Source organism: Amblyomma maculatum, chromosome 1 (genome assembly GCF_055883805.1).
Source record: "Amblyomma maculatum isolate TAMU_Amacu chromosome 1, ASM5588380v1, whole genome shotgun sequence".
NCBI lineage: Eukaryota > Metazoa > Arthropoda > Arachnida > Ixodida > Ixodidae > Amblyomma > Amblyomma maculatum.
In genome coordinates, this window is record NC_139344.1 from 62720760 (window position 1) to 62792848 (window position 72089).

At 45.4% G+C, this 72089-nt stretch overlaps 1 protein-coding gene across 3 annotated transcripts; it reads left to right on the forward strand.

The window, feature by feature from the left end:
- The first annotated feature begins 12913 nt into the window (after positions 1-12913).
- LOC146202575 (uncharacterized) lies at positions 12914-46807 on the forward strand. Of its 3 annotated transcripts, XM_084584839.1 has the most exons (5): positions 12914-13051; positions 29272-29330; positions 32874-32951; positions 43640-43675; positions 46686-46807. In XM_084584839.1, the coding sequence occupies exons 1-5, from the start codon at positions 12943-12945 to the stop codon at positions 46782-46784; spliced, it is 381 nt and encodes a 126-aa protein (XP_084440965.1). In that variant the 5' UTR covers positions 12914-12942; the 3' UTR covers positions 46785-46807. The 3 variants fall into 3 exon arrangements, with proteins under 3 accessions (XP_084440965.1, XP_084440978.1, XP_084440973.1); XM_084584852.1 differs by lacking the exon at positions 32874-32951; XM_084584847.1 differs by lacking the exons at positions 43640-43675; positions 46686-46807 and adding an exon at positions 43138-43417.
- The last annotated feature ends 25282 nt before the right edge of the window (positions 46808-72089 follow it).

Below are 72089 nucleotides of genomic sequence, written 5' to 3' on the forward strand. Positions count from 1 at the left end.
ACAACGTGCCGCTAATTTCCGATGCATGAATTGCTGTGAAAGAAAACAAATCGGCGCGTGATCTGCTTTTTAACCTCCAGCCATGTCGTTGATGAAACGGCACGAAGGGGAGCTTGCTCTATCGATGTAAAAAATTACTTTTCCTGCAAGTTCTAGGTGCCATATGAAAAGCCAAAACCTCTGAAGCGAAGCTATGAAATCTTATTGCGAACTTCAGAGTAGTAGAAATGCCATATTCGATATACGACTGAGCACGGATGGAAACTCGCAATAGAGAATTAGCGCATGCCACAGAAATCTGTTAAAAAAATTGCTATCATGGCTACTTTCCTTTTACTACATTTGAGCATAATTAGTCCTAGACGTTGCATTTTGTGTCAAATTTTGTGGCAAGACTAATCACATCTAACTTTAAACTTATTCGGGTCTCTATACATTTTTTTTTGTGGATGGCTAAAGTCTGAGGAAAGCTGGGGTCACATTTATGAACAGCAGGTGATCGCGTCTGCTCATTTTCTAGTAGGGGATTCCCTCTCATATCACCTTGGGAAGTAGTTCATAGCCAGAAAATCTGGACAGATTTTAAGAAAGGGCTTTCGAACGTAATTTTTTCAACTATTGTATAATTTTACTATATCAAGCAATATATCCACAGATCCTCACTCGAGAGGCTTGTAGTTATTGTACCATTTATTTCAAAGAATTCCCCTCATTGGACAGACTTAAGAATCAAAATATTGCTGCGCTTAAGAAGCTTAGCATTTTTATGAACATGTTCATAAATGTATGTCGCAATATTCCACAGTCACCCCGTAATTGTTTAAAAACGCACCTCATTGGCTTTTTTTTTTTTTTTTTTTTTTTTTTTTTTTTTTTTCTGGCAGCTTGAACTACTCGGTTCGAGTTCAGGAAAAAATTTAAAAGCATTTTTTTTTGTACGAATTGAAACCATATATTATTTCGATCTGTATGTTCATCAGTACTTCGCGATATACCCCTCAGTTGCTTCGCAATAAATGTGTCCCGGACAGCGGGACGTATATTTTTTAATGTGATTGCGTCTAAAATACAATCCTCCAGAAAATCGGATGTTGGAATCGGCGTCGCTGTTGTGAACAAAATATCACGAGAATGCCTCTGGAAGGTGTTAGTTGGCAGGTGGCAAGTTTAGTTGGCATTTATTGGTCGGCGGGTTGTGGAATGTCGCAAGACAACAGATCCATTTCGGGCCTCTACTATCAGATAGGCATCCAATAGGGATCCCAGGATCCCTAGTCAGACACGTGCTTGGCTATCGCTACATTCGCGTGTAACCGTGTTATGTATCGCGCATCCATTTTTCAAAGCGATGAGCGCATTGTCCCGATTTAGGAAATTGAAGAGCATTGTATAATGAGCAACAATGTTTTGTATCGTTTTTGTATTTTTATGTCGCCTTTTGATGAAATCACTCTTGGCGTCGTTCCTTTGCTTTTCGAGGCTTTGAAGGCACGGGTCATTTAGCGGTGTAGTTAATGAAATACATACATTAGATTATATTTGGCAGCGCGTTCTGCACACCTGCATAAGGATTAGATGTCTTCTGCTCAAACATTTCGCCCATCCTGAGCATGCCGGTCAGGTATAGCCTGCCATCCATGACGACGACATGATGATGATGATGATGATGATGATGATGATGATGATGATGATGAGGAGGAGGAGGAGGAGGAGGAGGAGGAGGAGGAGGAAGAAGGAAAGACGCAGCAGTAAGCGTCCAGAATGCCCTGAGCCGGGGTTACCAAGGCGAACTGGTTCGTCTGCTTGTTCGAGCCTACCAAGCCCACCATGTTGGGGGAGGAGGGTGTGGAAAATGAAGGGTTTGAATAGCGACGGGGCAGGGGAAAACTCAGTGTTCTAAATTAGCATAGGGTTCAGGATAATTCGGGCATGCGGGAGTGTGTCTCATGCGGCAGAGAAAAGATCGGGCAGGAGTAATGAGTGTATTTAGATGCATGTGTCAAAGAATGCGTATTTTCTGGGTAGTAAAGCTTTGGAAATGTACGAAGAATTTCTCTGACCTTGTTATAGTGAAGACTGATTTCATTATTTTTTTCTTGAGAAGAGTAGCGTCCTACGTGGGTAGATAAAGCCAGGGAGTCCCAGGCGCCCTGTGCTGAAGTTCGCGGGTGAGGCGATGCACTACCTCGTTGCCTGGGATTCAGCGTAACCAGGAACCTCAGAGTGACACTGTGGAGATGTAGTTTGGCAAGAGCATCATGTAGATCATCCTGTAGTCCTGGAGGAATATGACCCGTGTGGATGGCGCATATAGTTTAAGTTGAATCTGTGCGTATGGTATATCCAGAAAGATTATGGGGTCTAGAGAAAAGTATTGAATACGCAGTTGCTCTAACGTTAATTCGTGATGCGGCTGTGCAGACGATCGTCGATGGAATAAGTATAGATGGGCATGATTGGAAACGCGAGCAGAACGACGCCCTGGATTAGTGTTGGCTCCAATGTGGCTTTTTTTTTTTTTTGGAATACGGACAATCCTAAGGTTATCTAGAAGCGGAAAGAAAAGTCCTGTAAGCCCTCTAGATTATAAGCGTTCAGAGCTCATACGTAAGGGAACGTTAAGGGCGGCCTTTAACAATGTGTGAAGCGAAACCTCAATCCGATGCCGTTGGTGACTGGTTAGATTAAGATATGGACTGCTAGAGAATTTTGCTAAGTGTTAATGCGTGGATAAGCTACCTGACTTTACTCTTGCTTAGCCAGACGTGCTTATTGTCAATGCGATAAACTAGATGCGCAAGCTGATTGCAAGCTTTAACAGTTGTAGATGCATTGGCCTCATTTGTTCACTCCTGTATATGATGCCCAAAAACCCAGCAAGAGGATACGTGAGAGATAAGGCGACCCGCCATTGGGAGAGTAATTGAACTATTGTGTTGGTGCTGATAGGGAGATTCTGCAATGAGTATCAATTCAGATTTATCAAATGCGGGAGATAGACCTTAATTGCATCAATACCTTGCTGTAAATTGCCCTCTACAGGAAACCCAGAAGTGCACCTAAGAGTAAGGTCGTCTGCGTAGCACGTATGTTTTAGGTTTGAGATAGATAGTAAATTACGAAATAGGAGAGTAATTCCAAGGTTGAAAATGGTGGGTGATAGAATAGCTCCCTGTGGAGCACCAGGCTTGAGGGAAAACGTTCGATCCTGTTCCCCTCCCCGACAGAATCGAGGAGGCGGCACTTGGCCGTGCGGCCGAGCAGATGAAAATGTGATAGGAAATGATGCTTGTTGGCTGTGTCTATGCGCCTATTTCCATAACTATCAGCTTTAACACCTGCAGTTGGACCCCAGGGACACCTGATTTCTGCTTCTGACTATTCAAACAACGTTCAAGCGGCATGACAACATCGCATCCTCCGGTGCGTCCAGGCGTTTTCTGTCCCGCCGACATTCTCTGACAGGGACGTGCTTGAATATGAAAATTTAATATGTGTTTTTTTTTTCTTTTCCTCAGAATTCTTTTAGCCGACTCCTCAACCTCTGATAAATATGGCAGAATCTAACATCTGAAGGTGCAAAAAACACTGATGCTCGATCACGCGTTAGGTCTCTACGGTCTTGAAATCGTAAATGTATTTGCCATCTCCCGCGCCCTTTCATTTCACCTTCGAAAAAATACAAATCACTGATATTTGAACGAGAAATTTTGATTGACACCTCGGGAAAAATAGCTTCTTCAAATATCAATGGTAGATATTTCCTGTGCAAGATCGAAAGCAGAACACGTCTACTAGAAAACAACAATGAAGGTATACGGAGTATGACATTTAATCAAAATTAGTTTTAAAACAGGCAAATAGAAAACATAGTGCCCTTTACCGGAAAACATCAGTATGACATTTAATCAAAATTAGTTTTAAAACAGGCAAATAGAAAACATAGTGCCCTTTACCGGAAAACATCCAGCAAAATATCAAACAGTCCTGCCGCAGTGGCTCGTTAAATAATGCGCTCGTCTACTGAGCCGGGAGGCGTGGGTTCGATTCGGGTGGTCGCATTTCTGTGGGGCTATAACACAAGGCTCCCGTGTGCTGTGCGATGTCAGTGCACGTAAGAGAACCCCTGGTGGTCCAAATAAACGAAGACCTGCACTACGGCGTATCTCATAGCCTAAGCCATTTTGAGATGTAAAACTCCATAAACCATCAGTGAACAAGATATCTAATAGGTTCACCTGGCTTTGCGCGGACGTTGTTATTTATTGCACAAAATCTCAAAGAAATGTCGACTAACGAATTACCACACTTTTTGAAAACTAAAAGAGCACTTGTACAAGAGTGGCGCTTTGTAGGCGAAATTTCCCCTGATATTTCGAATCGATGAATATATGTGGCTTAGGTCGAAGGCGGAACCTTACCTTCACCCCAAAACACGTTATTCGCGGTAACCACTTTAATGTTCAGTTTGAGGTAATGTTCAATAAAAATCCTGTGTATAAGTGAGTTAATCTGTAAGACAAAATGTAATGCTGGAATTCCTTTATTCTTAGCAATTTCGTTTTACATGCAAGAGGTTAAGCATGCCTATCATATAGTAACTTCTCGGTATATTGAAAAGAGTTTAATCCTGTCGATCAAAATGTAAACTGCGCGAAAAAACGGGACAATAGGCGAAGGAACACAAACAAGACAACACGGGCGCAGACTTCCAACTGTTTATTGGTGAACGAAAGCACATGCTATATACATGAGGGAACTCAGGCGCGTAACCACTGCTATCTTTAACACGAGGCGTGATAAACATAAGACGGTAAAATTTTATCGTAAACTTCTTTCACACTATGAGAAAACATATTGCAGATTGCAAGATGAAAGGTCTAGCACTCAGACGCCATGTTCCAAAAAGGGAAGCCACAATCAGACGGAGTTTAAACCAGAAGAAACAAAAACGTTTTGGAAAGGCTATGAAACAATGCATAGGTGTATGAAAAAACAACGGTGGCGTGAAACATTTTTGACAGAGATGAAAAGAAACGGTGAACATTAAAGGAGGAAAATGCTTTTGCGAAAAGACAACAGGGGTAAACGGAAAGAGGGTACAATTATGGAGGTGAAGATTAAAACCAGCTAAAAGAATCATGTGAAAAAATGACTGGGTGGAAAAACAAGAAACAGTTGTAAAGGTGAACCTAAAAGCATAAAAATCAGCTAAAAGAATCATGTGAAAAGAAAAATTAACAAGGAATCGTTGTAAAGGTGAACCTAAAACCATTAAAGCCAGGTAAAAGAATCATGTGCAACAATGACAGGATGGAAAACACAACACGGCTGTAAAGGTGAACAATAAAGCTATGCAACGAATTGCATTTTGGAAAACTGAAAACCGTTTATGACAAGATTATTACATGAAAAGGCACCAGAAAATTTACAGGTGGCCTTCCAAAAACGCAATTTCACTCGATGAAAGCAAAATAGATGGTGTGCTCACACATATGTCGCCTGGTTTGAAGATATGAAAAGCTTCAACAACCTCCATTTCTGCCTTTTCTCTTGACTTAAACAAAAACGTGGTTTCGCGCCAAATTGGTGTGCAGGGTGCTTTGTTATTTCCCCTCCCCTTACCTTCACAGTTCCCACAATGGGGTGCAAAATGCCCTCCAGCATTGTTCCTTATTGCCCAATTATGTTCTCGTGCCCGTTCGTTGAAACATCTACCCGTCTGCCCAATGTAAAATCTGCCGCATGTGAGGGGAATTTTGTCCTGTCAGTGCTTAGTAATATTAATACCGTCATAATCCTGAGGGAAGGAGTCAGATTAAGGTAATATCCTTTAAACTTGATACTCTTTAAGGGTATTAAGAATATCATATATTTTTTTCTGCTTTCGTTGACACCCTTAAACTTGTAAAGAGCCAAAAAAAAAAGAAAAAAAAAAGAAAGCGTGCTTCGTTTACTTTTGTCCGCACCGGTACCTGAATCGTCCATACCCATAGTCAAAGTTAATGACGTTGACATAAAGAGGCGTTGAAGCGTGTTGACAGCAACAATGGTCGACGTGCTGTCATGCTTGCATGATGCTCTGGGATTGTTGTTTCATGCAATTCTACAGTTACTAGCCAGGGAAGGGGAGTAACGGGACTGTGAAACAGGTAAGCAAGCAGCACTGGGCGCATCGGCTATGCTTGCCGATTAGATATTACAGCGACATTTGGTCGATGACTCGCTTGGCTCGATGGGTAGTTATGTTGTCGTAGGTTATTCTTTGTGGATGACGTTAGTGTAGTGCGAGCAAAGCGAGGTGCTCTTTTAAGGTGAAATTCTGCGGCGAAAACGAGGCTCTGTTTGGTATGCGTGCTTCACGTGAAGCGTTTATGTATTTCTTATTGGGAGTAATTTAATACGGCGCCCAAGATTTAAACAGATCCTGTGTCCTAGCATGAATGAAAAGTTTGGGGAAATCGGAAAGAATGTCAGAATTACACATTGATTTAGGTTTATTAGGCAAGAGAGTATTGGGTTTGTTGTGCCGAAAAGCCGTCGCTGTCGTTGTATACCCCAGAACGTAAGGGAAAAACTTGGTATTGTTCCAAACGTGCTGGGAAAACTACTTACGTGCATTCGCATCGTAATTGTGAAGCAACCGCTCTTTGTGCACCGTTCCGGGTGGTGTCATGCCATTTCGGTTCCTTTTTAGAATACATCTGCTAGTCATGTTGGAGGCTAGTTTACGATAGAGATTCTAATCGAAGATATTTGTTACCTCCAACTGTAAGCCGTATATTGCATGTGTAGGTGTCCACTGAGGTGCGGAAAAGCAGTGTCGCTGCCGTGCGTTGGAGTGTCTAGACCTGGACGTCCGCTGACAGAAATCAAGATTCCATAGGCCACTGGCCGCGGGGATCGTCTGCGGTGAAGGCCTTCCAGGCGCTTCTCTGCTTCATGAAAACCACGGGCCTGATCGATAGGCTGTGATTTTGCCGTGATGTGACTTGATATGATGTGAAGTGATGTGATGTGACGTGATGTGGCTGTGATACGACTATACTGACTTCACTGAGTTTCTGACTTCATATTTTGATAACCCTCTTTTACCCATCACTTTTATATGCACTCACAACCTTCCCCCAGTGCAGGGTAGAAAACCGGTTTCTTCTTCCGGTCAATCTCCTTGCCTTTCCTCCTCCTCCTTCTCCCCCTGTCAACAGAGAAGTGTTGCAAATGCTGCGCCCTCCTTGTCCCCAAATCTTGCATACTTTCCTTTGCCCCGCCGCGGCGGTGCAATGGTAAGACGCCCGACTAATGTGCTGGAGTACGCGGGTTCGATCCCGACCGCCGGTGGCTACGTTTTGAGGGAGGCGAAACGAAGTGGTGTCCGTGTGCTGTGCGATGTCAGTGCACGTTAAAGATCACCAGGTGGTCAGAATTGCTTCGTAACCCTTTCAACTTTCCCTCCCAACTTCCTCCCTTCCCTTACGGCGCGGTTCAGGTGCCCACAGAGGAAGTGTGACAGATACTGCGCTTTAACTTTTCTGTGAACCAATTTATTCAACAAAAATATGTTTAAAAGTTGCGGAATGAAAAGGCAGTGTAAAAGGCGCTATCATATCTACTCTTAAGGTGAAGCTTGAGCGCCCTTTTATTTTTTTTACCATTAGTTTACGGCGGTAAACTCTCTTTTTTTTTTGTTTTTTGGCAGGTGGTAGATGTCCGCCGCTCTAATCTGAGGTGTTGCACAATCTTGTATGTTGTGAGTGAATTGAACTGGTCCAATTCCGAGGTACAGACCGTACGGCCGCCCACAAACTTAACATGAATGACGGAAAGCGGGGGTTGGACTGCGCTGCAGAGCAGTAGTCATCGGATGGGAGATAATTATATAATGCTCTCGGTACATTTACGGTGGCTGACGATAGCTAGTGCGGAGCTCGCTCAGAATGTGTGTGTTTTTTTTTTTTTTTTTTTTAATGTGCCAAATCGACGCATAGGAAGCGCGCTCGTTACGTAGGCATTTCTCCGCGCTTTGCTCGCGAATGCATGCAGATGCGGCATCACACACACGGTTAACGCGATGCAATTTCTACGGTGTATTGGTTCTTCCATCGTCAATTCATAAGAAGCTCTTTTTTTTTTTTTCGGAGGTGGGGAGGGGGATGCGAAGTCAAAGCCTTGTGCATAAGTTTGAACAGTCGTTACCGCTTTATAGAGGGAATCCTCGATTAAGCCCATCCTGCCTGTCGTGGCCCATATTTTAATATCATCTGCGAAGAACGTATGATTGATGCCTGCAATATGATTTAGTTGGAAGTGCAGATGAATCATGGCTAGGTTGAAGGGAAGACAGAGCATCAATTGCTCCTTGTGGGGTCTCTCTTGCTCCTTGCTTCACTTGATGTATGGGTTGTATTTCGATGCTGATTCGTAATTCTCTTTCGGAAAGGAAACTGCACTTGCAAGTACATGTCCGTGAACTGCAGGCAATAGTTTGGAGATTGTCCAGTATTGTGGAATGTTTCGCATTATGTGAGCGCACATTTTTCAGGACTACTGTCACTGAATCTTCACACATGCTATGACACGCCGCGGTATTAGTTACTCGTGCTATAGCCTGCTGTTCGTCCATGCGTTCAGCATGGTGCTACCGCTGGACCACGGCACATTTACGTTAAAACTCTAGTTCTTCTTTTACTGAACGAACCCGTTTTACCTGCAGGCATCATGTGTACTTATCTCGTTCGACGCGGCTAGCAGCATATATCCTATTTGGTCAACCTGTCGTGCTGTTACTTCATTGCTAGACCGAAGCTAGAAGACCGCTGATTTCATAAATTAAAATGCTGACTCTAAAGCCAAAGCGACGGTCAGTATTCTATCCATACTCTCTAAACATCGGGGTTATAATCATGGTCGCAGCCGTTATGATGATGTTCACTGATAGCAAACCTTTGCTCTGTGGCCCAAATAGAGGGACTAATAACTGGACAAAAACGATCTTTTCCTACCACGTGATTTTAAACGCTACCACGGTGGAGAACTACTCCCAAACTGAAACTTAAAGCAACAGGTTACGTTAGTATTTTTATTATCAGGTTGCTTGAAGTAGAAGAATATTATCTTGAATAAAATCTTTTTCAAGCACAGAGTCAACAATTTTGTTTCACGTAGGCTGTTAGCACAGCCTCCTCTCCATGCTTTGCTTCTCTGGTTTTACTTAAGAGAGCATCTTTACGACACGCTTTGTATATGAAGCACGAAGAAAAGCGTGGAAAGAAAGATAAAAGAAAACAGGATAGAATACAGTACGGTTTCGCTTGGTTTGTAACTGATAACTGTACTTCCAGGCTTGAAGAACGAACAATTCGAATCGCCGCAATGTCAACGTTCGCATTCCTCTCCTGGCACATGAGATCCTCTAGAACACCGGTGGCGAACTATGAAAGTGCATGAGTCATTTATGATAGGAAAGCCCCTTTCTCTTTTTGTCTCCAGCGAAAGAAGCAGCTTTAGCCACAAGGTGGTATTCCTAATAACGGATGTGATCCTCGCAGTTTGATCTCGCACTGGTGACGATTGTCCCCGCTTGCAATTCATAAAGCTTGTTGCTCACGTACGCGATCATATGCGATGCGGCATAATCATCAGTGTGTTTCGCGTTTAATAATTATTCCAAGTGAAACATTAATCTACACATCTTAGGCGATACATGAAAAACCAGTTAGGCAAAACCAGTGACCATCCAACCCAGCACCTAGTTGCAGCCAGGAGTGGCCCGCTAACAGGCCTGCATTGAAGGGCATGACGCGATAGCGTTAAAGGCTCCCGCTTGCGGCTTCCCTTTCGGATTCTCATTTGCGTACATATAGTCTCTACTCAATTAATTACAAATTCCTTAATTTGTGCCTCTATTACCTGGCACATATTGATCAGCATGGAGTCCTAACCTACCGCGTTATCCCGTACCGTTCGTACACGACCACCCGACATGGATATAAGGCTACGCTTAAACCGAGCCGCACGAACCTGCCTGCGTGACATAGGAGTATAGCGTGCATGACAAGGCTCCAAGAGCCCTGAAAGGTTGATTCTTACCCCACCCTCCCAAGTGAAATGAGCAACTCGAGTTGGCAGCTCTTCCCAACTTTGTGATGTCATGTGGTCTCGTTGCATCGTACAGTCTATATCTTCGAATCAGTGCTCGGCCATGTCATCTACCAACTTCCGTCTGCCAGAGCATTGCCCATAATTTCTTTCTCACAGCACCGACAACGCCGAAGTTTTTGTAGGACGGAGCCTTTGACGCTATCACCTGAGGACTTCTCGCTTGCCTCCTCGCAGTGGCCGGACCGTAAACGTTCGTAGTAGCTGGCTATTCTGGGGCCTAAGTAGCATTCTTCTAAACATAACGCACAGAGTGTGATAGTCAACAGATCGCTGAAGATCGTTTCTCGCTAGCATGTTTTTTTTTTTTTTTTTTTTTTTTTTTTTTTTTTAACGAAAGCATTTCTTGTCTCATGAACGAGTGGCCTCACCAGAGTGTGCCGGTAGAGCCTATCATTAGAGCGCGTCAGCACGAATTACCTCTTAACGAAAAAAAAAAAAAAAACAAACACTGCAGTAACTGAGTTTTGAACCCACGCTAGAAAGAACAGACCAGCTTCCCTGGCACACGCCCGAGAGCGCTATGCCATCGCCGCTTCGTTTTTTCAGTTCCAGGCTTTCACAGATATCGAATAACGTTACAGAAAAGCGTTTTAAGACGCGCCAACTCAAACGAGTACGGCCTCCACTGTACTAACGCCGCAGCCGATCACGCCTCGTTTAATACTGTAACACACTCTAGCCCTGCGCAGTCAACATTGTCGTCTTCATCAAGTTTCAACTACAACGCACTCTCGTGATGTTCAGGAACGTCGTCGTCTTCATGAACTTCAATCTGCGCTGCTCCATTTAACCTAAGCAAATATTCCATACACATATGTCATCTCAGCGAATGCGGGCGAGGTCCGCGATTGTAGTGTCGGGTGAATAAACCAGGCGGCGGGACAGAACTCGCAATGCTTTCGCATTTTCGGACGTAAAAACACTTAAGTACACTCCTGTAATTTTTGTTCCATCCATGATGAGGGCTTCATCATTCAAGAGATCTGAAGTTATTTCCAGAGAAACTTCATTTAGACAATGCCTTCATACTTGGGGATCCAAAATTGTTCTAAGTAATAAGCAAAATGATCATACTGTCGAATCGGTAAGGAGCTAATTCACGCACATTGTTGGTGAATACAAAGAACAACAACCGTTAGTCCCATCGCGTTTATAAACGAGGCGATCAGTTTAAAAAGTAGCGGTATAGGCTTCTGCACCAGCGCTAACAGCCTTGTGGGAAGCTCGTATCCACTTTTTGTCAAACATTTAGAGCCCAGAGGGAATGACAGAAGTCCAGAGTTTCACCTTCAAAACACCGGGAACGCTCGAGGTGCAGAACGAGTCAGACCACGGGGTTCTGAAAAGAGCCCTTCTGGGCACTAAATGTTGAACAAAGACATAGGTGTATGTCAGCCCTACAGCTGTAAAGTTGAAAACAAGAAAACCGCAGACATGTTAAATGGAAACCTAACTTCCGGACTGGTACAGCATCCGTACGCTCACGTGTGCACTACCTGTAGAGAGGAGGAAAGCCACGCAGCGGCACATTTGCCAATACAGGTTGCATAAACGAAGTAATTCATCACAATTACCATTCTGCATCTGAAATGCATCTGACTTCAGCGTTGCCAAGAACAGTTCTCTAAAAGTAACTGGAGAATGGCAAATGAGCAATCGCTTATGCTGCATTTTTTTCTGCCCGCTTTTATTAGCAACATACAACTATGCATGGACTAGAATGTGCAGGGCGGATTTTTTAAATTTGTTGTCTGTTGCAATTCGCATGCTGTTAACTTTCTGCAGCAGTTGCATTTCCAACTTTTCCTTGATATGTTTTTCATGCTTCTTTGAGAAAATATAAGCAGCGACACTGAAGACGGTCGTTAAAGCCCCCCCCCCCCCTCCCCCACACACGCACCCACTCCCCACCGGAGCGCGCAACTAGGCTAACGTACTAGGACCTTGTGTGCCATCTCGTATAGTTACCGAAATCGTCGCGCATCATTAGTCTTCGCATTCTGATCGGAGGACGTCTGAGTATATATTAAACTTGCGATATTGCAGTGCCATCGGGAATATAAGCGAACCTCGGGACACGGCTACAGTCAATTGCAGGACGCTCAGGCTTGCATGTATGGGCATCACTGCGCTCGAGGATTTTCCGCAGCTCAAACAATAGTCTATTGCAAATAAGTATTCCGCTCTAGCGCTAGTTTTTTTCTGCCGAGTTCAGGTCTTCTAAGTGATGCCGGTGGTTACAATCTTTTTCCTGGATAGTAAGAAACTGATTACTAACAACCGATTGCTGAATATATATATATATATATATATATATATATATATATATATATATATATATATATATATATATATATATATATATATATATATATATATATATATATATATATATATATATATATATATATATATATATATATATATATATATATATATATATATATATATATGTACTTGGGTTTTAAGAATTTCATGCGTTAAAAAAAGTAATCAGTGCAGTCAAAAATTTGATGAAAATGTCTTTTGTTTTAACTAATCCATTACATTACTTGCAACGCCACGGGCGCCTCTGATATTTACCCGCCCCTCCGAAAAGGAAAGATGCAAAGGACGCGAAACACTTGCTAGGCAAAACGTAAATCTTGCCGCATATAACATATGCGCATAGTGCGGATGACAAATTAGATTCGCATTTATGGCAGTATAAAAGCTAAGCGTCAGTAGGCATCCAGCTCAGAAGACCAAGAATCCCACGAGCTTGCCCACTAGGGAACGAAAATGAAGGCATGCATAGCAGCCGCACTCCTAGTTGCATTTACCGCTGTTTTTCCTTCTGAATCCTACCAGGAAAGCGAAGAAAGCAATGAAGAGATAAAATTCTGCGCTGGTAAGAACATCGCTATATCTGTTTTCAGTATCCATTCAATGCTCCTAAGCAGCTAGCGAACCCTTAAGCGGAAGCAGCTTAAGACTTGCAAATTAATTTGACCACCTGAGTTCTTAAACGAGCTCTGAGATCGTGTAGCACACGGGCGCTTTTGCATTTAACCTTCATTGAAATACCACTCTTAGGGCTGTGCATATGGGCTCAGCAGCTGAACGGCAAAGTCACAGAGCTACCGCGGCCGGTACATTTGATTTTTACTCGTGTGCTCTCCGCGTACTAGCAAACGCATAGCCTATTAAATTACGGAATCAAGGGTGTAAATAGCCATTGACATACACATGAGCACAGCTATATGGTGTTACAGAACTTAGTTAAAAACTTCAGAGATGAATAAAACTTCGTCCGCTCTGGGGCTCCGGACCAGAGAGAAAAATAATTAATATTTATCAACAAAATAAGTTCTGTGTGAGGTCCATGGTAGATGCGGTTCCCCTAGTCCAGGACCCTATATATACACGTGGGCAGCCGTCCGGTTGATCATTCTGACCTGATCATGCAGAGCAGCGCTGGTCAACGCGTTCATTCACTGCTCACGTGTAAGATGTGGGAGGCAGGGAAGAGAGGGCATGACGGGGCATTTCCATGTGGTGTGGTAGAAAGTGGGGGAGTGGGGCATGAGATTACGGCCAGATCTAGACGAAGAAGGTGGGATGTATTTTGTGGAGAATGTGGAGGTTCTGGAAGGTATTAGTCTGACGCTGGCGCCAGTGGAGACACTATCCTGTAGTGAGCCGGGGATGTGGGGCACTGAAGCGAGTTCTGGCGCTCCAATAGTGTCCCAAGATATCAGAGTAAAAAGGGTTGAGTGGGCCAGAAACCACGTCCGCGGGTGCCATTCGGTTGGTACATGATTAAGTGTTGGTATCAGCGACATGGCCTTCTGGCATCCCGGCATGTCTCGGAACCCTGCCGATGCAGTGTTCGTCTTTGTGCTACGAGCGGGAGGGGAGAAGTCGAAGGGCAAGGCGGTGAAAGTAGCCGCATGTAAAATACCGATGAGCTAGCTGATAGTTTATGAACACAATAGCCGAAGTGACAGTGTGGGTGACGTGATGTAGGGCCGGAGCGATGGCGATTTCTTCGTCTTCGATCGATGTGCAAGAGGAGGTGCTTATACTAGTTCGCTGCTTGTGCTGGGTGTCAGAACGGCAGTTAACATTGTGTTGGCGGAAGTGTATGAAGAGACGTCTTTGTGGCGGTGGGGCTGATAGGCTTTATGGCGCCTCAGCAGGGCGAGCTCGAGGGCACCCGGGTGCAGCGTGGGGTGAATGCGTCGGGGTATGTGTCGGGGTAGGGACGACATAGAGCTCTCAGGCTGCAAAGTATATGGAGACAGCTGAGTAACCTATCGATTAGCGAAGAGTTATCTACCTGGAGCGGTATGCAGGAGCCGCTCGCTCTTGGCCTAGAGATAGGCCTCGCCATATTATCGTAGGTATTGGACCCATTTCCAGGAAGAAGGCGTAAGAGGTGTTGAACAGTAGTCTCAGGGCTATTTTGTGTGCCTTTCGGAGTATGGCTTCGAACTGGTCTATTATATGTTCTCCGAATTGCGGGAAAAAGAATGACCCTTATCTGCGGGTGTCAGGGCCAGGGCGTTTCTTCAGCTGCGAAGATCAGTTTTGTTAAATTTTCGCGAACTTCTTTCGAGTGCTGCTTGATCAGTGCCATACTGCTTGTCTAGAGCAGGCTGTTAATTAGTCACTGGTACCTTGCATACAGTGATGGAGACGGTGATATAATTAGCGATAGATGGAAATTAAATGCGCACTGTACGAGACAAAAAGGACAATGAGATTTCATAAGAAAGTTACAAGTAGCTCAGGAATACTAAACATATCTGTACGGTAGCAGCAACATTTATGATCATAATGAAAGCCATTAGAGTAGATGAATTCGATATTCCGAGCTCGTACATCCTGCAGATACGGCAAGAGGAAGGGAAGAAGGCCTTACAGGCATAGTAAACGGGGATAGCGGCAGCTGAGGATCAAGTGGCTGCAGATATGGTGAACGACGGTGGGGAACTTGGGCTAGAAAAACGTGTCATCCTTATACGCAATTGCTCACAACCTTCAGTACGGCTGGATCCTGGAAGAAATTTTTGGACTGTAATGGCTTGCCCACCGAAGTCGCCACCAGTCATCTACCCCAAAATATTCAAGCGGCTCATCGAAACATTTCATTGTGATTTTCGTTACACTTGTTCGCCCATATAACGCCCACTCCCGCATGTAATGTCTCACAGGAGACTTTTCTTTAATGAATAAATCAATGATTTAATTCGCCTAGATATTTTTGAAAAGATATACCAAATTACTAAGATCTCCTTACTTATACTTTTACATTTCATTTCAATTCTGAAAATATTATTTTATTAGTTGCTAATTGCAATCAAGAAATGATCAAAATAAAGTTGAATTTAAAGAATATTTGTCTATATCAGTGCAAAAGTTATAAGGTCACAGGTTCGGAACTGATCAGTGTTTATTATAACCGACGCACTGTAACAAAATACTGTGAGCAAAACGCGTCAACTTTCACCTCTTTCATCTGTATAGATCCATCATCATCATCATCATCATCATCATCATCATCATCATCATCATCATCATCATCGCTGACCGCTGCTCGGAGCGTCGCGCGCTGTGTACCAGCTGGTTCTGGAATAGAACAGACGTTTTGTGCAAGTGCTGTCCCACAAGTGGTGGAGGTGCGATTCGTATTCCCCACCTCTCGCTTTAGGCCCACCTACCGTTCTCCCTGGAGCTCCGTTCAGGCCTTCGCTTGCGTCAACGGCCCTGTGCTATGGATTGGATGAGGGCAACGGTGCTCGCTCCCCCCCCCCCCCCCCCCCCGGCGTCTCCTGCTCCTACTGCGGCTGCCCCTGCCTGGACTGTCACCAGCCGCCAGCGCGATCCCCAAATCTTTGCTGGCCTTCGCGGTGAAGATGTCGACGACTGGCTCGACAACTACAACAGGCTCAGTACATTTAACCGCTGGGATGACGCTCATAAACTGCTCAACGTCGTCTTCTACTTGGCTGACGACGCCAAAACCTGGTTCCGCAATCACGAGGATGACATAGCTGACTGGCCTGCATTCACGGACCAGCTAAAGAAAATGTTCGGCACTCCGGCTGGTCGCTCAGAACAGGCAAAGAAAAAACTTGAAGCTCGTCTCCAGCAGCCCGGCGAGTCCTATACATCGTATATCGAGGACGTTCTGGCCCTTTGTCGCCGTGTCGACGCTGCTATGCCTGAATCTGAGCGCGTTCGCCACTTAATTAAGGGCATCAACACTGCTGCTTTCAATGCCTTCGTGGTTAAAAATCCGTCGTCCGTGTCTGACATCACATCCACATGCCAACATCTGGACCAGCTACAGTCATGCCGCCTCGTGCAAGACCCCAGTGATGGTGACTCCCTCATAGATGGAAATTTGCGGTCCCTAATACGCGCCATGATCCGAGAGGAGCTCTACGGCCTCACCAACCCCTCTGCAGTATCTCCAACTCTTCCGCCAGCAACGGTGAATTTGCGCAGCATCATCAAAGATGAACTGACAAATTTCAGCTGCACTGTGGCACCTGCCCCACCTCCCATTGCCTCCCAACCTCCCTCGCCGCCTCCCATCGCCTCCCAACATCTCTTGCCAACCTATGCCGAGATTACTTCACGTCAACCCACCCCGCCTTCCCCGACTTGTTCGGCACCCGTGTGCAGTCATGTCGCTGCCATGGCACCATATCCTACAGTGCACCGTCCTGTTACAGCCTGGCGCCCCTCCCGCCCTGTGTGGTACTATTGTGGGATACGTGGCCACATTGCCCGTGTCTGCCGCCGTCGCCAGCAAGACGAGCAACGGGGTTATGCTCCCTTTGAACGTGCCCGCGTGCGCCAGCCTGATGATTCTACACTGCCCTACTCAGACTTTTACCGGCGTTCTTCCTCTCCTCCGAATTCCACCGATGTTTCACGGCCCTCGCGTCCTTCCCGACGCCGATCCCCTTCGCCTTTTCGCCGCACGTCACCGCTTCGTCCTGCCTCGCAACCATTCCAACCTATAACGGAAAACTAACCGAAGCAGTTTTTGGAGGGAAAGCTGCTTCGAGTTCGAAATCTACAATTCCTCCTGGGCGACCGTCGAATATGTTAATAGTGATTGTTGAAGGATTGTACGTTGAGGCCCTCATCGACGCCGGCGCCGCTTATTCCGTCATGCATTTCTCTCTGTGTTCTCATCTGCGCAAAGTTCTAACGCCATACATCGGTCCGCCACTTCGTGGAGCGAATGGAACTCTTATGAAACCCACCGGCCAATGCACAGCACGTGTCCTCATCGATAACCAGCGGCATCATATTGAATTTATTGTGCTCCCCACGTGCGTTCATCTCATGATCTTGGGGTGGGATTTCTTTTCGTCGGCGTCCGCCCTCATCTCTTGCCGTGAGCGCCTTATTCATCTTGCGGACCCCGATATATTACCGACTTTTGATTGTTCACCACCACACGTGTTCGCAGCAGTTGATTTCGTTTTGCCCCCAGGACGCGAGCAGCTGATCATCGTGGCATCGGACTACCCTCTCGATGGCGAGGCCATCGTTATGCCCGCTCCTCGGTGGACCTCCGACGGCCTAGCTCTTGCCTCGTGCCTCACCTCCTTCACCGGTGGTTGCGCGGTGGTTGCGGCCCTCAATATAACTCTCCAGCCGTTCTTACTGCCCAGAGGAGCCAGAGTTGGGTTTATTTTTGACTGCGGTCCCGTTCCCCGCAACACACTTTCCAGCGCACCATCGCCTGCTGCCAAGCCTCCATTTCCGACATCCTCTGCGCTCGCAACCTCCATCAGCCCTGACCTTACATCCGAGCAGTTCACAGCTCTGCTAGACGTTCTCTTGCGGCACCGAGAGTCTTTTGATGTGTGCGCCTCAGCGTTGGGGAAGACCTCCGTCACCTCTCATCGCATAGAGACGGACGGTTCTGCTATTGTTCGACGAAGGCCGCATCGCGTTTCAGCAGCAGAACGCAAAGTCATTGAGGAGCAAGTTGCTGACATGCTTGCTCGAAATGTCATCCGGCCATCTACAAGCTCTTGGTCCTCACCTGTCGTCCTCTTTCGAAAAAAAGATGGCTCAGTCCGCTTCTGCGTGGATTACCGGGCACTTAACAAGATCACGCGCAAGGATGTTTACCCTTTGCCTCGTATTGATGACGCATTAGACTGTCTTCAAGGCACTGAGTATTTCTCCAGTCTCGACCTCCGCTCGGGATACTGGCAAATTCCTATGCACGATGCAGACAAGGACAAGACTGCCTTTTCTACCCCCGACGGTCTCTACGAATTTAACGTGATGCCTTTCGGACTCTGCAATGCGCCGGCCACCTTTGAGCGCATGATTGATACTGTGCTTCGCGGCATGAAATGGAAAACATGCCTATGTTATCTCGACGACATCATTGTCTTCTCGTCAAACTTCGCTCAGCACTTACAGCGTCTCACTGAAGTCCTCACGTCCCTTGCCCCGGCGGGGCTTCAGCTGAATACCAAGAAATGCCACTTTGCCAGTAAGACCATCAAAGTACTCGGCCATGTCGTCAGTAAGGCAGGAATCCAGCCTGATCCCGAAAAAATTACGGCTGTCGTTAATTTTCCTCGGCCCCAACGTCAGAAAGATCTTTGCAGCTTCCTTGGCTTAGCCTTCTACTTCCGCCGTTTTATTCGGAACTTTGCAACAATTGCGGCCGCGTTACACAAGCTCGTGTCTTCCTAAGTGTTTTACACCTTGTCCACTGAATGTGAAGACGCCTTCAAAGCTCTCAAGCAGGCACTCACTTCCACTCCTGTGCTTCGCCATTTTGACGCTGACGCGCCCACCATACTTCACACAGACGCCAGTGGCCACGGTATTGGCGCGGTTCTCTTGCAACACAACGCAGTGTCTGAAGAGCAAGTCGTCGCATACGCCAGTCGTACGCTCACTGCAGCTGAGCGTAACATATATACTATTACCGAGCAAGAGTGCCTCGCCGTTGTTTGGTCGGTTCAAAAATTTCGACCTTATTTGTATGGCCGCCACTTCACCATTGTCACTGACCATCACGCACTCTGTTGGCTGTCATCGCTGAAGAACTTATCGGGTCGACTGGGTCGCTGGGTACTACGTCTTCAAGAATACACCTTCACCATCACTTATCAATCTGGGCGAAAACACCTCGACGCTGACGCCCTCTCTCGCTGCCCATTGCTACCTACTGACGCGGCCCCACATACGGTCTCCTCTCCCTCCTGCCATCCGAGTCAGCCTTCTGCTGGCCACCTGAATGTTGCACCCATCGCTATAGCTCCACTCGAGAACAATGCTGATTTCTCGTCCCTGCAGCTGACTGACCCTTACTGCCGCACAATCATCGCTCGCCTCCGTGGAGAATCAGTTGTCCCAAACAATCGCTTGCGCCGTCAGCTTCGTCAGTTCCGATTTCACCATGGAACACTTTACCGCGACGTTTATCACCCTACGGGTCAACGCTGGGTACCCGTTGCCCCTCGCTCCCTTCGTTTTAAAATTATGGAGGCTTACTACGACGACCCCACTGCTGGACATTTAGGCCACTTTAAAACTTACGACAGTATCAAGACCCGCTACTTCTGGCCTGGGCTTTCTGCCAGCGTCGCCAAATACATTTCATCGTGTCCGTCTTGCCAGCATCGCAAGCGTTCAATATCCCCTCCTGCTGGCCTACTGCAACCTCTACCTTGCCCATCTGTGCCTTTTGACACGGTCGCCATTGACTTGTTTGGTCCTCTCCCTTTGACGTCAGACGGCAACCGTTTTGTTGTCACTGCCATCGACCATCTAACGCGGTACGCTGAAACCGCACCTCTTCGCTCCGGTGCCGCCTCTGAAGTCGCCTATTTTTTCCTGCGTGCGATAGTTTTGCGTCATGGTGCTCCCCGTATTCTCATTAGCAACCGTGGAAAGACCTTTCTTTCTCAAGTCCTTGAGGAAGTACTGCGCGCAGCCAACACCGTCCATAAGACTTCTTCTAGCTACCACCCTCAGAACAACGGACTCATCGAGCGGTTTCATCGCACTTTGTCCGACATGATATCCATGTATATCGCTCCTGATCACCGGAACTGGGACAACGTTTTACCTTTCGTCACCTACACCTACAATTCCGCTGTTCAGCGCACTATTGGTTATAGCCCTTTCTTTTTAGTTTATGGCCGTCAACCATCGACAGTACTGGACACTACTTTCTTCTCTGCTCCCTCTACGTCTGAATCTCTGGGCGAAGAGTTTGCCACTCGTATGGCCCAGCGTCGCCAACTTGCCCGTTTGAACACTGAAGATGCTCAACAAGAACGCAAAGCCCTGTATGATCAACGCCATCGAACTCCCTCCTTTTACTCCGGTGATGAAGTTCTCCTGTGGACACCAATCCGCATTCCTGGCTTGTGTGAGAAGTTCCTCCATCGTTACATTGGCCCTTATACAGTACTCCAACAAACGTCTCCGGTGAACTATCGCGTTACTCCCTCGCACACCGTCGAAGATTGACGTCGTCGCTCCGAAGAGATCGTCCACGTCTCGAGCATGAAGCCATATGCCCGTCGTCCCTCATCCCTGTAATCAGCGACCAGGTTGGCCGCTCTTTTGTCGGGGGGGATTTGTGTGAGCGCAACGCGTGAACTTTCACCTCTTTCATCTGTATAGATCCACCATCATCATCATCATCATCATCATCGCTGACTGCTGCTCGGAGCGTCGCGCGCTGTGTGCCAGCTGGTTCTGGAATAGAACAGACATTTTGTGCAAGTGCTGTCTCACAATATATATAAAAAAAACGACCGCAGAGACCGATTAGTCAGTCTGCCTAATAGTTATCTGCATGGTTTTAATATAGTAACCAACGATACAGTTAGAGCAGCTTTAGGATACAACCAACCAAAGGACCAGGCTGGCTTTCGAAAGGATTACTAGAACATAGACATACTAGCAGAATATCACGAACACTTGTATATATAGCCTGCATATTGCAAGAAAACATTCATGTTACTCATCAGCAATCGTGCAGGCATTGAGTAACAAGAAGGTAGAGCAAGCCTATAAAGGGATTATAATGTATATATATATATATATATATATATATATATATATATATATATATATATATATATATATATATATATATGATAGTATCTTAGTAGTACCCCTCAAGAAGGTAGTACACCAGGCGCCCAAGCGACCATTTGTATCAGCAGTGCGCACACAATCAGCAAAAAAGAAAAGGACCTATAGGATAGAGCACACCGAGACCTCATCAATTAGGCACCGAGACTCTTTTGTGGCCTGTGAGCAGGGCGTGGTTTACTTCATTCCCCTAGCTTACGGTAAGGCATACATAGGCCAAACAGGAAGATGTTTAAATGATAGGCTAATGGAACACAAGAACGACTTATATGGGGTGCCACTGAGGAATTTGCCTTCCAAATGCCGGGATTGTGACGGCAAAAAGAAATGCATTCCCAGATTTGGAAAAAAAAAAAAAAAAGAAAAAAACGATCCTAGGAAAACATAAGAACCAGCTGACGCGGGAAAATTTTGTAGCCATCTTCCTTTCAGGCCTTAAGGAATGTTGCGTCAGGACCCCTTCCCATCTCACTATCTAAAAAAGAAATCGCTTTCCTCTCTGGTTTTATCTGGCTTCTTCAGGCTTTTAGAAGCCCCCTTCATATGTTACTCGTTTTCGTTCTAGCCGTGTTAACCGTTGGCACTCCTCCCTCGTTCCGCTAATCTTTTCACCGTTTTCTAACATCACTGTGCCCTCAACCCTGTTTTTCCATTTTTTTTTTTTTTTTTTTTGCATTTGTCATTCTTGCGCCTCTCAACCCTGTTGTTTCCATCCTTTTGGGCTGTGCGTCATGGAATTGATTGTCTAGTGGTTTAAGCGATGATGCATCTTCTGATGTCTTGGAAAAAAAAAAACAAAACGTGCGATTATCACTTCGCTAGGGCGTCCTCACTGTCACATTGATTATTCCCCTGGTGGCTCTTTAACCGGCGTGTGTATATAAGTGCAGGTTTCAGTTTTCTCGAAATGAAGTTGGAAGTTCAGCGCTCTATTCTATGTCCTCCTTTTCCTGATTGTGTGCGCGTTGCTGATACAAATGGATCGCGACCAACTAGCCCGGTAGATCGTGTTCCCCAAGAGAAGCCAGCCATTACTTAAAAAAAAAAAATGGGGGGTTTGAAGTATGAATACTGCTTCCGTGGCATAGTAATGTTAGGGTTAGCGGATATGCGATTTAAAATATATGAATAATGTTAACTAGTAAGATGGTTAACTTATTTCTGACAACTTCTGATTTCTGATAACTCGTATAAAATTGGCAATACCATATTGAAAGTTGTCACTGAGTTTAGATACTTAGATGTGTGTCTTAGACATGACCTAAACTGGTCATCTCACGTATATCAAGTTTGCGACAAGGCGATTGCAAAGCTTTGGACACTGCGTAAGAAGCTTTCTGACGCCACGCCAGAAGTGAAGTTGATGGCTTATAAAATGACAATTTTATCATTACTATCAACCCTGTTTGAGAGCCATACACTGAGCAAAAAAATTTGAAATGTGAACGTGTGGAGAACAAAGCCCTTAGGTTCATTTATATTGCTCATTCTATAATGCAGTCAGTTTCAGAACATAGGGGAAAAAAACTGTGCTAATGACTGTTAAGAAATAAATGAAGCGCAGTAGGATTGTTTTATTCTACCATTGCACGGCTGCTACAAAGTTAACCTCAGAAAATACACTGTAGCCGATAATTCCACCCAGACAAGGGCAAAACACTTTAAACATATCAAACCACTGACTTACAAGACTCTTTTCGTTATTCTTTTCTCGTGAGGACAATAGATGGCTGGAACAAACTACTCAAAGAACTTGTTTTAAAATTCGAGGTTAAGGGCTTTGAGACTGCACTGCGAGAGGATTTCATGATTTCATGAAGATAAGTTTATTATACCTGCCTGGGTACCATCTGTTTATAAGTGCGTGCTTCCCTGTCTTCTATCCTTTAAAGCTTGTCAGTAGGACCTCGTCTTGTATAATATTTGTACTTTCTGCTATGAACTTTGTTTTTCTGATGTTTTTTCTGTGACTGATGTTTTGAGCGCTTTTTCACTTGTCTCTCGCTATTGTTTGTTATATCATGTGCCGTGCGTTGCGTGCCAATTTTGTTGATATTCAAAGAGTTTTTGTCATTTGTTTGCTTTCATTGTATATTATGTGCAGAAAGTTTTGAGAATATCCGTACTCGCAAAATGCAACTCCTGCCTTGACCTGTGCCGGCAGTATAAATAAATAAATAAATAAATAAATAAATAAATAAATAAATAAATAAATAAATAAATAAATAAATAAATAAATAAATAAATAAATAAATAAATAAATAAATAAATAAATAAATAAATAAATAAATAAATAAATAAAAACTTTTAGTGCGCTAGCACTAGAACCAGCAATTGCAAATTTCGCCGAACTTTGCCCGGTCTTTGAGCCCTGGCAGGTGGTAGTTGGCAGGCAGTAGCTGCGGCTAAAACAAACTAAAATAAAACGTTTTCTGACCCTGAGTGTGTTTACATTCTGCGCTGGGGCGAACAGATAAGCTTCGCTGACCACTGCAATATACCACTGCACAGTAGCCGCAGCAAAGACATCCCGCGCGTTTGAAAACTTCCATTAGAGCGCAGTGGACACCACATGTTACAGTCTACGTTTTGCGCTCCTAACTAAGAATGAAACACCGCACACTCACCGATCTTTATGTGAAGCCACTTGACCTTAAAAAGCGAGCCTCGACCTGAAGCTTCAACCGAAATGCTGGCGCTAATTCGAACTTGGCTTAGCCGTACTAAATAGTCCGTCATTTCTTGTAGTATTAGTTCGATTCCTGATCGCAAACAAAGATAGTCTGCCGTTAGCAATAGCCGTATTACTTTATAAAATTTCTAAAACACGAGTACTCTCGGCGATAGGGCTCATTATTTATTAGCAATATCTCTGCAAAACAAGCGAGGTTTCGAAAAACTGGAGCGGAGAACATCCTTCTCCAGGCCACGTCAGGTCGTGGCGCAAAAGCGTCACTTGACCTCACGTGTTCAATGTGGACTGGATTGTACAGCACTGCACTGGCCCAGGCCGAGCCTGGGCAGGAGAGTGCGCGGTTCGCCCGGCCATATGGCATGCGCCCAGGCTTGAAGTTCCTTACCCAGGTCCCAGACCGGGCTCGGTCCCTTACACAGAGTCATGATTTTAATTCGATATTGAAGGGCGAAGTTTACTTGGGCCGTTCTAGCTAGCTGCTACGCAGATGAAACATGACCACGGAGTGGGTCAAGAAAAAAAATGTTAATGTAACCTCATTTACTTATTTTTGGTGCCTGCAATGGATAAATTTTCCTTGCGTGAGAAAATTACGGATAGTAATAGTGTTCCTTCTCCTTTTTTTTTACCTGCTTTATAGAATGCTTCGAAAATGAAAGAACATCCCTGCCCTAATGATTTCATGGAGTTCTCTGTTGACGCGTAATGAGGGTTGTAAGATATTTTATCTTAAGTAGGTAGTCGGCCAACCATAGCTAACAAATGTCATGCCATCAACTGGTCAGTTGATACTCTGTATCTCAATGGATGTTGTAACACAGTATGTAATGTATGTAACACAGTATGGCGTTAACAAATGACGCATATAATCTATAGGCGGAGTGCAAAGCGACGGCTGTGCGGCTGTTAGCGGGCTTAAGTGCACCGGAAGAGGAGCCAACCGCGTCGACTGCTTACGAGGTGTTCCTACGCAGTTGTCATTTAGTGAATTGCTTTTTTCCACGCCGCGTCTACATCGGGTAGAAGCAACATTCGCAGACAACGCTTCGTGAAACAAATTTTGGGTCATCTGCACTCAAGAAACGCTCCGCAGACCGGACTTACTTGTCCCCGCGGCTCGGCGCGCACACGACATAAAGGGCACTGTTTCATCACATTTCTAGTTGTCAAGTCACTTTATACATATCTTGAATTTTTTATATCAAAGACGATTTGAAGAAATTGGTGCGTCGCAAGATTTTACTGCCGTTTGCGTTTAGGTAATAAAGAATGAAATAGTCTCTTACTGCTTAAAGCTGTTAATAGTTCAGTGTTTTAGTACACTGCTGCGATTTTTTTGTGGCGTTTGATTCGAATAGGTCATGAGTGTAAAGTAAATGTGGGACGGGCGGAAGGTACAGGGCAAAATGAACGGGACATGGGGCTCAAAGCGCAAGGGGCGGGCATTTAATGACGTGTACGCGTCATCTTAAGAACAATGTAACTGAATGTTTTTTTTTTTTTTGCGTGTCCCAAAGCAGTTAGGATTTATGAAGCGCAGAAGTTATCGAAATTGAAACGCTCGCTTTATTTCGTTGTTCTGTTCACGAATGTACGGTGATGGATGGTTTGCGAGTAGCGGATTCGCGGTAAAAACTTGTTCAATAGCATTCAGGCAACGTCGGTCAATGAAAAGCATCGATGCGTGCTCCATTCGCTGGATCGAATACTAGCTAGGTGTACCCAGGTAACGCAGAATAAGTTAAGTTTCGCTAATTCGCCGCCCGCAAACCTTTGTCTATGACTTTGAGCCGATCGAGAGCATCTTGTGTGTCGAAACGACTATGGCGCAGCAGTTATCTGGCGGATCTGCGCATTCAGAAAAAAAAAATGCAAAAACAAAAATGGCCGATGAAGAGACATATAGGCAAGCTTGCGAACACAAGCTTACCTATATGTCGAATTGAACCGACTGTGCGATTACAGGGAAGTCACATCTGGTCGAGGGGCCACATCAGGTGAACTTGAAAGGTGCTTGTAAGGCAGAAGCATGCTTAAATGCACAAAAAATAGATAACGAGAGAAAAGCGAATCTGTTTGTTAAGGCAATCTATATGTCGGTGAAACAAACCCGCTGCATCTGGTCTTCATATTGCATCTTGTTCGGCGATCATTCCTCCCAGACCACTGCAGCGTCATTAACTTATCTCTTCTACACCAGGGGTACCTTTCTGCTGCAGGCCATAGTGAAAGCAACTGGAAGTATCCGGAAGGCGAAAGAAAATGAGAAAATTATATTCGCCTTAAAAGTAGACGCGATAGCGCCTTTAACACCGACTTTCCACTTCACAAATGCGTTTATATTTTTGTTTAGGTTGGTCCTTGGAGGAAAGAAGGCGCTGTATCTCGTTCTCAGTGTGGACATACTCTTGTCAGAGGAGCATACGTCGTCTCCTATCGCAAATTAGCATCCATCTTGACTAAAGAAGTTTCAAATTAAATAAATTTTTTCCTCTGTATGCGTACACAATCATACATTCTGATCTGCCTAAGCACATTTGGCTTGCTGGCTGATCAGGCAGCAGGGGCAGAAGTAACTCTGTATGCATACATTTCTTGTCTAAACAGTCATGCTAACATAAAAAAGTCTGTCAACCCACAAGGGCATACGAAAAAGCTCAAGCTCTGCACAAGACAATGCATTTGCACACATATTTATTACGTAAATCATCAGCATCCTACGCTTGTCATTTGCAATGCGTAAATCGACCGGAATTTCATTAAATACAGCCGGTACATAATAATTGCGTTTTTTTTTTTTCCCTGTAGTTTGTATAAATCATTGGCTTAACAAAACGTTCTGTTTTTCTGAAAGTGACATCTTTTTTCACAGGAGTCATATTCATTTGAATAATAATACCGTGTTAACACAACAAAATGAAACAGTTCACGAATCTGAAAGATGCCTAACTCATCGTATTTCCCTTTAATGTCAACCAAGTGTAGTTTGGTGCCGTATGACATAGTGTTCACTATTCTTTTTAGGATAACATTTAATGTGTTTCTTGTATTCGGAGCAGTTATCATATACAGTAATGCCATACTTTAAAACAGGTCCTACTAATGCTGTTAGATCAATCGTCTAAGGTGAAGCGGAGATTTGCCACGAAGGTGATAAGTCCTGACCGCAATGTCCCCTATCGTTCTAGACATCTAGGTAGACGATGTGGTTGCTCCATGTGAGGTTTTGGTCAAAGTGGATGCTCTGAGAGAAAACTGTTCGCTCTATTCACTCTGGACCTTCCTAGTTAGCTCAGGTAGTAGAGCGACTGCCCCGGAAAGGCGACGGTCCCGGGTTCGATCATCGGGACAGGACGAATTTTTCTTTAACTACGAAGTTTCAGAGCAAGCTGTATAGCTTTCATTTGTAGCCGTATATGGCTGCGCTTGGGTGGATGTCAGTGAGTGATTACTCCTTTATTACAAATCTACTCCACCTTTAGGGATTTCCCTAAATATTCGATCAATACCATTCATTATGTTCATAAGCACTTATTTCAAAACGTTGAAGTTTCTGTGAAGATCTATCCAGGTGGCTTGAACTGCTTCATTCTGCATGTAATGCTCCATAGGTCGGCCACTGATATCCGTGGCATATATGCAGTATCTGCACATGCTCGTTTCGGTCGATGTGGTACAGGACTGACTGCTATGTTTCGCAACGTTTCTGTTATGTTTATGAAAACATCGTTAAATTTATCACACATCACTTTCGCTTTTTTCTTTGGAAAATTCTTATTTAATGCTTCGTCAACGGAAGTGTATTTCTGTCTACCCATCAGGTCATTCGCAATTTGCCCCGTTTTGTTTCCGTCATGTTTGTCCAATGAAAACTGTCAAATGTAAAATGATCTTTTTTTCCAAACGCATTTTCGCCGTTACCTAATTCCGCAATGCGCGATATTCATCTCTTAGTTATTTATCTTCAGGTTGCTCCCACATTTTTGTCATGCTTTATCTTTCGCGCATCAGAGTTCTGCTATCTCATGAGTTATCCACTTCTTATCTGCCTTTCTTATTTTGATATTAACAGATTTAGTTGACTGTGCATAGACGTTACGAAATATTTCTGTAGTTTTACTGTATAAGCTGATATGATCTAAATCTAGAAAGGAACTCTAAATAATATAATGAATTTATTGGTCTACTTTTCTGTTATCTAGAAAAGAACCTGTAATAATACCTCCATCAGTGTATAATCGTCAGGCATAATTGCAACTGTTATAAAGTAATGATCGGCTAGTTTTTGCTTTATAGCTCCCGAAATATATTGCTGGTTTTGCAAACGAATAATTATGTGGTCAGTGCATGACTTTGTAATATTAGCACCGAAGTATTCCTCTCTCGTACATCCATTAATCACGTTAACAAGTCCAAACTCTGCCAGCCGATTGAGGTAATCTGCTGTTGTACCTCTCTCATAATGTCTATGTTTAGATCCCCTGCAATAATGAAGTGCTTTTAGTTCATGTATTTATGAAAAAAAAAAGCATATGCTCATCTAGAATTCATAATTGGTGGCCTGCTAAATGGGTAACAAAATGGTATGACACCACCCTGAACACTGCACAATTCTGATATGAAATCACGTGTGCGTTTTTCTCAGCATGGGTTACGGCGACGGCGACAGCCGAACTCGCGTAAAATTCGCGGCTGCAAACGCCGGCTATCCGTGCCGCGACGTATGAGCAGCAGCAACTCGCGTCAATCTCTCGACGCACTTCCCAAAACGACCGCTAGGCGGCTTTTGAGTGACGCTGCACAGGGAGCATATTGTATTGTCCACCAAAACGGAACCCCCGCCAAACTGGTTTCTCGTTTCGTCTTGTGCTTCTTTTATTTACGCATTGATATGTCGTTTTTGTTTTCTTCTCTCTTGAGAAGCGCTTGGTTAGGTGGCCGTATACTTCATCTCACAAGATATCTGCAGCACTTCAAAAGGCAGAGGAACCCTTGCAATTGTGCTCCTAAGTGCCTCTCGCCCCTGTGTACTATAATAGAGAATTGTGCTCTTACTGTCACCCAGACCAATTTGGGGGCCAGAGACGCGTAGGAGCACAATTGCCTATTGTAGTGCACGTGATCCTAATTGGAGTGGGGTGTCTCTGCCTTTCGCAGTGCTGCAAACACCTTGGGAGACGAAATATAGTCAGTCCCTTTCTACTGAGCCTGTCTACAGTAACCTTTACAAGTTTACTCGAGCTGGTACGTGTTATCTCTCATTTCAGGTAATTTCACCGAAACAGAAAATATAACACTACAGTGCGTACTCAACAAAGGCTATCCGGTATGCTGCGTTCCCTTATTGTTCTTAGGTTTGGATTGTTTAACCTTTTAATCATAGCTGTAAAATGTCAAGTTGTTTAACGAGACGAAAATTAAATGTACATTCACTTTTTCACAGAGCATTTAGCAACACTAAAACCACAAAAGGTAGTTCCCTCGCCTAAAGCCAGGAATCAGGAAGCTCACTGCGTAGGCTGTGTACTGTAGTTCAGACAGAGTGCCGCAAGCTTGGGTAGGTAAAAAATTTAACTAGTTCAGCGTATTCATGTCCTCGAAATTTCAGTCGTAATATTTTCAATAAAGCAGAAGGTAAGTAAAAGTTGTATGAAGATTACTTTTTTTTATTTTGCCATGTTGAGGGGTAAAGGGACAGCAAGAACTAAGTAAACCCCATCCCTATCCCTTTAACCTATCAAACACGCCCACTGCATAGCCACCATGGGTTATGCTTTCCTCAAGTCAAATGATTCTGTCACGTTCTCGTAAACATCCATTTACCAGCCTATGCATAACATCCCATTCGGCCAAAAGACGAACGCATGTTTTCTGGTGGGAGCATATTCAACGTGGACGCCGTTTGCCCGGAGGAAACCCCGGAAAAGCCACGGATCTAAAACTAGATGCGTAAATCTAGGCACCAACAGTATTTGGTTTAAGGAATTTTTCATGCAGCTTCACATTCGACGAACTGTAAGCTCTAGGTCCAAAGAAATAAGCAGCCTATTTGGTGGTCAACCCAGTGAGGTGTAAAACAAGGGAGCATTTAAATTGCTGCTATACGCAAGCGATTATTCACAAATCGTTTTTCACGTTCGACACAAGCCCTTGTCATACGTAGTGTCTCCGCTTCTGCCGGTCGCTGTTTCCGCGTGACGTCGCTCTTCATAGCCTTTCTGTTGTTGAAGTTAATGTTGGCCACAAGCGGCACTAGCCTTCCGATTATTCACGGCAATGCATGTGCTGCTTTGGATGAAACGGTAACATTAAAAAGCCCCCACTATTCGTGGCTCACCCAATCAGTATTGTGCGCGAGCTCCACCACTGAAGCGAACGGCGCTAGCGTCGATCTAGGGCACCTAGGGGCGCAAGTGGGATCACGTGACTCCGTTTGCTGCTGCTGAAGCAGACGTTGGATTGAATTCGTGAAATTTAAAAGCTAAAAGTGGCTGTTTTTACGGCAGTCCTTTTTGACGAGTGCCAGCACCGCAAACTTTTATCTTGTGGCGTCGCTGTGGTTACTGTAGTTTATTTAAGCTGTTGACATATGGTTCGTTACACATCTGTATACGCGACAAAACCCGTCGCACGCTCCCATTTCTACCCGAGAAATGAGCTGAAGGAAGCTTGGTTAAAACAAGCTGGCAATGTGTAAAGAAGTGAGTGGTCATTATTTTGTGTGCACCATGCGTTTCAACAACCAAGATTTCATCTATATGGAGTTGAAGAGTTCCGTGAGTTGCTGCCGAAGGACTGTCGCTAATTAATGTTTATGTTCTCGCACTTATCACTTGAGAAATAATGAAGCCTGATAAGTGACCTGGTTGAAAATATTCTGGCTTATTCGCCAAGTTGTACCTGCCCAGAGCAAGGAATGTTCGTCCGAAAATGGGGAGGTAGCAAATTTCTTCTCGGTGAAGGCATTGATGCCCGAAGCGAAAGTCTCACTAAAAGTAACTAAGCGATTCTGCCGCCACGCGCAGCATGACTTGCCTTAGGCAACTTCAGCAGTAAATTCATATGACCGAGAAAGCAAATGACTATGCGTACCATGACCTGCTTACGAAAAGGTCAACAAAACTACACGGAAACGCTCACCCGAAGCTCCAGTGGCAATGATTGCAGTAAGTGTGCAAGAGGGAACACACCTCAGCACTGTTGCATTAGAAGATTTCTTTGCGCCGTCGCCACTGTACAACTCGCCTATTCAAGGATCAGCCGAATGGCGCCGCTTTTTTCGACCGGCACTGTGAAAAGTGCCCCGCATCTCTCACTACCTGAGAACTCCATTCCTCTGGTAAAGAAATAGGATTACCAAGCAAATCAGCGATGTAGCGGTGCAGCGCGCATTTTTTTCAGTGTGATTACCAAGATTTATGACCGCCTACTACTGAATGGGTCTGTCACATGTTTACTTTCTTTAACAACAGCAACAACAACGCTGGCAGGTGTGCGACGTCATAGAAGTAGTTCAAACTCGCCGGGATACGCTTAGACAGCTCGCTTATTCGGTGAAGTGCCTTCTGGCCGGTGAATGGGCTTAATACCTCAATTAGGCCTCAACAGGCCTAGACCGAACTGTACATGAAAAAAAAATCAGCATTAACGCTCAACTAAACTGCCTAGGAAAGCATGACAGAAGCAGTTCAATGCTGCGTTATCCCACTCACTGTGTCACGCGACCCTGCCAAGAGGTGGCGCCACAGTATGTCCTCGCGCCCATATCACACTTGCCGTTCACAGGTTGCTTCATGGGTAGGTAATCAGACGGAAGAGGTTAAAAGAAAGGGAACAAGTGACCAGCTTGTTTTTGCCTGGTGTTCGACATCAGAAAAGTGTGAGAAGGGATTGGTCGGTGAGAGCTGGTTTGTTATGAGGGCTGACAGAAAAGGCAGTGCTAGAAGAAACAAAAACTTAATTGTGAGGAAATGCTGCAAAGCGAAATCAAGTAATGATAGCAGAGGTGTTTAAATGTGTTCAACGGAAAAGGAACAGGAGTAATTAAGTAGCTAATGGAAATGGTGATTGACGATCGAGCACTATTTCTACGAGCACAGATCGTGGTGTCGACGGCGTGGGAGCAGGAGCTGCCCTGCTACGGTGGCTCAGTGGTAAGGGCGCTCGACTACTGAACCCAACGAGATCGAATCCCGACCGAGGTGGCCGCTTTTCGATGGAGGCGAAAAGCAAGGCGGCCGATTACTGTGCAATGTCGGTGCACGTTAAAGAACCCCAGGTGGTCGAAATTTCTGGAGCCTTCCACTATGGCGTCTCTCATAGTCTGAGTCGCTTTCGGACGTACTAAGGGCACGTCGCAAAGGTACCAAGGTTACCAAGGGTACCATATCTTCCTCCACCAGATATGGTACCCTTGAACCAGAAGGGGAATATGCTAGTAGTGAACAGCGTAATCATTTTCATAAAAGCTGAAAGGAGACTAGGCGATAAGAGATTGTGGGGTGTGTGGAAAAATTTGGTTGCGTGTTTACGCTTTGTAAAGGTGCGGAAGACATTAGTATACGAAGATTACAACGTGGCATTAGCCTACGAGAAAGGAATAATTGGTTAAATTCCTCCTTCATGCAGTTTCGGTTAACACAGCCGATGGATGGGTATGAGTATGGCTCCCATAAGGCATAAAGTACTGCGGTTTATTGGTGCCTCGGTGGTTGTATTTATTGCTTAGCATTGCATGTAGTTCTTACCGTTCTAAGGACGCCTGATAAGAATTATAAGTAAAGTAAAGTAAAGTAAAGAATTATTAGTGTTGATCATCATTCAAGGAAAGTGTCACTGAAGTAATTAACCCTTTCAACGGAAATTTTAGGACAGCAAACGACTTTCTGAGTACATGAGAAACGTATCTGCTACGGCAAAAGATATATGGAAGGCTCTCTGTTATGGCGTAAGTACCAACCTTCTTTAAGTACCACATGGAGGGATCGTGCAAGCAAAACAGTAGTTCCACTCGAAGATGAAAGCGTGTTTGTTAGGTGTCAGTAAACACTGTTCTCCAACTACAAAGGCTGCCTCATTGTGCTTTTTACACTAGAGGTCCCCGTTTCAAAGTTGCGATCTTTTTCGTGTCTATGATGGATTACAGCTGAATTTTATTATTATGTTTACAATGACATAATTCAATTGGCGGTTTTCCATGGGATTGCGCGTTACGAAGAGTTTTGCGACCGATATTTCTGCACTGGTAATGTCTACATTTCGCTACTTTTAAATACTGTACTTCCCGGCACACAGCCCGCTAACTAGAAAAGTTCAAAATTTTGTGCTTTGTGGATTAACTATTAGTGTGTACTAAACATGTTTTCTGTTTATATATAACCTAATACGGCATAAAATTAGGGACTCTTAATTATATTACGTTATTCTATAATAGTTATTGTATGTGCATATGGATTTTTATGCGCTAGTTGCAAACTACGCTGCTGCGGGCTTTGTACAAAGCACGGAGAATTTAGTGCAATATTTCATATGACCATCCACCTTCAGATGAGAACAAATGTTTGGTCTCTAGCTCTTAAACCAATCATTGAGTCCTTCGAGCTATACATCGGGTTCGAATTGAATACCGAGTACTACGGAAGTAACAACAGCGGCTATTCATAGCTTTCATTTAACGTAGGAGTGCTTCGTCAAATTCCCGGAAGTTTAACAGCACGCTGAATTGGGCAAGTTGGAAGCAGTTCATATTGAGAACCAGTGCAAAAGCGACAAAGGACTTAGGACCAATGCCCTTGGCGTCTTCTGTTTCCTTGGTTCTTTGCGCTGGTCCTCAGTGTGTCTCGGATGCTATAACTTATAGGCCACGCAGGCACGTTCATGCGACTTGGTTAAAGCTGGGCTTTAAATGTGGGCTGGTAGCCTACGCTATCGAATCATATCCTTAAAGGCGGAGCTTAAGTCAACAGTTCAGTCGTTCAGTCGTGTCCGACTCTTCGTGACCCTATGGACCATATCACGCCACGCTCACTATCTTCCTAACATCACATAACTTCATCTGCAGTGCCTCGAGGATGCCATCTAACCATCGCGTTCGCTGCCTACCCCTTCTCCGGCGACCCTCAACCTTTCCCAACATCAAATCTTTCTCCAGCGACTCCTCTCTTCTCATCAGATGACCAAAGTAGCTGAGCTTTAACTTTAGAATTTGACCCTCCAATGAGCAGTCAGGGTTTATGGTCGACAATATCGACTGATTTGATCTTCTGGCAGTCCAAGGAACTCTCAAGAGTCTTCGCCAGCACCACAATTCAAACGCGTCAATTCTCCGGCGGTCAGCCTTTTTCACAGTCCAACTCTCGCATCCATACATCACAACTGGAAAGACCATAGGACGAGTTATACGGATCTTGGTTGGCAGACTAATGTCTCTACTCTTTACTAGGCGCTCAAGGCTAACCATTGCTCTCTTTCCCAGAAGCAGGCGTCTCCTAATTTCATGGCTGCAGTCTCCTTCCGAGGTAATCTTGGAGCCCAAGAAGAGAAAATCTGTCACAGCTTCCACTTCTTGTCCATTGATGCTCCAGGACTTGATAGGGCAAGACGCCATGATCTTTGTCTTTTTAATGTTCAGTTTAAGCCCAAACTTCTCACTCTCTTCTTGTACGCGCATCAGAAGTCTCTTGAGTTCCACTTCACTTTCTGCCATTAAAGTGGCATCATCAGCATATCTAAGGTTGTTGATACGTTTTCCAACAATCTTCCCTCCTGCTGAAGACTCGTCCAGACCGGCCTTCCTCATGATGCACTCTGCATATAGGTTAAATAGGCAGGGCGACAGTATGCAGCCTTGCCTCACTCCTTTCTCAATCGGAAACCAATCAGTAAGACATTGCACAGTTCTGACTGTGGCCTCTTGTCCTTCATACAGGTTAAGATTCCCCCATAATTTTATTACGGCCACAATTACTTTCAAATTGTTCTCATAAATTGGAGGCTTCCATTGGAATGCAAGTGAATAGAGTGGGTGCCAAAAGAAAAAAAAATGGAACAAAATTGGGTATACTGTGATCAAGAGAAAATTATGGCGATACTTAATTTCCGCCTTAACGGTATGACGCGACAGCGGCTTGTGGTCCTCTCTAATTGCACACATGCTCATTGCTGACAGTAGTAAAATATGCCAATTTAGGTGAAATACGGCACGACATACATGTGAGCTCCTTCCCAGGTCGTACAAGGTTGCCTTACGTGACCTAGTCTGTTTACCGTGCTTGGCTCGCAAACCAAAAGTAGTGGCTTGAAATTCCGCCACGTGAAACTGAAGTTCTTGAAGATTCTCCTCAAACAAAATAAATTTCTTTATGAAGTTGAATCCTTTGAATCATGTGGCAACCTTTAATTCGCATTGCATATCACGGGTAGATCACTTTCATTGCACGCCTGACGTCACGTTTCACGTGAGCGTTGTGACGTCGACCGATCGGTGTTTTCTCGTTATATAACTGCAACGCCGACGCTAGATTTTCTGCGACACGGGGCCTCTACGCTGTCACGTAGAACTGGATATGAATGGTGCGGCTCCGTTTCGACCCACCGAACACTGCAATGTTATCCACTCAGGTGAGTACTAGAAGCTAGAAGCGGGCAAGAATTAACCTAAACGAAGTGTCAGGAGAAAAGAAAGTATTTCAATGCAAGCTAGATTTTTTTTTTTTTTTTTTTTCGCAGGAGAGGTATAATAAGTCCCCAGGTTTGAATTCGAAACCCTTATGATGCAATGCCCAAACAATTCAGTTTTTTATTCTTCCTTACAATTTACAATCGTTTTCGACATCGGCCATTGCTGGTATTAGTGTCGCACTGTTTTCAGGCGCTTGTTAGTTTATTCACAGCAAGGTTCTATTCAAGGATACATATTCAGGCTACCTGCTTATATGTGGTGCAAGTAGTATTTAAGCCAGAAAGAGACAGGCAGCGCACACCGCCTGCTTTTGCCAGCTGCATAGATACTCCCTGTCGCAGTTTAGGACCGCAGCAATTAACACCTCAACACAATGCGTACACAGAAAAATAAACGCTTACAGTTGTGTATCCTGATAGCGTGGTTTGTCCGCCAGGCTCCTCCAATTCAAATTCAAAGCAATTAAGGCGATCAAATTGAGGTTACATCATTAAAGTGAATAGTGTACACGATTTTTCACAAAGATATTTCTTTTTATTATATAAGTTCGTACAAACCTCGTAACAGGACGATCGTCTTGACTCCTTAACTATACCATGCAAGCGTCGATCATTGGGAGCGAGCAACAGTTAAATCACTGATGAAAATAAGGTCATAAGCAATGATACTACAATGCTTACCATATTTTCGTAATTATGGATCAAAGTTATTAGTAAATGTGCAGTTTCTAAAAGTATTAATTAATATTATGAACTGCTTTTGATATTCGCTAACAAAATGAAGTTCTGCTGATCGATGGGGGCCGCTTCGGTCGGAAAGTAAATATTTTGCATGTCGCGTGCCTGCGAGTCTATTACGAGAGACTAAACAGTTACCTCTAGATACTGAGTGTTCAAGCACTAAAATATAGCGTTCGATAAGGAAAAAAAAGGCGTTTAAAACCGCATTTAAAGCATCAAAAAGTCAAACGAGGCACCATTAAAGGGGATTTTCAATTACCACGACTTGAAGTGGGCGCCTCAATTTGTTTAATATGGCGGCGTTACCAACGGCTGCTTCTGGCGTCAGCCGCTATAGGGTCTCTCTTTTAAAAATTCGCGATAGACTTATGCTTGCTTGCCGACGGCGACAAATTGCTTAAGCAATACAGTAATTGATTTCTCGAAGGTTTAAAGCAACAGAACGAGAGACAAAGAAGACATCTCACTGTTGTTTGGAAATGGCCAGCGTGAAAGTGAGGTAGTAGACGCTGCAACGCACTTTAAAGGGAGAGAAATTAAAATCAATGGCGCCAACGATCTGCGCTCTTGTGCAGCGGCTGAAATTTTTGGCACTTAACATTGTAACGAAGGCCTACGCACTGTTATGTTTTTATGCTGCATATCACTAGACGGTTTGAGCAATGAGCATAATGGAGAAGAAAGTGTTGGCGGTCCCCTCAAATGGAGCTCTTTTTCGTTATAAAGATTCAACACAAGAATCGCTTGTACGGACCGGCAAGTTCTTTATTTTGCCTTTTATGTTCTTGAGGGGGGGGGGGGGGGGGCGTTAGCAGCCGCTTCCGCGTATCTCGGAACCTGCAGCACTGCAAAGCTTTGTCTTGAGCAGCGCAGACAGCGCGAATCTGCCAGTGCTTTATCAACTCGTTACTGAGAGCGCTGTAACTGAAGCGCACTCGTAAGCATAGATCACTCTGTCAAGTTGCATTTTTGTAACTTTATAGACTCATTTTTGCGAACAGAAAGGGGTATACGTTAAGCTACCTCGACATAAGCACATTGATAGGTTCATTTTTGAGGTTCTTCATGATTTTACCGTGCACTACTGATCCTCTGAAGGCATATTTTAAATATTGGACGAAGAAATATAAATCTTGCCGGAACAAAATAAATCTCATCGACATTTTCCGTAGTTCAACAACGTGTCATTCGTTTTAATTAGGAAGGACGCTTTTTTTAAATATTATTAATTTTTTTCTGGACAACATTTAAATGTTACGATGTCCAATAATAATTATTCTTAGGCACCATAAAATGGCTGCTAAACCACAGATGAACCTACATTTTGTTCAAACGAATGATATATTTTACTTACTGTCCCTAAAAACTTGCATGCAAAAATATATCTTGCTGTTGTGCAAAACTTTTATGGGGCCCTTAGACTTCCCTGAAGTGCGGTAAGGCGAAAGCCATCAGTTATTTCCAAGGTACGACATACTACACCATGATTACGTCATCATCATTTTCAAGGTGAGGCATACTACTCCGATGATGACGTCATCAATTAATTTCAAGGTATGACATACTAAACCAGTGATGAAGTCGTCATTTATTTCAAGGTACGACATACTACACCACTGATGACATTGCCCGCCGGGGTGGTGCAGTGGTTACGGCGCTCGACTACTGTTCCCAAGGACGCGGGATCGAATCCCGGCCTCTGCGGCCGCTTTTCGATGGAGGCGAAAAGCAAGGCGCCCGTGTGCTGTGCGATGTCAGTGCACGTTAAAGAACCCCAGGTGGTCGAAATTTCTGGAGTCCTCCACGACGGCGTCTCTCATAGCCTGAGTCGCTTTGGGACGTTAAACCCCACAAATCAATCAATCAACCACTGATGACATCAATTAATTTCAAGATACGACATACTGTACCAATAACGACGTCGTCATTAATTTTAAGGTACGACACACTACACTACTGATGACGCAATCATTAAATTCAAGGTACGACATACTACAATACTGATTACGTCTTAATTAATTTCAAGGTGCGACATACTACACCACTAATGACGTCATTATTGATTTCAAGGCACGACCTGCTACACTGCTGATGATGTCATCATTAATTTCAAGGTGCTACGTACTGCACCCCTAATTACGACATCATTAAATTCAAGGTGCGGTATACTACACCACTGATAACATCATCATTAATTTCAGGGTACGACATGACGCCAGACAAGAAAAACTAAGATGCATTTCCCACATGCCCGGCGTGATAAGGATGATTGACAGCTGTAGTGTAACTGAACGCTGACAGTATTAAAGGCTTTCGCCTTAATAACTATGCTGATCAGAATTGAGAAAGGTGCTGCAATGACAAACAGAAACAAAAAAAAAATGTTTCCGTGTAATCCACTCTCTTAGGTCATGACTTTCCTAAAACAACTGTGTGCAATATTAATGCTTGTCACTGATGCCTCTCATCGGGAATGGGAGCACACTGAGTCTCGGGGTTTCAATTATCAAAATTAACAAGATGCGCCTCCATGTACTGCAGCGACAGAATTAAGGGATGAAAGAAAAGATCGTAATGTCAAAAAAGTAAATTTCTGGTGCAATCTTTTCATTACATGCACAGATAAATCAATTACGGTATTATGTAGACGATGAAGAAGTAACTCTCCTTGCCTTTTATTGCCACTTCCAAGAAATCTGCCCAGTTTTATCTGCGCAAACTTTTCCAATAGTACCTGAGATCGATGGTTCACATTACGTAAGGACATCCTGTAACCAACTTGCACAGCAAAGTTTACTGGCTTTTAGTTAGGAGATTCTAGACGATCTCAATGGGGCTGATAGAACTATGAACTAGAGTATAACATATGATCCAATTTTCAAACATTTAGTGCTGATATTGATGCAGTTCAAACTCGATTTAACGAAGTTGAGGGGAGCCGCGAAATATTTCGTTAAATCGGGAACCTCATTAAATCGAGGGAAGCATTTCTCGGTCACTTAATACAATGCAGTCAATTATTATATAGTGTCGCGATATCAAGAAAGTAATGTACCACGAGGCATCATATTTGCGAAGCTGAAAATGAAATCATGTTTGGAAGAATGTAACAGCCAATTTAAATGAAGGACCAGGGAAGCTGTACTGTTACGTCATCTTTAACTGCAATACCAACTCGTCGATTATGCCATGCGGCTACAGTGAAATCGTGGCCCGCGCAACCACCGACTCCGATAGCGCGTATGAAAGTAGCCATGAAATTTTTACTTCGGCAGGAAGGGTCCCAGGGGATTAAATTTCTTTCTCAGAAAAAGACGTTGATGATCTCTGCTTGGTTGTGGTTAGCAAGCAACATCTGACCAGATTTTTCGTGCGTTCTTCCCTTAAGTGTTTCGGCAAACTGCCGCAGCATATCAAGGGCAACCATAATTTGCCCCGGTGGTGGCACGCGGTACCGCTGCCGGCACCGGGTAGATGGGCCGGTTTTCTACAGCTGGCGAAATCTCGTGAATTAAGATCAATATAATTCGCGTTTCGCACCACGCTGATTGGCAAAAGCGGGACGTGTGGTTGCTGCACGATGTTACCGTTGGCTCGCAATCAAAGTATTCTTGAGCGGTTTGTGCAAAATAGACCACCTTGGGGGTTTCCCCTAAATATTGACCAAAATAGACTTGTCACCTTCTTTTTTCAGCAAAAGGGTCGTTAAATCGGGACGGACAGCGAAATTAGTTTCATTATTTCGAGTTACTCAGAGCATTGGACCATATGAGCGTCTGAGGGGAATCGTGATGTCTTCGTTAAATCGGGTTTTGATTGTAATATGAATACCGCAATGATGTTCTCTACTCGCCTTGTTCCAACTTGGTATCTACAACACGGTAGGGGAGCTGATTGAGGTCCACAGAACAAGCCAAATTGCTGGGCTGTTGGCGACCAGCTCTGGAGGTGAATCCTCCGAGATCTATAGCTATCTCGCGCTTGTCTCCACCGAAAGCAGAGTGAACACCCAGATGGCGTGGAAATGTACTTTAATGGTTCAGCCACTCCCCGAAAACATGAATTTGGAGTACAATAAGGAGAGACGTGAAGCCAGGGCAAAATTTATACAGAATTATTATGACAATAAGAGAGACATATATATTACGTGGATGCGGCGGGTCCCGCCGAGAAGAGCATTTGCACAATTGCGCTTGTGCACGAGAGAAAGCAGATAAACTGGCTCAGGGTAAAAACTAGCGACGCGTAGGAGGAAGTGACAATTGCCACTCACAGCGACGGAGCGTACATAATGTCGGACTCGCAGCAGGACTGTCGAAACTAGGCGTGTGGTAGGATAGCGAAACTCACCTTTAGAATATTTTGGCACATAGGAGCAATTCAGATTTGACTACATGTAAAAAACAAATCCTATGGGTGCCCAGCCACTAAAGGGGTGGAGGGGAATAACACCGCTCAGGCGGCCGCCCGTCCGTCCTCCTCGACGTTCCTTTACAGTCGATCCTCTGGTTCTACCATGGCAACCACATACCATTTCCGCTAATCTGTTATGACGGTTAAAAACCATTTGCGCCTCTGCAGGAGGGCACCTGTACTCTCGAAGGGTCTCGACAGGTCCGAGGAGTGTCATCTATCGACGGCTCCAAACTAGTCCTAAATACCGCTATACTAAAACACGTACATTCAAGGGTAGGTGCAAATTTTACAGGGAGCATGCTGAGCTATTCGCAATTTCAGATCATTCCTCGCCACCTAGCGACCTCCGCGAGAAACCCCCGATGCAGGGTTGGCGCAGCGCAGTATAGTGCTCAATAGGTACACATGTTGCTTGTGTTTTGTGAAAGAGCATCTCCGATTTTTACGCGCCGTAATGCTGCCACGTGAAGGTAAGAAAACGAAAAAGCAAAGCCGAAAGGGTTCTGCTGCGTTCCATTTTTCGTGCTGTCTCGCCAGAAAGTCCGCATAGTGTGTTTTGCTGCTTTCGCAAGTAAGCAGACGACGTGTCCCAGATTACGTTAGGTTTAAAAAGCAGCACTCGAAAAGAAGTGATTTGACCATGATCATTAGTTCGAACAATTTGACTCTGAGCGAATTGTTCCTTCTCGGAAATCGTATACTTACCTTGTATTATGAATTCAATTTCGCATCATGGTGCTGTGATAATGCGGTTTCGTTTTATAGGCGCGTTGCCATTGGCCACTGAATTTGTCCTAGAGCATACAGCAGAATCTCCAGCCGCTTTTACGTAGTTCTAATCCATGGTTGCCCTCGTGCCATCGAATGCTAAATCATGCGGCTAACGTTTCAGAGCATTGGAGCGGCTCACAGTATCTCGCTCAGCGTGACCACATGCAAAAGCGACGGTGCGCGCATCACAGTGCCGTAGAATTTTGGGACGAGCTGGTGAGAGGCGAAGACTTAGATTGCGCATCGCAATGTCAAATTTCTAAGATTTATATTTGCCTCATTTTTCCGACCTTCATCCGCCGCCACTTCCCTTTAAATCATCGCTTATTTGGAACCTGAAAAAAAAAATTTGTAAAAGTATACCCACTCCGTGTATGCTGTTTTTCATCCCAAGCTCACCGCGATCACACAATATGCAACTGTCGGTCATTGAATACACTGCAAATCAATCTGCGAATGCTCCTTAGTTCTTGTAGATCAGCACGAGATTGAAACGACTTTTTTGCAAATTCTCGATAAACAATTGCTTGCCTTATTTTGCTGTGCCACGCATCTCTGTGGCTAAAAAAAAAAAAAAAAAAAACAAGAAAAAAAAAACATAAAAGCTGCTTGTTGCACGGAATACCGTGTGCGCTGTGCGGTTCAATGACGACTCAGTTTGACCCTTACAGAAAGCGTCAAAGCGTGTTAACGGAAATTCCACTTGCATTATAAGCGCAGCCAATTCGTCGCTTATTGTGCCATCATTCCATGCTGCTGAAATGAGGCAACTACAGCCGACTGTAGATGAAGTTGTTTCAGCACTCAAGCGGTTTAGAAACGACGAAGTGAACGTGCGGACTCAGTTCGATGAAATTTCGGAGCTACTTGCCTGTAGCATTGAATAAAAGTTGCACAAAAGGCTTCGCATCTTTCAGAAAACCCGTTAAGGCATACGGACTGGCCTCCCAACACGCTGGCCACTCCGAAGAGGCATTTTATATTTAGAGCGATCTGGTATGGTTCACGTTGCGATTTAGACGTCTCTGTGCACAGAGCTGCACAGGGCGACGATTTTAGAATTTTGGTTATCCAATCCGATCTGCCAGAAGTGACTGGCCACTTTAATCCGCTCGCCTATTACAAAGCGCCATTCTACAACATAGAAGTCGAAGCACAGCAACAACTGAAAGAGCCACCGCGAACCTGGATAGGGAGGTCGTATTTGTCTATGTTGCACGGTGTTGCTAGGCACGTAACGTTTTCCGGGTTTCCGAATACCACATGGTGTGGGCCTGCCAGAATACCACAAACACAGACAGACATTATAAAGGCCGGTTCGCACTTGCCACTCGCAATGCTCGATAGTTTTGGTCGAAAAGCGACTGTCTTGTCGCAAGTGGTTGCCCTGGTCGAAGAGCGACAGTTGCAGGCTGTTTGAGCATTGCTCGATTTTCCAGCTTTGTGACTGCTGGTGGCAAATCGGTTACCAATCAGCGACGCTGCTGAAGTGAACAGAAGTTCTACATCCGGCTTCTCTTTGCTAGGAAAACTCAGTATCAACAAGTCTTGTCCCGAACAAGACCAATCCGGTAAAGCGACCAGCGGCTCCCTCGTCGCATGCGACAGCGGGTTACCCTTCGCGACTCGCAAGTGTGAATGGGCCTTAAACCAGCCAAAAAGGGAGGGCTGGGAGGCGGCTCTGTCCAGCTGGGACCTGGAGGCCAAGCTGGATCTGATCCAAGAGCTCATGCAGCGGCGTTGACCAATGGTGTTCCTGAAGAGGGACTGCCGCCCAGAACCACAACATCCCCATCTCCCTTTTCCGAATAATTTCACTGCTTAAATAAACGTTTCATCCTCCTCTTTCTCTCCACTCGTGAACATGCGCGTTGTGCGCATGATTGTGACATACCATGCAATAAGCATTCATGTTACTGCGTGTGAGTGTGTGGGTTATCTTCACTCCTGCAGCTTTCTTGTCATATTGTAGTGGATAAGTAATGTCACTAGTTAAAACGAATGTTTTGTTTTCACGTCTACTTTCAGCCAAATGAACTGTTTGCCAACGTATCCCGTTTAGAGGTGAGTACGGGAATGATCTTGTAGTATATGCATTACAGCTAGGGGTATTCATGTTCCTGGATTTACCCGATTATGGCAACCCGCTCTCATTTTTTGTACATCGTTTAAATAGGGTTCCTAACTTAAGTACAGCTTCTAGTGAAAGCAGTTGTCTATTACACAGAGGTGAATATGCCGCAAGAGTATCAAATGTTTTATCCAAAGGGATGCTTTCAGCTGACAACTGATAATTCAAAAGTATATTTCACGCTCTTTATTCATGGCACATCCTAACTTCAAGGTAATTCCGAAAGTGCTTTAAAAATCTATAGGCTAAACAGGGGCTCCGACCAGACTTCTAACTGGCATCACTGCTTATTATAAAGTGTTATCCACGAAAACGAAGTCCTGCTGCATGGCGTTTGAAATTGCCACTGTGATGCCTAATTATTGTTGTATTTTGCAAAGTAAGAAAGTTCTTACATAGACGCAGAAGTGCTACGGAGATGGCATTGACGAGGTGAAATGATTGCAGTACGTAAGAGAGAGAGAGATAGAGAGAGAAATAACATTTATTTGCACCCGTAAAAAGTGGTTAAGTTCTTAGTGCAACGCATCACTTACGTACCACTTTTTCTATGAAAATATTACGTAAAGGTTAGTTATTTGTCCAATGTCTATACCTCGTCAACCCGTGAGAGCATCGGCTGCATTCTTATCTCAGATCTCCCTGCCAAAAAGCGCGTAAATGCCTGAGAAAAAGAGGGTGTTTTATGCATAATTACCTTCTTGCAAACGAAAACCGCTGTGCTAAGACGACAATTAAATGGCAGTCATGAAGCGAGTTGACGCAACTTCGATCCTGTATGTGAAGTTCTGATGCGCCATTCTGTCTCCCGTACAGAGTACTGCTTCGAGATGTCAGTGTGCACCTGTCCCCGGTCATGGCATTACCAAATTGGTGGAACCACGAACGCAAGACGGAGGCTCGATGGCTGTTCTATGTTGCCGCCAGCGCCACTGTCAGAGCACTCGTTCCGTCCCCGTCTTGCCTTCCTGCCACATATGTCTTTCCGGAGCGCAGCTTTGTGCAGTGCCCACAGTGTTTGAATGCATGCAGTCGTCATTTATGTGGTCAGTGGACGTGTTTTGTATCCTCTCGTTTGTGCGCGTCATTCGCTCTGCTCATGTGTATAGCAAGAAGCAGGTACACGGTGGCTGACCGGTACGCGATGCGAGCCAAAGGGTTGCTATGCCTAAAAAAAAAAAAAAAAAAAAAACGTCCACTGGCCACAGAAATAACATTCAACACTGCGAGCACTGCACAAAGCTGCGCGCTGGGACCACTCACCCCTCAATGACAGTTTTATTATTATTTTTTTTTGTAGAGAACCTTAAGCGATTGTCCCGGCGGCATACGTTTGTCCCGTATGCACGTGTGGGGAAGAAAAAACGTATAAGTAAAGGCAGAGGTTCAGAATGCAATGACTTCACTGCTGTTTGTGTGTTTGCTTGGAACCTCTCCTTTCCCAAGTATGTGATTAGCCGATATCCTTTCCCAGTCTTTGATGAGCTGAGGAAAACTTTATTTCCTTCCCCTGACCATCGATTGGTGAGAAATGTTGTCTGTTGTTTTTTATTGGTTACAGTCCCTTCCAAGGGCAGAGACAGAGGGCTTAAATGTAAGCGGTCTGGGTTATGCCAGGGCTGATTTCGTCGAATCAACGGTTCAGTCATGTTGCAAATAGTTTTATTCTTGTTTTTTTCTTTTGTTTATTTATTTTGTAAATAAATAGTTTACCTTCCTTTCCTGCCCTCGAGTAATGTAAATATTTGCGAGTCAGAACCATCAATTCATAAAGAACCCCGATTTCATCATCAACAAGTGTTTCCTCACAGGAAACACTCCCTCAAAGAGTATACGACGCCACCTGAAGGGAAAACTTAACTATGTGTCTTGGCCAATTCATCGTAGTGGGTCCTGAAGGTAACAACACCGTCGTCATTTTGTCTTATGCTATTACGTACCCTTTTCAACATTAACCTAAAACAAGGCGCAGCCAGACCGCAAAGAGTCCGCCGCTCTAGCTCAATTGTTGGGAGGCTAGACTACTGAGCCGGGAGACAACGGTTCTAACCCGACAGTGGCAGCCACATTTCGATGGGGGTAAAATTCAAAGCGCCCGTGTACTAGCTGTGCGCTGTCAGTGTTCGTTAAACAACCCCAGGTGGTCAAAATTATCCGAAGCACTCCACTACGGCGCCCCTTATTGCCCGAGTCGATCGCTTCGGGACAGTAAACTCCGGAAGTCATAAACCGTAAACAAAAACGAAAAAGCATTCTTTTCTGTGCATGAGTGACCTAAGATATTTGCGGCCGGGCCTCAAGCAAACTACTGTATATTGTGCCATAGTGCATATATTTATTTTTATTGTTACCTACCCTCTCCTTTCCCCCAGCCGCTCACCTCTTTGATTTCCCCACCGCTTCCTTACTATCCCTTTATTTCCGCTGCCCCAGTTCAGGTGCTTCAGATATCAAATAGCAGATAACGTGGCTGGCAAACACCTTTTCCTTCCTTTTGGATATCTTATACTAACCACATACTACACTTCAATTCTGTGAATGTGCACTAGCTGGCCCATGTTGCGCAGAACTTTTCTAAGAACTTTAAACCACTTTAGCATGACCATCACTTGTTTTGAATGCGCCACGCCTGTTTGTTTAGCAAGCTAGTCGTATACCCCGAACACTGCCATTTTCACCAGCTCCCTTGTCGATGAGGCGCCTACGTCATAACGCTAAGCATTTAAAACGCTTTTTGGAATACGGCAGATGTGAAGTGTTTGCTAGCCACCAGAAAACTTGGCTATCCCTGCAAAATGAGGTTAAAGCAGTTGGAGAGCACATTTATTTTCGCCACTGAGGACAAAAGTAAGCCTGACGGCCATTGTCTTCAAGTCTGTTCGGATTTTGTAGAGCTGTGCATTTTCCTTCGTTCTTTTCTGACACATTACGTTACTCTGACAGGGACGGAATCCCATCGAAGACCTGGAGTTGACTGCACCATTTCAAGATTGCGAAAATAGTGCCCGGACAACAGAAAATTCTGCTGATGTTATCGAATAAAATCTGTTTCATTTCGTCGTGTCTCACTAATTATCAGTAAGATGCCAGACCCCCGAAACGGAGAAGGCTGTACTAGTTTATTGTGGGACAATAAACAACACAAAAGCGGCCACAAATGAATAAACGCATAAAACATGTCGCAGACGTCCTCTAACCAAAATGCCCGTGGCTGTAGAGCGTCGAACGTTTATTTTCTGGCACTATTAGGTCAATTTTTTATCGCGCTACTACTAAAGCTGTAGTGAAACTTCTCGCCGTATACACCGATCGCGAAATACTCGTACTGCATCGCGCCAACTTCCGCCAACGCTGTTCGGACCTATAGAATGCCGGCAACGTTATAGTGCATTAAGAAGAGACCAAAATGACGTGAAGCAGAAATACATGGTAAGTAAATTTCTGGCCGAGTAAGTGAACGTCACTTGCACACTGCGCTTCTCGTCGTTAACAGATACCGAAGATGCCATCTTTCTGTTAATGGGAGCGAAAATAAATATGTATATTTGCGGTTGCATATAGAAGGCTAAAAAGATGATCTATGCGGATGCCAGTTCGTCATCCAAGCAGTCATCAATTAGTTACCGACATACCACCCTGGTTTACTCTGTACTGCGTTCCCCGATTCAAGTGACTATATGCACACGCCACACATATTTCATGCATGCAACAAGTCCGTAAACCACAAGACCTATTACACTTGATGAGAAGAAACAACGATACTACAAGCACATGCGATCGCGGGCAAGAGCCCGTGCTAGGGAGCCCAAAATGCATGCCTGAACACTACAAAGAATGCATAGCGATGAGAGGATGTGGCGTGCTAAAGTATGTCATCATTCAGTTTAACCATTCAGGGTGCTTTGTATTTAAATGTGTACCATAAGAAATCACAGATTTTCATAATGTGTGCTACCCTTAACATTGAATTATATTGTAGCACATGAATATTGGAACATTCGTGATGTAGCTACGGCGCCTTTATGTAGCTACGGCGCCTATACGTTTGTGTATTCGCGAGCCCCTAGCGTTTCTGTCTACAACGTTCTCGTGTTTGAACTTTTCTTTTCCTTACAAAAACGATCCCATGACAGCACAGAAAGTTACACCCAAACTCCATTTCAAACCAAATAAGAAATCATGTTTACTCTGGATAAAAACACAAAAAATCACTGGAACATAAATATTACGCCTCAACCTCCATTTAACAGGCGTTTGGACAGAAAACAAAAATAGAGAGCTGTTCTTCGCACAGTGCTACCACACAGTGCATGAATTCCACTATGGGGGAGTAGGACTTCCGCTCGCAAAGTTTTCCTCGAAAAAGATTCTCTTTGTGCTTTTACAGTATCATATATATATATATGTATATATATATATATATATATATATATATATATATATATATATATATATATATATATATATATATATATATATATATATATATATATATATATATATATATATATATATATATATATCAAGGTTCGTATACAGACAACATAAATACCCAAGCAAGTAGCAGGGGGGACAGCGGCCGATGTAGCTCAGTTGGAAGAGCACCGGACGCGATATTCGGAGGTCGTGGGTTCGGTTCCCACCATCGGCACGTTGTTTTTTCTGCTACTTTGTGTTTAATTATCTTTCCCCTAAACAAGATTACATTACTAATTTCTGTGATTATCCAAGTAAACATTACAAATAAAAAAAGGACATAAAGTAACATCCCCTACGCTTTCCTCGGCCTCGCCGACTGTTGGCTTCTTTCCTTCATATATATATATATATATATATATATATTGCGAGCCTTCCACGGATCTTCTTTCATTTGTCTTCTTGTTTCTTTTGTACATACCATCGTCATCGTCCCGAGGTGCCGGCTCCAGCATGCGCCTGGGTTCACCATCAGATTAAAACGCTGACACGGCGTACCTTGCCTTGCCGTCACGACTTTGGCGTCTCAACCTGGCCTTCTTTCACAATATATATATATATATATATATATATATATATATATATATATATATATATATATATATATATATATATATATATATATATATATATATATATATATATATATATATATATATATATATATATATATATATATATATATATATATATATATATATATACAGGGTGTTACAGGGAAGACTAAGTAATTTTAAAACATCATAGACAAGACATACAATGTTTGCAGGAACACACACTCCACCCAAGCGGACATAACGTGCTGCAAAACGTATGTAATTATGAGTGTAACTAACCAAATATTAATAATTCACTATTTAGTTATCGTAGTTGGGCGTTTAATTCCAAAGGGCAGTTTAATGCCTAGCAAGAGACGATGTCAAATTAGTTTTTGAAACGAAGAAAAACTCATTTTATACAGCCATGCAGCTCGATGAAATCCGACGTTTCTTTCCGCAGGCAACCGAAACTGAACGCATGAGGAGCGCCGGAAGTATGGAGCATGTGCAACGTCCGCTGGTGACGTGTCGTAAAAATTGCAGCGCCCAATTAGAAACGCGTGTGATAATCTCCCTGGCTAAGGAGCCTAGGTACTTGAGCTTAGACCGCGTCCGGCGTTATCGCCTGCTTCGTCGCTCGACGTAAGAAAAGGATTGTCATCGGCAGCCGCGAGGACATCAGTTCTGAGAGCCCCGATGGGCTGAGCCGCAGTTTTATCAATCTCTTTCTCTGTGGTTTTATTTTTTTAATCGCCTCTTCTGTTATGGCTGTCCGGCGAGCTCGACTTTGAGTCGTCATCATGCATTCATTTGCTCATTAGGTTAAGCTTCCAGTTTCCTATAATCCCTGCATATGGGGTGAACGGTGTCCGAAAAAAAGGTTTGTCCGCGGGGGGTTGCGCGGCAGTTGCTGTACGCTATCAGGCTGCTCGTGCGGTTGTTCTAAGCATGTATTAGCTCCTGTTGCTCAAAAAGCTCAGACGTTTTGAGGCGCTTTTTTTTTTTTTTTAGACGTGCGCATTGCGGTGCAAGTTTTTCAAATCACTTCAATGTGTGGAAATGCTGCCTGAGATTAAAGCGTCACGTCGCATCGTGTTAATTGATGGGAATGGCCGCGCCAGCGAAACTCCGATACTCTACAGCCGAGAAGGCTGATATTGTGATCGCTTATTTCAGCGCGGTAATGGACGCGGAGCTGGCATCCAGACTACGCTGCCAACTATCATGGTCACTGTGTGCTGACTCTTCCCCCATTCATATCTATATTTAATCGATTTAAGACTACTGTATCAGTCCATGTTCACAAAATGAAAAGTCCAGTGGGTGGAATCGATGACTTTGATGTCCTCGCAACTTTTCTTTCAGGCCGGGAGCTAGTGTTTGGTAAATTGCCATCGCGTACGGAGCCAGCCCGGCTCCACTTTGCTCGTTTTCAAGAGACAGCTGCAAACCATATGTGTGTCTTCAAATGAATCTGACACCGAATGACTTTGAGAAACGCACTGATTTTTGCAAGTGGCGCCTAATTACATGTAATGAAAACTAAGAATTTCTGCACAAAATGCTTGGGATAGTGAGGCCTAAGCAGGGATACGAATGTCAATTGGCACAAAAACCATTATTGGCGCGACAAGAACCCACATTGGCTATACGTCAGCAGAAGCATCAGTAAAACTGTGAGCAAATGTTCAGTGTGGTATTTATGACGGCCGTATTGTCGGTCCTTACTTCATCGACGGAAGTTTTAATGGGAAAAGTACACGTACTGCGTTCTAAACGGCGCCGTCTCTGAATTTACAGCTGAGCTATCACTGATCGGGTAGAAAAAAATAATGGTTTTAGGCTTCGGTATGAAAGATCCCCGTTGCGTTTTTCTCCTTCGGTCTTGTAATTCCTGGACAGTATCTTTCCCGGCCAAAGCATTGGACGTGGGAGAAAAACAACCTGACCTTCTAGGCCACCCAATTTTCATCACTGACTATACCTTTCTCAGCGGATACGTTAAGAACAAAATTTTCAACTTGACAGAAATAACTCAATGCATGCCAATATACCAGCACCGTTTAACTTCAACTATAATCTGCACGCTTTCACAGAAGCGTTGTGCGCTTCTTTCACAAAGCTAGCGACGAAATTAAAAAGATAAAAAAGCTTCCTTTGGAGGTAATCCAACTGGCAGAGCGACAGGCCAGCGCTTATCAAGGCTCTCAAAATCGGCGTTCCCATAGCTGACGATTTCCTTTTTGTTACGTCGAGCAACGAAGCAGACGATAACGCTGGCAGCAGTCTAAGCTGAGCGGCGACGCTGCCTAGCCAGGGAATTGTTAGGACACATTTCAAATTGGGCGCTGCATTGGATTTCCTCGCACTGCAGGGCTATAGAAAGTGAGTTTTTCTTCGTTTCAAAAACTGATATGGCTTCGTATCATTAAGGACATCAATCTTTACATTGGGACTAACCGCCCAAATAGAATATTACAAAAGTTAATTAATGAGTGTTTGTTCATTTAATGAAAAAGTAGAGAAATTTTGCAGAATATTTTGTGGGCCAGGGCAGGGAGTGTGTTCCCTGTTGTGACCGTGCATGGTACGCGCTTGCGCGCACTATTGTGCGCCTGTGGGCATGGTATTGATATGTGCTGTTTGTGCAAGGGCTCTAAGTGAGCCTGTTCACATGAATCTTTTTGTGTGAGCATGGTTTGCTTTGTCGTCACCCTACAACTGCGAAGTTGGCCCTGTCAAGGGAACGTCAAGAAAAATACAAAGAAACGTCGCCCTGCGAGAAATAGCCGGAAGTGCTTTTGTTCAACTGTTCACCCTTCCCGTCGAGAGGCGCTATTGTCAAGTGAGGAATGCCTATTGTCCAAAGGAGACGATCGGAGTGACATGTCCGCTGACGTACAGGAGAAGAAAGGAGCATGAGGATTACGGCCATTAGAGGATTTCCCGTGAATGCAGGAAAGAGTTGCAATTGCCGGAAAAGGACAATGCTGGGAGCAGTATTCGTGGCGCGCACGTACACTTGATTTTCTGAGAAGGAAATCCACTCGCCGGAACCAACATAGCGGATCTTTGCAGAAGAATCGAAATTTACATCCTCGCCGTTCGCAAGCTCTACCCGACAACAAGTGACCACGCCCGACGAAACAATGCTGGACCAGTCAGTGCATCAGACCATCAGTGCAGTGATGTGTTCGATTGGTTGCCGATATCTGAGGGGTGTGCCCTGGGACTGATTGGTCAGCATCTTCAGAGAGGGGCTGGACATAGGAGATTTAAGGACGTTGCAGAGCACGAAATGAGGCTCTGAGCCCAGGGTAAACGGCTCATCCAGACGCTTCTCACTATGAACTCTTAACGCTTGCCATTTTGCTGATATACCCTTTTTATATGTAAATAAGTTTTCTCAAAATGCCATTAAACCTGCTTGTATATATTTTACCAACTTCGACACACACACACAAACACGAAGAGGAAGGCATGAGCTGGGCATTACACCTAGTCGATTAAATTTTCATGCGCTGGCGTGCGAAAAGCTCTTGCGAAACGCAAAAGATGTCCGAGAAAGAGAAAGAAACAAAAGAATGGAATAGCATGAAGTTTAATTAGGTGATGTCCAGGTTACCGTACACGTGCAGAGGGGGATAAATGGACAATAAGAAAAGAAATCGAAAGATATGACTGAGGAAATCATGGTATGAAGCTAGGGCGGCGCCGCGCGCGCATATTCCTTACTGTCAAAACGGTAAAATGCAAATCAATAAAGGGAGATTAATTTCCGGCTATATTAAAAAAAAGCAATCAACACAAAATATCACTCAACTACATCATATGATTAGAGCACACCGTAATAACGTGCTCCGGAGTACTTTTTTTTTCTTAAATATAAGCAAATAGTGAGCCCGCATGCATATTATTAAAGGGACACTAAAGAGAGGGAAACAAAAACCATTTATTGGCGACGTCTGCTTTTGCGCCTTCGCTACTATGGCTTTCGCGGTCTATGTACGCACCTTCAGATGATGATGATAACGAAAAAGAAACATCGCAGTAAGCCAATGTCAATGTACAACTGGTCGCGCAACTTTAAAGAAAACGCGTGCAGCTGCCTACTGCCAGCGGCATCAACTCTATGATGAGGGCTCCTGCGAACTGTGAGGCAAATTACTAGCGCACAGAAAATAAGATCTACCAGAACTCCAAAGAACTAGAAAGTAAACATAATATTCGCGCTCAGGAATGAATGCAGTTTTTGTTTCTTGCGTAAGAAAAAACGTGTCACATTTTTAATAATTTTTTAACTTGTTTCTAACGGCCTCTCTCGGCCACTTATTATCCGCTGCGTAGTTGCCCAAAGCTCAGATATGGCTCAGACCAAAGCTTTTTTCATCCGCGGAATGGTTGCGTCATCGGCCCCGGTTCAACGTTCATCGTTGCGTGCTGCGTACAGAGTGGGTTATCTGTAACAAACAGTCAGTATTTCATTCTGCTGGTTGTGGTAGAGCTTTACAGCAAGGCGAAGACTGTCTGTGCTCGATGAGAAACTGATTGCCGCTGCATGTGCGCATTTCCGGACGATGGGACAGTGCTGCGTCACTGCTCGGCGGCTCGGCTCGGCCTCCCAGGCACGTCGCAAAAGTGGTGGCTTGTTTTACGGATACACGTCTGCATGAGCGGCGTATCGCTGCATGTTTTAATTGAGCGGTGAAGGTGAGCGGTGAAGGTGAGGTGAGAAGACATGTGTCGCATTGATCTAAGCCTTCCGTTCCGCTCCCTTTGCTGCGTGTTTTGCTTACTGCGTTGTATTACCGCACCAATGTTCGCTGAACGTGCTTTAGCTGTTATTACAGTGATGTTCCTATTCTCAATGGGATCTTTCTCATGAACATGTTAAATGCTTAAGTTGTAAATTTGTAACCTCACATTGACTCCTTTCAGTGGCAAATGAAGTGCGAGTAAAATATGGGAATCATGAACAGGGCGAGATTTATTGGAGCGAAGCTATATCGTAGATATTTTGACTTTTCAGACGCATTAACTTCTAAATACTAGCAATCCCAATTGGAATTGCTTACCTAAGCTCTTACAGGTTGGCGTTCTAGCGCTATCGTTAGTTATTCCGTTTGTTTTTGTTGTTCTTTGACGCTGATATGTACTTAATTAGCAAGATCTTTTACCCTTTTATAATCTCACCGCGTCTCGTTTGGAGACCTACGCTCAGGTCATTTTGTTATCTCGAGGATTTCATGAAGACCGTGACGAATGAGCGGTGGTCGCTCTCCTACACTAAGATTTCATTGTCGTGAAGCGTCTATGTAAGTAATCGTGAATTAATAAAGCCTGGCTTTCTATGCAGCACAGCTTCACTCATTTATGCCCTTAGTGAAATGCCTCAAGCCATGTGATTATATCCATGTGCTTGCCGAATTCACTTGAAGGCCCTTGTTCACAAACGTGCCCGAAGAAATAAGCCCCAGAATGCGTTTACATGACGCGCGACGAAAGACTAGGCTAACGACGACGGAGGCAGAACGATGCTATGATAAGGTGGTTAAAGATGCCGTAACATTTCAGTTAACGTAAAACTTGACAGTAGAAATCCGTGTCAAGTAAAGTTGTCTGAACAGTTACGGCCTCCATTTTTCTGCCTTATCCGAGCATCGTTCTGCCTCCGTCGTTGTTGGCCTTGTTTTTCGTTCATAAGTAAAAAGACAATATAATTCCCCGCCAATCGTACGTCACTGTGCCGTCACAAGCAACGTCACGTGTTTGTTGTGCCTCAGTTCGCAGGGGGCGCCGAGAAACTAAAGCCTCGCTCAGAGTCGACACGCAGGCTTCTATGGGAGTTACGCTACCACATGGTAACGCCAGTCCACGTACTCGAGAAAAACCGACTGTCCCGCAAGAAGTAGCACTGGTAGCACACCGGCCCACGATTCTTAGCGCGCCCATGGTGGCTGAAGTGCAGCGCCCTCAGCTTTCCCTCTAGTTAGTGTAAGGAACTCTATGGTGTTTACAAACAAAGGGGGCGCTCGCGGCGCCGCAGCCGACTGGGGCACTGGGGGTGAAAAATAGGGTTAGCGTCCATAGGAATACATGGAACTGAAATATTCCAAAGCCGTTTTCTCATTTCACGGGGCACCTGTGATGTCCTTATTCGGTACGAAGCAACTATGAGCATCCTAGAACAGATCACCAAAATATAAAATCTCATTACCGAGGCGAAGTATTTTTAAAATACCGTGAAATATGGGGGGGTGCGAGTTGGGGCAACCCGCAGAATACATGTAAACACAACTTGCCGGAACATTTTTTCCTCATTTCACAGAGCATCAGAAGTGGTGGCCGGTCGTTAAACGTTTACCAGCGCTTTGAAGAAGTGTGTGATAAAGTATGGTGCGTCATTACGGAGGCAGTCTTGTTTTAAAACTCCCCGAATAACCTGTGCTATGAATCCAGACACCGCCAAAAGGCAAGCTGGGTGTAGCGAGTCGCGCAGTTTTGCTTACAGTCTGATATGCTGCCGTATAGGGTAAATAAGCTTGATAATACTGTCGCTCCAGTGATATGTCCTAGACAGAATTACATTTAAAAAGCAGTTGCCAAACGCCATACGACAATATGGACCGAACGTGATTCGCGCATTGCAGCAGACGACAGCGCAGCTGACGATACCCACCGCGGCCGCCTCCAGCTCCGGAGCGTCTGCTAGCGACAGCGCAGGTGATGCATGGTCGTCTGCAACTGTGCGCGGTCAGTTTATCGTGCTGTGAGCGCTCCCGCAAGTCGTCAGACTTGCATTACTTGCAAGAGAATGTAGCGTGTCATGCAACATGACGTCGGGGTGTCGTACAAAACGTTCAACAAAAAAAATGAGAAAGGTTCAACGCTGCTGAACCGAGCAAAATGTTGCGGTAAGTTGTGTTTACATGTATTTCTATGGGTCACCCTCTCAACTAGCACCTCCATTCGTTTCGCAGTGTTTTAAAAATACTTCGCCTCGGTAATGAGATTTCAAACTTCCACGATTTATTCCAGGGCGTTCATGGTTGCTCTGTACCGAATAATGACATCACGGATGACCCGTGAAATTAGAAAACTGTTCTGGAATATTTCGCTTCCATGTACTATTCCTATGGGCGCTAAACCTACTTTTTTCACCCCCAGTCGGCCCACACTGGCGATAGAAGCGCCACCGCATCGTGCTTACGTCACAGATCGGTGTTGGTCTATGTATAAGTAACTGTGGAGGGAAAACAGAGGTATATATTGCCACCTGACGGTTCGAGGTAGCGCTTGAACGACGAAGAAGTTGGAGACTCTCGCGCGCTTCGGCTAGCTAGGACTGTGAACTCTTGAGCTTGTGTCTTCGTGTTACCGTTTCCCGGGAACCTCTGTATTGACTGTGTGTATCTGCCCCTGTTGCCGATACCCATAAATCCCTGTCTTCGTGACAGTTTTGGTGGAGCCGCTGGGTAATTGTCCTCTCAATGTCTCACACCCCTCCGCGAACCAACGACACCGAGCTTTTGCCTGTGGACACGCCAGTTCATCGCGTCAGCCGGAGGAACCTGGGACTTCCTCCCGAACACGGGCCCTTGGAGTCCACTTCAACAACGAACCTCCGGCCAGCCACGCAAAGCACTACGTCGGTCATGCAAGGTACTCCTGTTTACCTTCAAAACCCCCGAGTGCCGAAATCGTTCCATAGCACTGTGCATGAAGACGTTGAGGATTGGCTAACTCAGTTCGAACGAGTCGCATCCTTTAATCAGTGGGACGACAACTTAAAGCTACGGAACGCCATTTTCTGCCTGGAAGACCATGCCTTGACATGGTATGAGAACCGAGAAGGCACAATAACATCATGGCCTCAGTTCCGCCGTCTTATCGTAGAGGCGTATGTCAGCCTGGATAGGCGCGAACGAGCAGAACGTGCTCTACAATCTCGGAAACAGATGCCAAACGAGTCTGTCATGATGTATGTTGAGGACATGACGAAACTATTTCGACGTGCGGATCCCAACATGTCTGAAGAGAGAAAGCTGCGCCACCTGATGCATGGGGTTAAAGAACAGCTTTTTGCTGGTCTTGTACGTAGCCCACCAACTACAGTTACCTCATTTTTAACAGAGGCTGTCACCATGGAAAAGATCCTACACCAGCGCCGCTCGGCGGTCTACGACAGCCCAATCCTCGCTACGACTGCTGCCGAGCCTATTACAGCTGCTGTAAGCAATACTGAACACCTCCGCGATCTTATTCGTGCAATTGTACGCGAGGAACTGCAGAAGGTTTGTGGCACGTTCCAACCCAGGGGTGATTCTCTCGCACATATGATCCGCGAAGAGATTCAGCAAGTCACGCAGCCATCTCTGCATGTTGCTGAAGCTCAAAGTACCCCTGTGCCTGATTATTCTCGTCCGACTTACGCTGACATTCTCCGACGCCCAGTTCCCGTCCAAGCTCCGTTGTCTACGTTACCACCAACCCAGTGCATGCCCGTCCAGCAGCCAACGCAATACATTCCTGTACAGCAGCCAACGCGGTACGTGCGGCCACCGCGGTCAAACATTCAACGAACGGACGTCTGGCGGGCCCCTCGGAGCCGCCGCCTTTGCTACCACTGTGGGGAACCTGGTCACATTTTCCGGTGGTGCCCTTATCGGGAACTCGGACCGGAAGGTTTTCGTGACATTGGAGACAACCTCGCACAAGAGAGCCTCCGGATGGCGCGCCGACAATCCAGGTCTCCATCCCCACGTCGGCAAACCCCTTCAGCAACTGGTGACTTCCCGCGAGCACCGCCTGGTCGCTCGCCAAGCCCCCACCGGGAAAACTGAGTAGAGCGACCTCAGGGGGCGGGGCCGCTAAATGTCAGCACAAAGAAGTCCCCCCAATGAGAACAGATATGGATTTTGGAGCAGAAACGACAGCGTTTGGTTCACGAGACCGGCTATCGCTGGACATCCCTGTGTGCATCGATGGTCATAATGTCAGCGCTTTAGTGGATACCGGAGCAGACTTTTCGATTTTGAGTGGGAAACTGGCAGCGAGCCTTAGGAAAGTTATGACACCATGGTGTAGCACGCAAATACGCACGGCTGGGGGGCATGTAATTACTCCTATTGGACAGTGCACGGCTAGAATCCAGATTCGTACGTCAACGTTCGTTGTCAGCTGCGTCGTTCTCCGGGAATGTTCTCGTGATTTGATTCTCGGTGTGGATTTCCTGCGGGAATATGGCGCCATCATCGATCTCCGACAGCGAACGGTCTCGTTCTCAACGGAGAAAGCGGCTGCCAGCCCCACCGATGGCCAACGTACGTGCGCCCTTCGGGTTTCAGCCGAGTGTGTTTCAGTGCCTCCCCGCTCCAGCGTGTTTGTGAGTGTTGTGTGCGACGGGCTTCGTGACGGGCCGATAATAGCTGAAGGCAACCGTTCGCTTTTATTTTCTCATGGCATCTGCTCAGCTCGAAGCTTAATTATTCTCAGCAATGGTCACTCTGAGCTTCTCGTCACGAACTTCACGAATGAACCTCGCCACCTCTATCGCTCTACTGCCATCGCTTTCGGCGAACTGTTAAAGGAAGTTTCTGAATGTTTTGCATCTGACATTATTGATACTCCCAGTGTTCTAGACCACATCGATGTTAGCAGTGACCTTTCTTTCTGTCAACAACGCGCCCTACGTGCCTTACTGCTGGAGTACGCCCCGTGCTTTGCCTCATCATCGAAAGTCCGGCAAACTTCTATCACCAAGCACCGCATCTTAACGTCTGACGATGCCCGACCTATTCGACAGCAGCCGTACCGTATTTCGGCCAAAGAACGTGAGGCAATTCGGACACAAGTCCAGGAAATGCTTAATGATGATGTTATTCAGCCGTCTAAAAGTCCGTGGTCGTCGCCAGTCGTGTTGGTTAAGAAAAAGGATGGCACGCTGCGCTTTTGCGTTGATTACAGGAAACTGAATGACATCACAAAAAAAGATGTATATCCGTTGCCCCGTATCGACGATTCACTCGATCGACTTCGCAATGCCAAGTTCTTTTCCTCCATTGATTTAAAAAGTGGTTATTGGCAGATAGAAGTGGATGAGCGCGATCGGGAAAAGACTGCCTTTGTGACACCCGATGGCTTATATGAATTTAAAGTATTGCCTTTCGGTCTGTGTTCAGCGCCAGCGACGTTCCAGAGAATGATGGACACCGTACTTGCTGGTCTTAAATGGCAAACCTGTTTGGTTTATTTGGACGACGTCATCGTGTTTTCAGAAACGTTTGACCAACATCTTCAGCGGCTGCGAACGGTATTGGACGCTCTTCGCTCGGCCGATTTGACACTCAAACCGGAAAAATGTCACTTTGGATATCAGCAGCTAAAATTTCTCGGTCATGTGGTTAGCGCTGACGGTGTCCGGCCTGATCCTGATAAAACAGCCGCTGTAGCCAATTTTCCCTTCCCTACCACGAAGAAAGCAGTCCGACGTTTCTTGGGCCTGTGCGCGTACTATCGCCGTTTCATTGCCGATTTTGCCAAGATTGCAGAACCTTTGACGCGCCTGACACGTGATGACGTCCCGTATGTCTGGTCTTCCGAGCAGCAGGAGGCATTCACCGAGTGGCGCCAACGGCTGCACAACCCTCCCGTTCTTGCACACTTCGATGAGGACGCTGCGACCGAAATTCACACCGACGCCAGCAATGTCGGTCTGGGTGCTGTTCTGATCCAGCTCCAGCAAGGCGAGGAAAAAGTGATCGCTTATGCCAGCCGCACCCTTTCTCGGGCAGAATCAAACTATTCAACTTCTGAAAAGGAGTGTCTCGCCGTCGTTTGGGCCACAATGAAATTCCGACCTTACCTCTACGGCCGTAAATTTAAAGTTGTGACGGACCATCATGCTTTGTGTTGGCTAGCTAGTCTTCGAGATCCATCAGGACGTCTTGCACGGTGGAGCCTTCGTATGCAGGAGTTTGATTATTCTATCGTTTATAAATCCGGACGTAAACACGAAGATGCTGACACACTGTCTCGATCACCCGTGGAGTTGGCCCATGACAGTACGGATGAAGACGCCCATTTTCTTGGCATTATCAGTTCCTCTGATTTAAAGGCCAGGCAACGGGCTGATCCAGACCTCAAAACTGTGATCGATCATCTGAGGGTTTCGATTCTACAGTATCTCGACTGTTTTCTAAGAACTTGTCATCCTTCTGTACGCGCGACGGAATCCTCTACAAGAAAAGTGCCGGCAACAGTGACCGAGCCTATCTTCTAGTCATCCCTGCAGATCTCCGCGATGAAATCCTTCATGCTTGCCATGATGAACCCACCGCTGGACACTTGGGCTTTGCACGCACTCTTACCAGAGTGCGCCAGGCCTACTACTGGCCCAAACTTGCCGCCAGCGTTCATCGATACGTTAGAGGTTGCCGCGAGTGCCAGCGACGCAAGACACCGCCATTGAAGCCAGCGGGTTTCCTGCAGCCTATTCCCCCACCGCTAGTACCATTCGACCAAATTGGTATGGACTTTCTTGGCCCTTTTCCTCTATCGTCAGCTGGCAATAAGTGGATTATCGTGGCTACAGATTATCTGACACGTTACGCGGAAACTATGGCGGTGCCACGTGCAACATCCTCCGAAGTGGCACAATTTTTCATGACGCAGATTGTCCTTCGCCATGGCGCCCCTTCATACGTCATCACTGATCGTGGCAAGGCATTTACAGCGCGTCTTCTTGAAGAAGTTTTCCAACTAAGCCAGACACATCACCGAAAGACTACTGCTTACCATCCCCAGTCTAATGGCCTTACTGAGCGACTAAACAAAACAATAGCGGACATGCTCGCCATGTATGTCGATGTCCGGCATAAAACATGGGACGAGATATTGCCTTATGTCACATTTGCATATAACACGGCCGTCCAAGAAACAACTCGATTCACTCCGTTTCGCCTAGTATACGGACGCGATGTACAGACCATGCTCGATGCTATGCTTCCATGTGCGGCTGACGACCAGCTGCTTACCGCTGACGCAGAAGAATTCACCAACTACGCTGAGGAAGCTCGTCAACTCGCCCGTAATCACATTAAAAAACAGCAAGCAACAGATGCACGCCGATATAACGACCGCCATCGCTATGTCGTGTTCCAGCCTGGTGACAAAGTCTGGGTGTGGACACCTGTCCGGCGCCCAGGCCTGTCAGAAAAACTTCTCAATCGTTACTTCGGACCCTACAGAGTGTTGCGTCGCCTCTCAGAAGTTACGTACGAGGTTATTCCAGACGGAACTGTACCGAGTTCTAGTCGTCAGTGCTCGTCTGACCTAGTGCATGTGCTTCGCATGAAGCCGTATTTCACCCGCTGAAAGCCGTATTTGCCATCCGGATCAGTTTTTGTTTCTGCGAGCTTGTGGTTTTTTTTTTCGAGGGGGGGAATAATGCCACCTGATGGTTCGAGGTAGCGCTTGAACGACGAAGAAGTTGGAGACTCTCGCGCGCTTCGGCTAGCTAGGACTGTGAACTCTTGAGCTTGTGTCATCGTGTTACCGTTTCCCGGGAACCTCTGTATTGAGTGTGTGTATCTGCCCCTGTTGCCGATACCCATAAATCCCTGTCTTCGTGACAATATGATAGAAAGGTGAGCACTTGCGCTTGCATTACAAATGGGCTGAAATGAACCGCCCACTGTCAAGAGCCGACTCTTGAAATCTGATTGGCTGACGTTGTATAGAGGGAAATACGTCATGCATAAACATTTAATGATGACGTCAAAATGACGTTTCATTATACGCAAAGGATATTCTGCCATTGCTGTAAATGACCAAAGTTGGGCGCCGCATTTTGAACCACTTGAGTAAAGTGAATCACTTTAAAACTCCGGAGGTTTTTTAACATTCGAATATTTCAGTAAAACTTTTACCATATGTTCTCCTCTCCATCCTGATGCATTATACAAAATTTGGACGCCGTACGATAATCCGTTCACGCGCAAACGGCTTTAAAATATGCCCTTTTCATGGCTTAAGTTGAGAGTATTTTTGCGGGCAACACTGAGTTTCTGACGTCACAAACAGTATACCGGCAATACTGTCCACTTCTCGCGTGATTATGAAAATGTGAGGCTTGTATTGAACTCCTACGGACATTTTATGCAGTGTGTCATGATTTCCATACTTTATTTTCACCATCCAACGCACGTACGAGTGTTCTTCTAATACTGAGTGTGACGTCACCATTTCGTCATCTGGGACGTCATTTCTGGCCGTGAAAATAGTTTCGGTATCGATTTGCTGTTTTTCTTTTTTAAAATACTTCTAATTGGAATTAAAAAAAAAGTTTTTTTGTGTTGGAGTCAGGACATGCCGAGGAATGTAATTCAACTAAAAACACAAAATGATGAAAAAAACCATCGGAGTTGCCCTTTAACTTGAGGCGGCCGCGAAAAAAGCATGGTGAATTCGACGTGCAGTTAGGCGGCTGTTAGATCACCGCAGTTTGGTAGAGAGTTTGGTTGGTTTTGAAGTAAGCTGACACATCTTGTAATTGCAGAAAGCACTTAAATGACGTCATAAGGAAATTTTTCAGCTGTGTCATCTTTTAGAGGATTAATAATGAAGACGCAATTTACAGCCGCACGAGGGTCGTAGCTACCCTACCGTTGCAAATGCTTTGCTCTCATAGAGAAACCATCGATCCGCGCCGTCTTTGCCAAGCGCAGCAAAGCGGCCCGCTAACTCAAGCGGTTGATCTGCGCGAGACGAGGCATTTCAGAGAGCAACAGAAGGGGAGTTGGGCGAGTTGAAGGTTGTTCATGATGGTTTCGTGGGCGCTCTTTAACACAGAGACAAAGAATAGAAGAAAAATAATGGCGCCAGTCCCATGTTTTCTTCTCTTTGTCTCTGCGTTAAACAGCGCCCACCAAACCATCATGAATTTCAGAGAGCACCTTGATGCATGATTTCTAATTATCTGTCTGATCGGTGTCTGAGTACAACCTGAGGGGTCATATGGTTCGATGGCTGTGCAGGAACTTCGCGCAACAGGCAGCGAGGGATCACCAAAGACTTTCTTAAATGTCGGCCCTGAACACTGCCTTTCTTTGCCTTGCACTATGCCCTCACTGCAATGCTAATGAATTGAACAGCCTTTGCACGATGGGCAAAGCAAGCAAAAATACTCCAGCTTCTATTTTAATAAAGGAATGTATATGCCATGTACATGGCACATGTTTGCTTGCCACATGCGATGTGTTTCATATATAAATTTTTCTTTTAATATGCATGCGGGCTCACCATTTGCTTATATTTTAGAAAAAAAAAAAATAAGTACTCCGGAGCACGTTACAACAGTACGCTCTAATAATATGATGAAGTTCAGTGACATTTTGTGTTGATTGTTTTTTTTTTTTAATACAGCCTGAAAATAATCTCTCTTTACTGTTTTGCATTTTACCATTTCGACAGTAAGGAATACGCGCGCGCGGCGCCGCCCTACTTCATACTAAGATTTCCTCAGTCATATTTCGCTTTCTTTCCTTATTGTCCGTTTATCCCCCTCTGCACGTCGATGGTAGCCTGGGCATCGCTTAATGAACCTTCCTGCTAGTCTGTTCTTCTGTTTCGTTCTCTTTATCGGACATCTTTTGTATTACGCAAGAGCTTTTAGCACGCCAGCGCATGAAAATTTAACCGATTATAGTGTAAGGCCCAGCGTATGTCGAATTCTACTTCGTGTGTGTGTGTGTGTGGAAGACTCTCTCTTTCTCCCCCCATCTCTCTCTCTGCGCTGCTTTCCGCGCTCTACACAAGTCCAGCCCACACAATATGTTAGAAACTTAAGCAGACTTGGTGACCTGACGGTAGCTGGTCATAACGCAGCTTTTCGAAAAAGGCGGGTAGCACAGCCAGTACCTAACAGTAATTGATACTTTGAGACTGCGAGCGTTGTCCTCAGAGATGGACATTACCGGCTGCGCCGGCGCCTCTTCGTCAGTGCTGGAGCTACTGTGGAAATCTGTCGATTCCTTCTGTTTACGACCAAGTCCTTAAACGTTTTAGTTCCTGAATTTAAAAGCCGCTGATAAGTGAACGTGAGAGGTCATTGGCGCTTATGAACAGCAATGCTACTTTCCGCTCCCATTTTGCACCAACCCACTGAGAATACTATTCCATTGCTGTTCTTGCTCTTCAGCTGAAACTCGCGCAGCCTTTCCGTGCGTAGCTGATGCCGAATGTTCGACCACAAATATGTCATGACACACTAACACTGCAAGTCACAACATACTTCACTCGCCTCACTGCAACCCGAGGCTTCCGAATCACGGAATGCACCGCAGAGTATCGGTTCCTGCAGGAGCACCGTCGTTTTTCATACTTGGCGCCAATATATAGTTGCAGACGACAGCGTGCTTTTTTCTGTCACTTTATTTCTCTTTTTTTTTCAGAATGCGTAACCGGATTGTGTGTGCTTACGTAACCTGGCACCGTCCTACTGCACACGTCACGCGTATACGTCACAATTTGAACAAGGCCGGCATGATCGGACGCGTCTCCGCACAGCTCAGTGCTTTGATGCTGTTATCGGGAGAAATCCTGCCCATCGACTGAAAACGAGTGAAGAATCGGATGTCGGAACCCGCTGGGAATACGTGGATAACAAGTTCTCCACCAAGTGAGTCCGATTTCTCGAATCATCAAGGATTTTTGGGGCGAAGCGAGCTAAGCCTAACCCAGACGATAAGTGGTCGAGGCCCCGACGGGGGAGCCGAGGGTGCAGCAGCGCCACCGGCGGCGAAGAAATTCAGCACGGCACGAAGCGCGCGAGAAAATTGAAGTGAGTGCAGCCATGGAGGTGGTTGAAGGTGAAGAAGTGGACCCGCGGGAGTTCACGGTGCCGGGACAGTGGTTCCAGTGCAGAGGGAAGAAGGTTGTCCCGCTTGAAAAGAGCAAGAAGGAAATCGAGGCCGAGCAGTTCAGGCTTAAGCAGGCCGGAAGAAAACTGGCAGCATTTTCTGTAGAAAGACAAGAGGCAAGAATCCCGGAGGGAGCGGACAAGATTATTCTCCGACCCGAAGGAGGACTAGATAGACTCCTTAAACGTGGAGCCGCATATTTAACAAGAATGATCAGGGCGTCGGCGGGCGTAAATATTGAAGAAACGGAAGAGGAAGACATCGTGTTACCCAACACGAAACAACATTCCATTCTCATCGCTACAACAAGTGGGGAAAGGAAAATGAAATACGCGAGCATAAACCGAATTAAGCTAGGGGAAGAAGAAGAGGTGGCAGTCTTCGCCTACGTGGGCACTCCGGACGGGTGCGGCAAGGGAGTGGTGCACGGGGTGGATAGGATTTTCACCCAAGAGGACATCATGCAAATGCTAAGGCACAAGGCAAACCCGGAGGCTATCGGGGTAAGAAGACTCGGGAAGGATTCCACGACTATATTAATACTCTTCAAGGAGGAGAAAGTACCGAGGACCGTCATCCTTGGGGGAGCCCCGCACAGATGCTACCTGTATAAGAAGAAATATGAAGTATGCAAGGCATGCGGAAGACTAGGCCATAGAATCGACGTATGTCCAAACCCGACAAACATCAAGTGCCGTGGTTGCGGACAGGAAAATCCACCAGAGGACCACACCTGCAAGCTGAAGTGCCAACTCTGCGGGAAAGAGCACATGCTGGGGGACAGCAAATGCAAGCTGATCCATCGTACACCGTACGAAATCAAAAAGAGAATCTGGGAAAAGAAGATGAAGAAAGAAGCGGAATCGGAGGGAGCAACCAACCAAATCGCAAAAACCCAAGAACACCAAAGCCGCCCTAGAGCCAGACAAGAAGGGGAGAAGGAAGGGTACAAGCCCAGGACGAGCTCTTTCCCTAGACTAGGAGAGGAGCAGCGGACAGCCTCCAGGGGACGAAGCTCTTCCAGGCGGAGGAGCCAATCCAGGGGACTGTCAAGCTCGAGAGCCACGACCCCCAGTCGAGACCGAGACGAACCAACAACCGAGAATGGTGAGAGCAAAGGCGTGAGCTTCGCAGGCAAGGTTACCCAGGGCCGAAATATTAAGAAGGACAAAAAAGACGAGGAAATAGAAAAATTAACAAGCATTATTAAGAGCATGAATGCAACGATCCTTAGTTTAAAGGAGGAAATACAAAATTTAAAAACAGAGCGCAATACAGTGGCGACTAAATCTCAAACAAAAGCAGGCGGATCTGAAATAGGGGCGCCCAACAAAATCGAAGGCCAACATCTTACAGCTCAAGTCGACAACAAGGGAGCGGAGAATAATATGCTGGTCGAGGATACCTCTCCACCCCCATCTAAACGCAAAGTTAGGGAGGATAACAGCTCAGACCTAACAGTGGATGAAAAGCTAGAGAAAGTAAATGCGAAACTGGACAGAAGTCTTAAGAATTTCGCTAAGGAAAGAGACAGTAAGCTTGAGGACTTAGCCAAGCAGATTCAACATATGCAGATACAGATGCAAAATCACTTTCACCTCATGACGGAGGCGCTCCAGCAATTAAAGGGGGAAACCGCCAACCTAAATGCGAGAGTGACTATACTTGAGGAGAACAAAACAAAGTTGAATAATGGACAGACCGCCCAATAACATCCAAATTTGGCAGTGGAACTGTCGCGGGTATCGACGCAAGCGACCGGTATTGCAGAGCACGCTGTCGATCCGCGAATCAGCCCCCCTTGCTATAGCATTGCAGGAGACCGGCGGCCCGGCCAAATTGCAAGGGTATCGCGCCTTCCACAGTGGGAAAGGGGACAAATCGAGAGTTACAACACTGGTGCAGAGAAACATAGCAACAATCCAACACGAATTAGAAGACAACGTCATAGAACACGTCTTTGTAGAAATTCTAACAGGAAAAAAGGAGGAATCAAACACTTTCCTACTCAATATCTACAGCCCACCGAGACAACGGAAGGTCCGCTTCAGGGCGATAATGAACAAGGCACTTAAGATAGCAGGGAACCAGCCGCTAATTATAGCGGGGGACTTTAACGCCCATCATCCGGAGTGGGGGTACACTAAGGAAGACGCAAAGGGGAGACAGTTGTGGGAGGACACGCATAACCTGGGGATAACATTGCTGACTGACCCATTACACCCCACGCGGGCGGGGAACAGCGTTACAGCCGATACCTCACCGGACCTGACCCTGATTAAAAACGTAGAAACAACGCAATGGCTAAATACGGAACTCAACCTGGGGAGCGACCACTCAATAGTGGAAACCACGGTTGAAATCAGGAGTAAAGTCAAAGGAAAAAAGTGCTTCCGGACGAAAATCACAGACTGGGACCGATTTAGAGAGATTAGAGGGAACAGAGATCTAACAGAGATAGGAAATATAGAGGACTGGTGCGAAGCGGTAAAGAAAGACACCAGGAAAACAACTAAGACGCTAGAAGGGGAAAAAGCTCCGGAAATAGCGGATGCCCGACTCCTACACATGTGGGAGGCCAAACAGGGCATGGAACGTCGACTTAAAAGGCAAGGCAGAAACAACAAAAATCTCAGAAGAAGACTGGCGCGTCATAACAAAGAAATAGAAGATTACGCCTTTAAACTATGTGAACAAAATTGGACTAACAAATGTGGCGACATGGAATGGAATATGAACCTCCCGCAGACGTGGAATATCCTAAGACATTTAATAGACCCTGAAACGTCCAAAACACAAGCACGAGTCAAAATGGCTAAGGTTAGACACGCATGCGAAGAGCAGGACGATGACATATTCATGAAGAAACTCGTCGAGACATACATAGGGGACACCGAAATTAGAGAGCTACCCGACTACCAGGGAATTCCAAATGAGAAGTTAGATGCGCCCATCACGATAGCTGAAGTAAGGGCGGAGATAGCGAAACTCAAAACCAAGTCAGCTCCAGGGCCAGATGGAGTCACGAATAAGATGCTCAGGAATTTAGATGACAACTCGATAGAGGCCCTTACCAGCTACATGCAGAAATGCTGGGAAAAAGGGGAGATCCCACCGCTGTGGAAAGAGGCTACCGTGATCCTGATCCCAAAACCCGGGAAGCAACCGAAACTGGAAAATCTCCGGCCTATATCGCTCACGTCATGTGTAGGAAAGTTAATGGAACACATCATTCAGACCAGAATTTCAAATTATATGGAGGAAAAAGAGAAATGGCCAGACGAGATGTATGGCTTCAGGCCCCATCTGAGCACACAGGACGTCATGCTGCGGCTGCAGCAAGACATAATTAATTCCAGAACCAAAGATGCGAAAGTCATTATGGGACTGGACCTAAAAAGGGCCTTCGACAACGTCAAGCACGAAGCCATCTTGGAAGGGCTCCAGCAGGCAGGAATAGGGCTAAAAACTTATCGCTATGTCAGAAATTTCTTAACGGACCGCACGGCGGTTATAACTTTCCAGGAAATACAATCTGGGGTGATCAGGCTAGGCAACAGGGGGACACCTCAGGGATCGGTACTGTCACCCACCCTTTTCAACATGGCCATGAGAGGGCTCCCGAAGGAATTGCGGAAAATTGGGAATTACAACTTAAATTACAGCCTGTACGCGGACGACATCAATCTCTGGATCAACAGAGGGAGCGACGCAGAGATCAATGAAACGCTGCAGGCGGCAGCAGATGTCATCTCTAAGTACGCGGTGGACAGAGGACTTAAATGTGCGCCTGAAAAATCAGAAATCTTCGTGTATAATGACAAGGCACTCAGGAATAAACCTCCCTCTGACCCACAGGTGTACGTGGAAGGAAGGGAGATACCAAAAGTAGAGACAATACGAATATTGGGACTCCACTTACAAACACACGGAAGGAACACGATCACCATTAAAAAGTTAGAAAACCACGCGACCCAGACATTAAACCTCATCAGGAGGGTCTCACGTAATGGAGGCGGCCTCAAGGAAAAAAACCTCCTGAGATTGGTACAAGCCTTCATCATTAGCAGAGTGGGCTACGCCACGCCATATCTGAACCTAAAGGCAGATGAGAGGAGAAAGATAGACGCGCTCATCAGAAAATGCGTTAAAAAGGCCCTAGTCCTCCCAACATGTACATCGACGGAGCAGCTACTGGCCCTAGGACTGCACAATACGATTTCAGAAATCACGGAAGCGGTTAAAACCTCGCAACTTGAAAGACTCAGCACGACGCGAGTGGGAAGAGCTACGCTAAGTAACCTTGGAATAGCCACAGACAGGGGGCAAAAGGAAAGGGTTGACATTGACAGGAAAATCAGGGCGCACCTAAGAATCCCTCCCCTACCCAAAAACATGCACCCTGAGTTTAATAGGGAAAGGCGACAGAAAAGGGCGGAAGCGATAGAAACAATATATCGGAGCAAACCCCCAAATGAAGTTGCCTACGTAGATGCGGCAGGAAACAGACGCAGTCGATACATGACCATAGCGGCGGTAGATGGGGGAGGCACCCTCATCACGGCGGCTACCATACTAGGGAAAGAAACCGAGATAGCGGAGGAAGCTGCGATAGCGATCGCTTGCGTTGGCACCAAAGCTAGATATATTATTAGCGACAGTAAAACTGCAATCCAAAATTTCAGTAGGGGGAGGGTAAACCCCCTCACCACCAAAATTTTAACGCAAGGAGTGATTGATAGGACGATCAACATCATCTGGACCCCGGCGCACGAATCTGTCAGCGGTAACGAGGCTGCCCACAGTGCAGCTCGAGATCTCTACCTCCGAGCTGTACAGGATGGCTCGGCTCAGGCAGAACATAATAGAGAAGGGCGATTAATCTCGTATCAAGACATTACAGAACACTACAGGCAATGCCGGAGGCGTTTCCCCCCACCAAACAAGGCGTTAAATAGAGGTCAGGCAATGGCGTGGAGACGCCTGCAGACTGGAGTATACCCAAACCCAGTACTAAATAAACATATCCGATCGGACTGCGAGGACGATAAATGTAAAAGGTGTGGGGCGAGAGGAACCCTCGACCATATAATTTGGGAGTGCGCTTACTCCCCAGGCAGGGCGCAAAACATTAGCAGTAGGGAAGCCTGGGAAACCTTATTGCGAAGCTCAGACCCTGAGCTCCAACTCACCGCCGTCCAACTGGCAGCAGAGGCCGCCGGCGAAACCAAACCGGCCAGCATCTAATGCGACCATCCCGTGCGGCTGGGCCGCTAAGTCCCCTCCCCCTTACAGGGGGGTGAGACAGAGCGGCCCAGGCGGTGTGGTCCTTCTCTGTTGGACAATAAAAGTTTTCAACAACAACAACAACAACAATTTGAACAAAATGGCGAACTGTCGAGAATAGGGTCCCAGGGTGAGGTCCGTTTTCGCCAGCAGCCGTTCTTTTGCAGGGCACATCATACTATCTTGTCGCGAAGCGTTCTATCGAGCATGCTTCCGAAGCTGCAGCCATCCGCTATTTAGCGAAATTCAGCAATGAAACAGACTCACGTTCAAACTGCCACCGGTTGAAAAAGCGGGAGCTCTCCGTTATTTCGTGGCGTTCTGGGTCAAGATACGCACTTAGGACTTCAATTACTTCTTCGTACTTTAGCGCATTTGGCTTCTTCGGTGCAACTTACCATGTCCGTACTTGTACTGTGTGTGTTCTCAGTGCAGAATTGAGCGACGCCCTCTTCTTCATTGAATCTTCGATTCCAGTTGCTTCGAATGCTTCAACTTTCGTAAGATACGTCCTCCAGTTGTCACTGCGGTCGTCATACTCTGGAAGCTGGTGATGCGCCATGGCCTAAACGGCTGTGTCCAGCGACTCAGTCTTGACTACCGTTTCAGGTTGACTCTGCTCAGTCTTGACCGGCGTTTCAGTTTGACTCTTGCCGTGGGTTCGCTTTGAGCTCATTACCACTGGTACTTACATCGCTGAGACGCGCATTGCGCGTGCCGTGCTTTCATGGAACACGAGCGGAAGATAGAGAAGTCTTTATTCGTACCCCTCAGTCAGCTTATATAACATGACCGGTCGAGCTTGAGGGCAGGAGCGAACTAGGGAACGTGTGAGGCATACACTTGGCGTTCGCCGAGGGAACGAGGGAGACATGCGCTTGGCGTTCGCGACAGGGATAAGACAGACCGTTTACAACAGAAAGCTTGCTCGACAGGCTATCAAAAGCGCACCAAGAAATCCTGCCGCGCAAGAAACGCAAGAAAAAAAGCGAACAGATGCACGGGCAAAAAGAAGTAAAGAGAAGATTAGGAGGACCTTGGCTATAAAATTGGCTATAAACGTAGCCGATTTTAACCCTCTTGGATAATGCTATCTGACACATGTAGCTGTATGAACTCTTTTTTATTCTATTTCTCGAAACTCAGTTTTCTGCCATTTCGGCTTACGCGAACATTCGTAGCGTTATTTTTCCGAATAGATATTTTAATTAAACTTTGCACGCTTATTCTTCATATATCGGGCTGTGCATATGAACCACGAAACATGACATTGGGCGATAACTTTTTATTATTATTGAATTTGTTTTGAAGACATTCCTTATTGAAAGACACTGTTTCTGGTAGATATGTGTTAATAAAAACGACAATTGATGATATCTATTTATTTCGGTTGATTGCACAGCTGCTGTCTTTATGCATATAACTGCAAAAAAAAAAAAAAGAATTTTCACCGAGACGTATATAAGAGGTATGATTGTTGGCATGTTTAGTGCATTTTTGACAATAAAGAGTAAGAAACAGAAAAGTCGTGCATTAGAACTTTTAGGTTAGAATACAAAAATGCCACCCTTAATATATTGTCACGTGGTGGTGACCAATGTCGATGACACAAATGAAGAGTCGGCGACTGCACTGAAGAAACTCTATTGGGCTGACTTGCACTCGCAAAAGAAATAAGAAACTCGGCGGCGGCGATAGCAACAAACGTGCTGGTCGATCGTCGAACAAAGAATGCCCGTCGCACTCGTCAACGCTCAATTAAAAGGCTGCTCAGAACTATCTAGACAACGTCGCAAACAGCTACCAGTACAGGCTGGAACATTGTAGAAAGACACACGAGTGGCCGGAATCTTCGAGACAGATCTTGGTGCATCTTGCGTTACAGCGAAACTGATAAAGGTGTGACTCGCGACATTGAGCATTAACAAACAAAAAATACGGAACTGATAGGCGATACAGAATCAGAGTGATAAGGCCGTATGTCGGCGGCTGTTAAAAAACAACAAATACAGTTTTGAAGGTTTCGCGTCATTACTCCCCCCTTAAAAAAAAGATCGCCTCGATGTTCCAAAACAAAGCAACTTAAACATAAACACTGCAAAGTTTAAACACAACAGATTCTTTAA

Coding starts and splice junctions, on each gene's coding strand:
- LOC146202575 (XM_084584839.1), top strand. CDS start 12,943: ATGAAGGCATGCATAGCAGCCGCACTCCTAGTTGCATTTACCGCTGTT. Junction 32,952..43,639: donor GGAAGGCTCTCTGTTATGGC/GTAAGTACCAAC, acceptor GTCTACTTTCAG/CCAAATGAACTGTTTGCCAA. Junction 43,676..46,685: donor CCAACGTATCCCGTTTAGAG/GTGAGTACGGGA, acceptor TTACTCTGACAG/GGACGGAATCCCATCGAAGA.